This window comes from Lagopus leucura, unplaced genomic scaffold (genome assembly GCF_019238085.1).
Source record: "Lagopus leucura isolate 7727_CA_CO unplaced genomic scaffold, USGS_WTPT01 Super-Scaffold_100002, whole genome shotgun sequence".
NCBI classification, from domain to species: domain Eukaryota; kingdom Metazoa; phylum Chordata; class Aves; order Galliformes; family Phasianidae; genus Lagopus; species Lagopus leucura.
The window spans coordinates 15,495,609-15,559,145 of record NW_024962263.1 but is presented as its reverse complement, the minus strand read 5'-3'; the positions used below and the strand labels follow the sequence as shown (position 1 = coordinate 15,559,145).

The 63,537-nt window shown below is 37.6% G+C and overlaps 1 long non-coding RNA gene across 1 annotated transcript; it reads right to left on the bottom strand.

Moving 5' to 3' along the window:
* Positions 1–21,089: 21,089 nt before the first annotated feature.
* On the bottom strand, positions 21,090–21,798 carry LOC122178541. Its single transcript, XR_006178373.1, has 3 exons — positions 21,747–21,798; positions 21,372–21,540; positions 21,090–21,238 (listed from the first exon to the last, which is right to left on the bottom strand). It is a non-coding gene; the product is annotated as an uncharacterized LOC122178541 (long non-coding RNA).
* Between the last annotated feature and the right edge of the window lie 41,739 nt (positions 21,799–63,537).

The window sequence follows — 63,537 nt, the reverse complement described above, 5'->3', positions numbered from 1 at the left end:
TTTCTTTCTTTCTTTCTTTCTTTCTTTCTTTCTTTCTTTCTTTCTTTCTTTCTTTCTTTCTTTCTTTCTTTCTTTCTTTCTTTCTTTCTTTCTTTCTTTTTCAGCGCTTGAAGTGTTTATTGAGGAAAATATAAACATCTAGTCAATTAATTCATCTCTTCATGCCACAATCAGTGCTTCATACAAAGAAATTAGTATCCAGTGAAATAATGAATACTAAGATAAGTGCTGTTGAAAGATTTGAAATATCTCAGTAAATTCAACCAATAGACACTTTCCCCCACCATTTAAAGTACAATTTTAACTGTTATTTGTAACACTACTAGCCTCTTTACTACATGTATGCAACTCATTGATTTTTACCTGACTGTTCTAGCTGTTTCACGCTAGAGTGAGTAAGTACGAGAGATGGAGTGTGAAATCCCACTTATAATTACATCCCTTTGGCAGTGTGATGCTTTAGTGAATAGATTGGAACTATAAAACTGTATGTAGATATGTTATGATGAATGAGTATGCTTGGCTTTTTTGGCCTTGTCCTGTAAGACCTTCACAGTACTTTACTTCATCAGGATGATTAAGAAAAAGAACCAACCAATCCATACGCACACTTTTGCCACAGAATTCTTAATGAGATATAAATAATCTCAGATCAAGTTACTATAAAGGACTATTTAGCATTTTGCTTATGATTTTACATAATTCATCTAAATATAGTTAATTGCAGAGCAGATTTATTTTTGTTGTGTGTGACATTTTCAGACGATAGCTTGATCACTTTGTTTCATAATGATATCCCACACATCTATTTTGGTTTATCTGTAGAACTTGAAGCATGCTACCTTTTCTATTCTTACATTTTGAGGCCTTTGATATCTCTTCTGTTCGTGGCTGTATTATGATAACATGTATAATACATGCATGTTTAAAATGTGCAGGAGTTGGATCTGGAACTTGCTCCCTCTGCTCTGTGCACTGTCCTGGTATAGCAGTACCTTCACGCATAGTGCAAAATTTTTCTGCAGTCAGGCACTGGATTGGACTGCCCAGTGAGGTGGTGGAGGCACCGACCCTGGATAAGCTCAAGGAATGTTTAGACGTTGCGCTGAGGGACATGGTTTAGTGAGAACTATTGGTGATAATAGTGGTGGACAATTGGACTGGATGATCTTGTTGGTCTTTTCCAATGTTGGTGATTCTGTGATTCTATGATTACACAAACATAATGAGTTCAGTTCTCATGTCAAAAAGCTTTTCAGGGTTAATATTGTCTATTAAGGTGGGCTGATCTTTCAATTTTGCAAGCAATCTTTTTTTTAACCTGAATCTGCTACGGCTTTCCATTCAAATCAGAAATCACTGAAGCATATGAGCATGTTCCTAAATATAATTGTGTATTTAAATCCATTCTTAAAAAATCCCTTAAGGTTAACCAGAATGTTACTGAATTGAGCCCTTTTGCAAATGATTATGAGAAGTTTATACTTCCTCAGAGTCTACTAGAGGCAGATCCATTTAGTAAGAAGAAATGCTTTTATTCAGAGGAAGAAGCCTGCACTATCATCTGATAAGATCCAGTGCATCTATTGATAAAGAGAGGCCTCTGTGGAGACAAAATATCTGTCCAAACAGACATTCATATTAAAAGCCATTCACTTCTGAAATTCGTCTGCTTTCATGATTTTTGCTCAGTATTCTAACACGTTCTGGACGATGCACCTTTAATGTTACTAGTAGAGTCACAGTTTCCAACAAGTAATAATGTCTGTGCTTGCAATCTCCCAAGAACAGGTAATTTGTGTCTGGTAATTTCCCACTGATTCTAAAGAGCTCCCTAAGTTTGGGGGACTGGCCGTGGACCCCTCCATTATTTTCCGCTGTTCTTAAAATGTGTTGCTTCATGGCACCAGTGCTGTTTCTGCTGCACATCTGGGATTCTTAAAAGCAGAATTATTGCAAACTGAATTCAAAATTATAGCCAGTGTGCTTGACCATACCATGCAAAGTGCCAAGTCTATCACTCCCACTGACTATTCATTGCTTAACCACATTTCTCATTTATTTATTCTATCCTTCTATGACATGCATAGCATGAATTCTCTCTACACACTCCTTCAATATGAAAAGAATAAATAATTTTCAGTGGCTGTAGGCACCCAGCCACTAGTTTAAAAACAAAAAATTAACAATGCTTCATTAATAAATTCAAGTCCAATGGTCTATGAGAAGAGTATGCTATAATAAAAGCATATTAATTTCCATCCTATGGCAGCAAAAAGCAGTCAAACTGAAATGTCTTAGAGTTTTCCCATAGAAAATTTCTTCTATGTCATCCTTTTGTTGATATTTCTGTATTTCTTCTTATCTACCCTATTTTTTTTTTACTGGGCAAGAGTTAGTATGTGCTACATCTTGTCTGGCAGTACTCCTGTGCTGACTGGCCAGCTGGCAGCTAATATGCAGAATGACTTTTCAAAGTGACCAGACGCGCACTGGATTCTACCTGCTTTCTCCCACATGCAGAATTAATTTAGTCCTCTCCTTTTCACTCATCTGCCAGTTTTCATAAACAGGGGTGAGACTTCATGTTTCTGAGATTCCTATTCTGTCACGTCTCATTGAGATTCACCACGTTCAAAAGCAATTGTCATTTATGATAGATGAAGACAGGGCACGATCACCTTAGTCTTGTTTCCTGTGAAAACTAAACTTTAAATAAGAACAGGTTACTTGATACAAAAGTAATTGGTGCTTCAATTTGGTGACCTATGTGTATTTGTCAATATACAAACAACATATAGTTAAATTGTTCTTGCAAAGAACTGTGTGATGTGAAAAAAAAAAAATACATAGGAATTATTACTGAATATTCCAAATTGTGAATGAAGATTTTTTTATTACTAGGCAATAATAAATAGCTGCATCTGAATATGCTGCTTCTTATGTCAGCAGGATAATTTTCCTTTATTTTAAAAAGATAGAGAGAAATTTTCGTATCCAATAATTATGGGACAGTAATTTGTTATTAATTGTTATTGCCACCAATATAGTCAGAGAAAAAATTTCATCTACCATGACATTTAATAAAGAATAATAGATTTTTTCATATTTTTGTACTTAGAATAACGTTACATCCCCATGCATCAATATGAAGTACATTTTTACAAGCCATAATGTACTGTTCAGTGTTTGGATTTCTTATAAAAGACTGGCAGTAAGATGAAGGCTTATGCACTTGATGCAACTATCAGTAAGTCAGAATAGGGAAACCTATGAGCATACCAGCCCTGTCTAATTTCTGTGAGAATTTTGTATCTTAGATATACTTTAGAGCTCTTGTTAATAAAACAGTGTAGTTTTAATAATTTGAGGGATGATTAAACAGTGACCCAAAGGTGGCAGAACTGTTCTTTTTGTAGCCATGTTGGAAGTTCAACTTGGAAATCTGAATAGAGATGCTTTTAGAACCATTATATCCTCAGCTTGATGCAAGGCGTTTTAGTCTCCTTACTCTGAGTGCCCCTATAATAAAGATTGCATCTGTGACCATATTTGTACTTGAGTAATAAGCTTATTTAGAACAGTGTTTCTAGTCATTTTCTGTCTGATACATGCTTCAGTCTTCTGATCTTGTTTCCCGACTCCAGTTTTACATTCTGACCCTGTGTGCTAGCTCTTGACACTTTGGTTTCTTCCCACTCTTAGTTCCTGACTTTAATCACCTGGCAGGGACGTCTAATTCCTGCCTTCCATCAGTTCTAACTGTTAAAATATTTGTTCTCCTCAACATGGTATTGTGTAATTAGTCTCAGAGGAAAAAAAAATGCTGTGAACATTTTGCAGGCTAAACATAAAATCAGTTTTAAAATGAGTTCCACTGTACTTCTGTGGGATACAGTCATTCTGGGTGAAGTGTAACTGAAAAATGGATTCAGTACATAAAAAGCAAACAATTAAGTAATATCAGAGAGATTTAATTCTAAGTGTCCATATCTATTGGTCCTGTTTAGATATTTCTTCAGCATCTGTTCAGCAGGTGGGAAAAGACTTTTAGAGTTCTACAGTTGGTTGGAAAACAAAAGTTTCTTTTTCATTTTGACTAGATCATGAAATCATTTTTGTTTCTCATACAGTTTAAAGAAATATTTGAACAAGTGGTTTCTCTAGATGAAAGATATCTCTTGGTACTGCAGATATAAGCTATCTTCACTCCTGTTTTATCACCTTCCTGAGAAAGGATTCATGCCTGGAAATAGTAATAAAATATGGCTTATCACGAGTAGCTATTTGGCCACTTGTCATTTCAATCCCTAGGATGAGGGGACCTGAGTGACAAGTGCACAGTGAAGGGGAAGTATGTTATATTGCCCACGAATACTACTGCCAATGACTACTTTTATTACTGATACTAGAGCTTTGAATTAAAAGAAAGCTTTAGATTATCACTTAGGATGAATAGATATCTTCATTCATATATTTGTTGGTTTGTATAGGGACACAATATACAAAAAGCATAACTCACCTGTCCATCCTGTACATGCAAGGGGGAAATTGTTCATCCCTTTAGAAGAAACAAGGCTCTTTCAAAGGGAGAATTTCTCCAAAACATTTTACTGAATCAAAGAGGAGAGTAAAATACTCAGCTGGGATTCTGACACGTAGGATATTGATTGAAGCAGGAAATTGATACTAAGAGGACTATGTCAAGATTCCAGAGAAAGGTTCTCTCCAGAAAAATCTTGGAATGGAAGGCATGTCTTAACAGTACATAAAGACTAGAGAGACAGTTGTGTGTGAATCCTTTTGGTTCCTATTGTTTCTCTCTTGTCAAATTGGGTTTTGCCTCCTTAAGTAGTCTTTTTTTTGTTGTTGTTGTTCCTTTAATAATACATGCCTTCCGATTTTAAAAGCTTTTTATTTTTCATGGGCTCGGTGTCAGGGAAAGGAATAGGCCAGTCTCTTCCAAAATACCGACATGCACATTTTCATTCTGGTTCTTAGTAACTCATTACTTTCTGCTAACTAATATTAGAATAGAAGCCAGTATTCCAAGTCAAAAAGCCAAAGGGAACACAAAAAAGGCTCTTAAGCCTCTTTGCTCTCTTCTCTTGCCCTTTTTAAGGAAGGATGTACAACATTCAGATTAAAAGTGACCGAAACATGGAAGGGGTATGCACAATGATACTGTAGAATACCACAGACTGAAATATCAAGGTGGTAGTGGCAGCAACATTTCTCCAGCTGCTTTCTCTGTCTCTGAAGGTGCTGATGTGCCTGAATAAACTGCATGTATGAAAGGAGATTAGTAAATACTTTATTGTTGGGTGAAGAATTGAGCATTTAAAATATATCTATTTTTCTGTTCTCTTTTTACTTTTTGTGACAATAAATAAGAAAGGCCTGCATAGAAACTATGGAGATGTGGCCTCTTAAGTAATTGTTGAAAATAAGATTGGGGAATCTAAATCTAAGATGTGCTACAACTGCTGCTACTTTTAAATCCTTTTGTTTAAAGATTGCCCAAAGTATTACATCTTAGATTTTTCTTTTTTTCCCAATATTTTGTTAATAACCAACTCATGAGACTTAGTGTCTAATGTTTATACATTCTTTTCAGTTCTAACTTACAGACCTTGGATCCCAGGCACTTGAGTCATTTGTTCTCAGTAGTTATCTGTCCAATTAGGGGTGGTGAGAGGGGGCAAGATATGTGGAAGGGAAGGAAGAGGCATTAACTGCCATATGCAAGTAAAACATGGAATTTACTATAATTATTATGTGACGTGTTCATATTTTTTTCAGTAAATATTAATTAGCCAACAGCAGGTCATATTTAATCAAATATTTTAAAATGTATATACTTGAGCAACTTATTGGCCAATGTCAGTCTATTTAAATGTCTGTCAGTATTTTCATTAGGAACCATAGTTTGGAAAACAGAATTTAATTAAACAGGAGTTCAACTGCTCTAAATTTTGTCATGCTGAGGGCTGGCATACAGATGAGACAGAAAATATTTCACAACATAATTATTGCCCCAGAGGAACTGAAGCAAGCAGAGAGGACATTCACCTAGTTCTTAAAGTACATCTGTTAAGAGAAAAATCTAGAAAAGCTAAAGCAAATTAGGGAAGGTTGGACTCTGTTGTTTGCATGTTGGTTTCTTTTTCTTCTTTTTTTTTTTTTTTTTCCCCATGTAACTTAACTAAAGTGTGATGTAATCAGAAGGAGGGTGAACAATGTTAAAAAAGCAAAATCAAAATTATATCGCCTGAGTTTTGAAGACAAAGGAGATTTCTTTTTTTTAACAGAGATGTTCCCAGTTCCCCAGAAACAGTAGTCTGTTAAGTAGTTGAAAATACATCCAGTCAGCACTTTATGAGCATGTACAATCCAAGAGTAAAATTCATTAAAAAAGTCAATAGGAGAAGTGACTTATAAATTTTGTTGCAAATATACTGTCAGTGATATGTGGAGCTATTTAGTAACCTCCTGAAATAATGCTTGTACTTGCAATAGAAGAAAAGGCCAATTTTAATTATTGGAGCTTATTTTTAAGACATATTGTCAGTCATTTATTCCTGGCAAAGAGGCAGGTCACCAATGCATGCAAAGTTCAATCAAAAAGTGATAAAATTATGAAAGAAGAAGCTGTTTTGTATCAGCATTGCAATGCCAATTTTAGAAATTAAGTAAAAAATCCATTTACATTCATCCATGAAGAAGATCGAAGTTCCACTACGAGTAAACAAGGCATGTCATCACTGCCTGGGTTATTTCACATCCACCACCAGTACAATTTCCAAAACATATAATATTGGCTCAAGTTTCTACAGTGGCTTTAAAAGTAAGATACAAGACTGTTGCAGCACAGATGTTCCATTAGTATAGATGCTAGAAATGTGGTAAATTGGTAAGGTGCACAGAGAAATAATAATGAATTATTTTAAACATATGGTATGAAATATCATGCCAAACAAAGATGTTAAAATAGATGGAATGAACATATGGAGAAATGTTTTTAGTATAAAAATATATACTGAAATAAAGCCTGACTGAATAGGTACAGATCACAGGTATATGATTTTTTGTTTGTTTGTTTTGTAAAAGAGCATGACAGACATAAATGACAGAGTTTTAAAGACTGTTTTTGTTTGTTGCCTGAAATGTGGAGTCCTGGTCTTCAGCTGAAAAGTAATGACTAGTGTTTGCTACAGGCATTGGTGGTATCATTATAATGACAGTCACCACTTTCAGTGCATAGAGATTTCTACATATATGCAAAAGTCATTCAGAAAATGGAGAATACTTGTGGCTTTCTTTAGTGGTGTGATACACTCCTCCTGACCTCATGTTTTTTCTCTGGTAATAACTACAGACCTTGGAGATGCTATTTGGCTCCCTAGAAGACTTGCACTTAAAAACATCTGCAGTGGGTTATGGGATGTGTGAATGAAAATGAGAGAATTGCATCAAGAGAAGTGTGACCAACAGGTTGAGGGAGGTGATTCTGCCCCTCTATTCTGCTCTTGTGGGACCTCACCTGGAGTGCTGTGTCTAATTATTGAGCCCTCAACACAAAGCGGAGGACCACAAAGGTCCCACAGGGGACGGCCATGAAGATGATCAGAGGGCTGGAGCACCTCCCCTAGGAGGACATGCTGAGTGGGCTAGGACTCTTCAGGCTGGATAAGACTCTAAGGAGACCTTATAGTGGCTTTCCAGTACCTGAAGGGGGCCTACAAGAAAGCTGAGGAGGGGCTTCTTATAAAGCATATAGTGACAGGATGAGGAGAAATGATTTTAAACTGGAAGAGAGTAGATTTAGACTAGATATCAGGAAGAAATGTTTTACTGTGAGGGTGGTGAGACACTGGAACAAGTTGCCCAGTGAGGTTGTGGATGTCTTCTCCCTGGAAGCATTCAAGGTTGGATGGGGCTTTCAGCCAACCGGTCTAGAGGGAGGTGTCTCTGCCTATAGTGGGGGAGGATGGAACTAAATGATCTTAAAGGTCCCTTCCAACCCAAACTATTCTATGATTCTAAGAAGATAATGCAAACCAGCCACGTTATCAAACAGTAGTCATCACTCTATGTGCTGTGAGTAATTTGATAGAAATGTGCAAATGCAGTCACCCTGAATTCCTGTTTCTGGATGATATTTATCACTAGCTGGCTGCAATGAAAGCTGCAGATGCTAGAACAGAAGATTTGACAAACTGTGAAATCAACAGGGATCCGGAGAACAGAATTGAAGACTACTTTCTTGTGAAGAAATCAGGTAACTTAGTAGTGGCTTTGCGACTTGCTTAGTAGCTAATGTCATTGATATTTTTTCCCTTGTACAGCTCTACCAGTGAGAGTTAAAGACCAAGTTGAATTGTTCACCACTCAGTTTTCAGAATGGGATGCCTCCTAAATGTTGCTGTAATTGCTGCATGGAAAGAAGCCTTCTTAAGTAGGAAAAAATTTACCCTCAGTAAATTCGCAGATGACACCAAATTGGCTGGAAGTGTGGATCTGCCTGGAGGTAGCGAGGCCCTACAGAGGGATCTGGACAGGCTGGAGAGCTGGGCTGAAGCCAATGGGATGAGTTTCAACAAGGCCAAATGCCGGGTCCTGCACTTCGGCTACAACAACCCCAGGCGACGCTACAGGCTTGGGGCGGTGTGGCTGGAGGACTGCGTAGAGGAAATGGACCTGGGGGTATTGATTGATGCTCGGATGAATATGAGCCGACAGTGTGCCCAGGTGGCCAAGAAGGCCAATGGCATCCTGGCTTGCATCAGAAACAGCGTTGCAAGCAGGAGCAGAGAGGTGATTGTTCCCCTATATTCAGCACTAGTGAGGCCGCACCTCGAGTACTGTGTCCAGTTTTGGGCCCCTCACTGCAAGAAAGACATTGAGGCCCTGGAACGTGTTCAAAGGAGGGCAACAAAGCTGGTGAGGGGTCTGGAACACAGGCCATATGAGGAGAGGCTGAAGGAGCTGGGAATGTTCAGCCTGGAGAAGAGGAGGCTCAGGGGAGACCTTATTGCTCTCTATAACTTCCTGAAGGGAGGTTGTAGTGAGCTGGGGGTCGGCCTCTTCTCTCGTGTCATTAGTGATAGTACCAGAGGGAATAGTTTCAAGCTACGGCAGGGGAGATTCAGGCTGGACATGAGGAAGTATTACTTTTCAGAAAGGGTGGTCAGGCACTGGAATGGACTGCCCAGGGAGGTGGTGGAGTCACCGACCCTGGGGGTGTTCAAGGAAAGGCTGGATGTTGTGTTGAGGGACATGGTTTAGTGGGAGCTACTAGGAATAGGTGAACGGTTGGACTGGATGATCTTGAAGGTCTTTTCCAACCTTGGTGATTCTATGATTCTATGATTCTATGATTCTAAAAACTGGAGCAAGAATGCATGGCTAAACTGTAAGAATTAGTATATACTAAGGAATAGCACTTGTAATTTTTTTTTTTTCAATAAATAGTAACTAAAAAAACCCACAGCTCTGGCATTCAATAAAGAAAAAATGAGCACTGTTCATACTGCACTTAATAAAAATTTCACTTTTCCTCTTCTTTTCTTCATTTCATTTTCTCCTTTTATCTTTTTTTTCACTCATTTTTAAAATCTTTTTATCTTTTCTCTATTACTTTCACTTCTCCTGCCTTCCCTTTCCCTAAAAAAGTTTCTAGTTAATTAAAAAAAACAACAGCAATACCACCACCACTGTATCATTTAACTTGATATCATTTTAAATCTTAAAAAAATATATGCCTTTTTCTTCCCCCCTCCCCCTTTTGTCTTTTAAAGTGATTAAGGGAGTGGAGCATCTGACATACAAGGAGAAGTGGAGAAAGCTAGAGTCCAGCTCTACCTTCATTAGTTCATTCCTTTCCGAAATAAAGCAAGGGTCTCTCAGCCATATAACTCATAACAGTTCTGTAGTTGTAGTTGTCTAGTACCAGCTCTCTAGTATACCAATCAAACCAATTATCACTTTCCATATTTTAGATTACCCACTGACTTTACATTTGTCAATGTCATTATTTCATTATTTTTACTGAACACTCTTCGAAATAACCTTGACCCATCAGCTCTGGTGCTGGCCTTTGCCCACAGCCAAACTCCCCCCGCAGCCGCTCACTTACCCACCCCTTTCTTCTCTGAGGGGATGGGTTGAAAATAGAAAAAAAAAAAAAATAAATGAAAACAGGAATGAGAAAGTTCATAGGTCAGAATAAAGACATGGAGACCACTCATCAGTCATCACCATACACATAACAAACTAGACTTGGGGAAATTAGCTAACTGCCAATTAGAGTAGGATGTTGATCAACAAACAACAACACTATCTACCACCTCCCTCCTTTCTTTGGAGGCTCAGCTTCATTCCTTGCTATTCCACCTCTTCTTCACCGAATAGTGCATGGGAACTTCCACCCCGCCCTGCGCCAGCTGCAGCTTCCAAGGGGCTGAGGGAAAGCCCCGCAACAGCATGGCCTCCTTCCCAGGGCTGACCAGTGTCGCTGCTCCAGAGCCACTTCTGCTCACCTCCTCCTCTCCCGCGGGTGCACACAGGGCTGTTCCTCTTCCAGTTGGCAGCCGCCAGCAGCGTCGTGCCCTTCCTTCCCCAGGCCGGGATCAGCTGTATTTGGCACACGGCGGTCCCAGCCTCCCCCTCATGCTGCAGCCCTGGAACAACGCCTGGCAACCACATCTGGTAGGGAACTTTATCGTGTATTTATTTTTCTTTTTGCTCACGTGGATGGGGTGCGCGTGGATCGCTGTACAGCTGTCAGTATGCGTGCTGGACCAAATATAGAGCTAGAAAAGTGCTTCTGTTCTGTGACGCCTGCAAGAGTTTTTAGGATAGGGGCAGATACACAGGTGAGAGGGGAGGGTGAGTGTGGTTTGTTTTCTTAGCAGATCCGTTTCATTAAGTGTGTATCTGAATGATACTTAATTGTTTTGTTGTTGCTGTTTTCCTCATGAAGTGTGAAGGCGGTTGAGGAGATTTGGGCAGGTGTAAAGAACACCTTCAAACACAACCAGAATGATAGGGAACCATGAAAACCATTTAATTTCACCTTTGCATAGCTCAGATTCATTACATTACACTAACACTTGGGTGTTGTGCTACCAGGCAGTAATAGGTCACTGTGTGGTGTTTGGTCTGTGGTGGGGAGGTGTTGAAGCTGTCCTGTCTCCTCTTGCTGCAGATTGTAAAAGCAATGCAGTGTCAAAGCAGGAAGTGAAGTAGGCTGGAGCTGAGTGTATTAGTTGTGTCATGGCTGGTGTAATGCTGGGTGCTCAAGGTATCTATCTGAGGACAAGAATGAGTTCAGCAATCTGAAGCAGAGTGAAGCCTTGGTTGTTGTGTTCTGATTTTGAAACTAATCATAAAAATTCAAATTTCATCGCATACTTGGGGGCCTTTGTTTATAATGTGGCATTTGATTTCTTCACAATGTTTCTGGTATTTTGTATTAAGATTTCACCTGCATTAAGTGCGCTGAAATCTGACATTTATTTACTCTTTATGTTAGGAAACAAAAAGGAAATCATCAAGGGACTGTAACAAAAGATAGTATTGCAGCAGCTTTCTGTGAAAGGAATAGAATAGCTTCTACAGAGTTGTAACTTGTTTGCACTTTTTTCTCTTCAAGTTGAATTTCTGATCTCATTTCAAGTAAAATAATGTAAGATTATTTTAAAAAGAGGAAGAGTTTTTTTTTTTTTTTTTTTTTTTTTTAAATTAAAACTCAAGAGGGAAAACCTCCAACAACTTCAAATTACACCATTCAAGGCCAGAGCCCTGATCTCTAAATGAAATGCTTATAAAAATTTAAAGTGCTCTAGTAATTTCAAACCAGCGTATGCTGCAATGCCCAGAACCCTGATTGCCTCCAAATTTCACTTCCAATAAATTTAAATTGCTTTATGCAATGCAGAGTGATTTAAAATTATTGGAGTGCTTTAAATTCCATACTGAAGTGCCTATAAAATTTGAAGCCTTCCAATAATTTTAAATTACTTCATGCTGAACTGTGATTTAAGCCTATTTGTAAGCAAAAGTCCAAGCATCCTATGCTTTAATTTGTAATGATAAACAACACAGGAAAAAAAGATTAAAGATGTGTATGAAACATGCCATTCTCAGTGAATTAACAGAAATATAGATATTAAATACAAGGTGAAGCATTCCAAGACAGCAGTTATGCTGCTTATATCCTGCTCTGGTCTGCCCTGGTGCAGCCTCATGTTGATTGCTGTGTGCAGGTTTGGGCACCACAGTTTAAGCAGGATTTACAACTATAAAAGATTGTCCAGAGGATGGCTATGAAAGTGGCAAAGGGTCTGGAAAGCAAGGTGCGTGAGGAGCAGCTGAGGTCCCTGGTTTTATTCAGCCCACAGCAGAGGAGCTGGTGGGAGAACTCATGGCTTCTGCAGCACCTCACAGGGAGCAGAGGAGCAGTGCTGAGCTCTGCTCTGTATGACAGCGACGGCCCAAGAGAACAGCATGGAGCTGCGTCAGGGGAGGGGCAGCGGGGGAAGGGAAAGGTTCTGCACCAGAGGGCAGTGGGCATGAAATAGACTGCCAAGGGCAATGGTCATGGCATGGAGTTGCCAGAAGTCAAGAAGTGTTTGGACAGTGCTCTCAGGTCTAGGGTTTGGATTTGAGTGGTGCTGTGTGGAGCCAGGAGCTGTACTTTGTGATCTTTGTGCATCCCTTCTAACACAGGATAAGCTATGATTCTGTTCTAAGATTCTATTAAGATAAAAGAATAACAACATAATTGTTTTGAGAGAAAACTACTACTATAGCACAAATGAGTGTCCTGGGGAGTGTTAGATTAGGAAAGTTTGTAAATATATTTGATGGAATTTACTTACATTTGTCTTGACAGTAGTACTGATGACTGGTGTTGGTTTTTTTTTTTTTTTTTTTTTTTTGGTGCACTAAGCAATACACTCTAAACTAGTACAATAAATGACAGTTGTCTGCTTAACTTTCAGATAATTCATTAGGGGAATTAAATTTTTGTTTATAGACCTAATTTCCATAAAACTGATGTGGGATACGAAATTATTTACTTGGGGAACACACTGTAGGCCTGAGGTAATATTCAGGACTTTCTTGAAAAATATGAAAGGAATTTTACGTATACAACATGGAAACACCAACAGAAAATAAAAAATGAGCACCATTCTAATGAAATAGGAAAACCAGTTTCGTTATCCCAAGAAATTCTCCTATGAAAATTGTGCTTGAGCCACAACTCCAATTGAGGTGAGGGCCTAGTCTAGTCTTTTATTTTTTTTTTTCTCCTGGAGAGGAGGGCTGAGAAGCTGTCCTGCCCATGCCCTGCTTTTAGGCTGTGTGTTCCTTGGAGTGAGACAGCATTTGTCTTTGACTGTGTCTTAGATTTAAATGACAGTAAGCCTTGTTCCATTTCAGATACGGTTTATTTCATTGGTTGATGACTGCAGTAATTACTTCTTCCTAGGCTAGGAGGCTGTGAATTTCCAGGATGTGACAAAGCCAGACAGATGACAAAGTACATCTCTTGGCAATGTAAGATGCATCTATAACCCAGGTTGCTTCTTCTACTCTTTAATATCTTCTGAGGTGTGCTGACATGTGAACTAAATAGAAGAATTGCTCACTGGTAAATAAGAATAGTAATTTTTCATCTGAAACTGACACTGGCATTGAGAGCACAGTACAACCTTTCTTTTGTTTCAGAATAAACTTCTTGCTTTAGAAAAGTTCAGCTGCAGATGAAAGGACAACAGGCATTTGTGGTGCCTAAGAACATTTTTATGAAATGTAATGTATGAGTTGGTCGGCATTTAAGCAGCTTTTCTTCCATGCTCAGGATCGGTGCGTCCTGTGAGGAAGAAATCAGGAAAGGGTGGCAGGAGACCTGTGTGGATGAGCAAGGAGCTCGTGCGCAAACTCAAAGGAAAGAAGAAGGCCCATGAAATGTGGAGAAAGGGTCTGACCACTTGGGAAGAATATAGGAATGTTGTCAGGGCCTGCAGGGATGTGATGAGGAAGGCTAAAGCCCACCTGGAATTAAATCTGGCAAAGGAGAAAAAGGATAATAAAAAAGGCTTTTTTAAGTACGTTAACAGTAAAAGGAAGACTAGGGAGAATGTGGCTCCCCTGCTAAGTGACGGGGGTGTTCTGGTAATGGGGGATGCTGAGAAGGCAGAGATACTGAATGCCTTCTTTGCTTCTGACTTCAGTGAAAAAGCTCCCCCCTTCAATGAAAAAGCTTCCCCTTGGGAATCCGAGACCCTGGAGGTTAGTGAGAGGATCTGGGGAATGGAAGACCTCCCTTCAGTCAGGGAAGAGGTGGTCTGAGAGCGCCTAGGCAACACCAATGTTCACAAATCCATGGGACCCGATGGGATGCATCCACAGGAGCTGAGGGAGCTGGCAGAGGTGATTGCTGAACTGCTTTGTGTCATCTTTGAGAGGTCTTGGAGGATGGGGGAGGTGCCTGAAGACTGGAGGATAGCCAATGTCACTCTGGTCTTCAAAAAGGGCAAGAAGGAAGATCCAGGCAATTATAGGCCAGTCAGCCTCATCTCTGTCCCTGGAGAGGTGATGGAACAGCTTGTGCTGGATGTCATCTCCAGACAACTGGAAGAAGAGGAGGTTATCAGGAGTAGTCAGCACGGGTTCACCAGGGGGAGGTCATGCTTGACCAACCTGGTAGTCTTCTATGATGTTGTCTCTGGCTGGGTGGATGGGGATGTAGTCTGCCTTGATTTCAGCAAGGCATTTGATACTGTCCCCCACGACATCCTTATAACAAAGCTGAGGAAGTGTGGGATAGATGAGTGGACAGTGAGGTGGGTTGAGAACTGGCTGACTGGCAGAGCGCAGAGGGTCGTCGTTGGTGGTGCAGAGTCTGGCTGGAGACCTGTAACTAGCGGTGTTCCTCAGGGGTCGGTGCTGGGTCCAGTCTTGTTCAACATCTTCATCAGTGACCTTGATGAGGGGATAGTAGCCACCCTCAGCAAGTTTGCTGATGATACGAAGTTGGGAGGATTGGCTGACATGCCTGAAGGCTGTGCTGCCATTCAGCGCAACCTGGACAGGCTGGAGAGCTGGGCAGTAAGAAACCAGATGAGATTTAACAGAAGCAAGTGTAGAGTCTTGCATCTGGGGAGGAATAATTCCATGCACCAGTACAGGTTGGGGGATGACCTGCTGGAGAGGAGCTCTGTGGAGAGGGACCTGGGTGTCCTGGTGGATGACAGGTTAACCATGAGCCAGCAGTGTGCCCTTGTGGCCAAGAGGGCCAATGGCATACTGGGGTGCATTAAAAAGAGCGTGTCCAGCAGGTTGAGGGAGGTGATCCTCCCCCTCTACTCTGCCCTGGTGAGGCCTCATCTGGAGTACTGCGTCCAGTTCTGGGCTCCCCAGTACAAAAAAGTCAGGGATCTCTTGGAAAGAGTCCAGCGGAGGGCCACGAAGATGGTGAAGGGCCTGGAGCATCTCCCCTGTGAAGAAAGGCTGAGCGAACTGTATCTGTTCAGCCTTGAGAAAAGAAGACTGAGAGGGGACCTGATCCAGGTCTATAAATATCTAAGGTGTGGGGGGCAGAATGGCGAAGACGGACTGTTTTCAGTGGTGAATGGAGACAGGACAAGGGGAAACGGCTGGAAACTGCAGCATAGGAAGTTCTGCACAAATGTGCGCAAGAACTTCTTTACAGTGAGGTGACGGAGCACTGGAACAGGCTGCCCAGGGAGGTGGTGGAGTCTCCTTCTCTGGAGATGTTCAAGACCTGCCTGGATGCCTACCTGTGTGACCTGCTGTAGGGAACCTGCTTTGGCAGGGGGGTTGGACTCGATGATCTCCGGAGGTCCCTTCCAACCTCTACAATTCTGTGATTCTGTGATCAGAGAAGAAAATTTTTCATATGATAACATTGTTATGAGAGTGAATGAAAATAACCAAATACAACAAAAGTTTCTTATTTTCTGTTTGTCTTTAGAATGGTATGTGGTTACAATGAGTAACCTTTTTTTTTCTGTTATTTCTCAATTATTTTACTTAGAAGAGATTCTGTAATTACTACTCCATGCATATAAGTAATTTTTTTTTGTGCTGGGTTGACCCCAGCCAGCAGCTAAGTACCATACAGGGACTGTTTACTCTCCCCCACTGTGAGAAAGGAAAGACAATAGAAAGAGCAAAAGCAAGAAAACTTACAGGTCGAGATAAATACAGTTTGATAAGGAAAGAGTAGGAAAACCAAAGCAAAACAGATTATGTAAAGGCAATCACTTACTACATCTGACCAGTAGATCAATGCTCAGCCAGACTTCCCCCTTCATTTTTTATTTTATTTTATTTTATTTTAAGCATGATTTTAGATGTCACAGAATAGCCCTTTGGTCAGTCTGGGTTTGTTGTCCAGGTTGCATACCTTCCTGGACTCTTACCATCTGCAGCCTACTTGCAGTGAGGAGTGGAAAAAAGAGAAATCCTTAAAGCTGTGAAAGTACTGCTCAACATTAGTCAAAATACAGGTGTTCTATTAACAGTTTTAGTCATAAATTTAAAATGTCTATTAAATCAATTCCAGTGAGACCCAGTACAGTTTTCTAAGAATATTTTCCCTCTTGTATATTTCTTTTAACATTTTTTTGCCTGCTAAGAGTTAAAATTAGTGGTAACTCAAATTGTATTATTATTTATCCTAAAAGTACAATTCTATAGGGCTCCATTAAATGTGCTCTTAACCACTTGCTTCTATACTTAATAAATAAGAGCAGTGCTCTCTGTAACTTATTCTTTTAAAGTTTTCTTTCTGTGTTGATAGATTAGAAAAGTAAACAAAATGTTAACTGGCTGTATAACCAAGATGTTATAATTGCAATATAATCAAAAGAGTAAGGCAAAGCTGTATAACCAAGATGTTATAATTGCAATATAATCAAAGAGTAAGGCAAACAAGGATCACAAAAGAGAATAAGTAGAAGAGCTTACCCTTGGGTTGAGCTCACTAGAAGATATCAAAGAGGAGGATCTCCAGAAGAGATCCTTCCCCTCTGGTAGCCAGCTCTTAAATAGGTCCAGGAGGGGTGGAGCCTGGCTCCACCCCTTCCGGTAGCACAGGTGAATTGCCTTCACCTGTGCTCCTCTGGCTGACTCATGGCTCACCTCAGGTGATCAATCAGAGGTTCAGGCCGTGACTCAGCAGTTCCCATACACTGGCACAGATAAAAATATTGAAAAATGCTGCAAAACACATCAATCTTATCTTCTTCCTTGAAACGTTTTTAGTTTTGTACATGACAGCAGAGGAACAGCAATGAATGAAGAAAATACCTGGAAACGTGGAGACACAATCAATTACAGAGAAATTGAAAACATACGGCATTTACGTAATTGAGAAAATCCCCAGAGTATGGCTAAAAAAAGAGTTTTGAATGGAGTCCACTCATGAAAATTATTTCAGCCTGATATCTGCTTTTTCCTGAAGTGCATCCCTGTGCAGCTCTTGCTGAATTTCTGCCTTCCTACGCTGGATAGTGGAGGTGATATTTAGAAAGGAAATATTTATGTATGTTTATAAAAGGATAAGAGGAGGGAAGACGTTTATGTTCCTGAGTTCTTATAGTATGAAAACATGTAATCAACCTTAAAATATCTTAATTTAAAGTAAATTCAGAAGTGTTGCTTTCCTGAATCACACATTATATTTTCAAGAACCGCTGGAGGAATTTGAAAAAAGTCACTGCACAAAGCACTGGGCAGCTCAAAAGGCTAGAATTCTTTAAGAAATGTTGAAATGGCCTCAGATGACAAATGCACACAACATGTTAATGCATGACATTAACAACAACTGAACTGCACTGGTTTTGGACAGTCCAGAACCTTTCTCTCTCTCTCTCTCTCTGGACAGGAGAAGCCAACTGAGAAAAGGGAGAGAAAGGAGAGGCTGATTTAAATAGTTATTTGAGGGAAGACTGTGATGACTTTTTGCATCTTCCTAAGAGACACCTGGTATCAGATTCTGTCAGAAGAAGGTCTTGGACTTAATAAGCCATGGTGGACCTACTGTAGTACTGTCATCAGTCTTCTAACTAACTGTATAGCATCTGAAACTACTCATATGTGGTGGGCACACTGCATTTTTTGTTCTATTCTGTTTTTCTCCTATATATGAAAGATTAAGGGAGATTACCAGTTCCCATTTCTTGCGACAGACCTTAACCCTTCTTCCTAGCTGCATATTCAGTTGTCATTCATCTCTCTAGAAATACTAATATGTCTAACTGTTGTAACATTTATTGATTTTTTTTTTTTTTTTCATTCTGCTAGAGCAATACTAATTCTCACCCAGCTTGCTTTCTAGGTGACTCTTGTGTTTGCCATTCTCATTTTGTTTCATGAGCAACTTTAAATGTTAAGGCTCTATGTAGTACTAGTTATAAAAAGTCAATAAAGAATCTCAACTCCTGGAGTTAACCAAACTTTTTGAAATTCTCAGAAATGCTTACTTTTTTCTGTTTTTCTGCTACAACTATATGTATTGTCACACTGTGCCCTGAATTTAAATTGTCTAAGGCTTAATCAACAGCCTGTTGTGGAATTCTATGAAAAGCCATTTGAAAAAAGGATTATAGAATCATAGAATGGCTTGGGTTGGAAATGACCCAAGGATCTTCATGTTTGAACTGCCCTGCCACAGGGCACTGCCACTCTTAAAAAAACCTCCAGGGGTGGAACATCCACAGCCTCTCTGGACAGGATTAGGATATATCTTAATGAGTTGCATCTTGTGACATAACTGAAAACAGATTTTAACAACTGTTACGCAGCTTTTCCAAAACTCCTATTTGTCTGTTAACATGGAATCCTGTCTTAAATCAGCCCCTGACTGTTATTCTGCATCTTTTGACAGCTACTGTAGAATTCATTATTGTGCACGGGCAAATGGTTTTTCGCCAAATTTTTGATTTTAGGATCATATTTTTCCAAAAATTTCAATGCAAAATGATGCAGACATATCCAGAATTCTCAGTAGCCATCATCACATCTGTCATTTATTCCTGGCTTTGCAATCAAAATACTTTCCTTTCTGAAAGGACTTAATTTTCACATACTAACCACAGAAAACAACCTCTAGCACAGAGATATTGAAGGGAGATCTCCAAAAGCTATTCGTTCAAATCCTAGGATTTGTTAAAAGTAAGAATAGGAATTAGACTGCTTGGTTGTGGGGTTTTTTTACACAGTTGTTGTGTGGGTTATTTTCTTTTTCTTTCTTCATTCTTTAAGGCTCTTCTAAGTACATTAACTGTTTTGCTGTTCTTTACAATTGGCACAATGCAGCACAGGGTGACAAACAAACCAACTTTAAAGATGGTCAAGATTTATTTTGTGAAATTCTAGCCATTAGATTATATTTCAGCCTGACATTTTGGAGGAATTTTGCTTAAACCTGACATTTTGGTGAACTACTCTCACAACAGATTATATCTTCTGTTATCCAGAAATATCTTAGTCACTTGAGTTCTAGCAACTATCTCCCTGCTTGATTAAGCAATGATTTTATAGTTACCAAGGGTCATACTGGGCTAATTCTTACATTCTTGCATCACTTCTATCTGTTTGCCGGTCTGAAGTTGTAGAAGAACTTTGTATTATCTTCTAGTTCTAAATAAAACTGAGTGATACAAAATTGCTTAAGTATGACGGCAACAATGCTCTGTGTTTCCAGGTGTAAATGTACAGGGATGAGAGGAGGGACAAAAACCAAGCAATATTCCTAAACAAATGTATAGTGAAAAATAGTTGAAATTAGATTAAATGGAAGAGTAGATGATACAAAACTATTTTTTAATCCTTTATTGTTGATGGTGATTATTTGTGTTGGTTTGCTACTTTTTTTTTTAACTGTTTAATGAGTGCTCTATACAAAATAAATGGCTACCTCTCTTATTCACTCAAAAAGTACCTTGGTATGGTAGTGCATGGTAAATCAGTAGTCTTAGGTAAGAGCAAACAAATACAGAGATTGTGAAAATGTTGACTAAGAGGAGAACAGCATTGTCATTAACCTCAGTGTCAGTCTGAGGTTAATGGTGAGATTATTGACACGTAAGTAATAAATGTTTTCAGAGGTGATGTGATACAAATAAGTTATGGATATGCTTAATAATATTCTTTGAATATTAGAATAATATTCAAGAATGCTTGCTTTCTGAAAACTAGATTCACGAAAATGGAGTTTAAACCTAATAACATGAGATGCAAGACTGTACATCAATATACTTACTGAAACCTGCTCCATTAAACTATATGCTCACTGGTGGAAATTACTGAAGAAGAGAGAATTTCATACTCCTAATACATTGTAGCTGACAATAGCATTTTCTCTTCTCAAGAGAGAGAAATACCAGTAAAATTGAACAAGTGCTTAGTAAAACATCACCCGAAATTCTGTGCACAATTCTGACCATTCATTTTAAAAGAATTAGAATTCAGAAGAAGACAAATAGAGAGTTAACTGCAAATTTGGAAAGCTTACCATAGGGACACAGTTTAAAAGAACTTTATTCCTCTCTCAGCTTTTGAATTAATAGCATAGAGGGTGGGATTGATCTCTAAAACACGTTCAAGGTAAAAATGCCAAGGGAGTAGGAAAGCTACTTCTATTGAATACATTGTCATAGGAATGTCTATACCCCTAATCTTATTTTTGTCTGAAGATTAATTGTGTATGCATTGAGCTATGAAGACACCTAGGTACTTACTGATGCTAGAACAACTCAGAGCCTATTGGTATCAGTGGTTAAACCTTGGGTCATTTACATGGCTGTGAGATGAAAATCCAAAAATTAAAGAGTAGCCTTTTAAGCATATGTAAGAAAATATTTAATTAAATATATTTTTCTTTCTTACTATCTGTTTTCACAAAACAGGAGTACAAAAGCTTAAAGACTACTTGCTTTCTCTGTAAAATATCATTTTAACATCACTTCAAATGTTCAAAACTAAAAATAAGCCCACAAGAGAATTTTTATAACATAAAAATACTCTTTTTTGACCATGTTAGAACACCAGTTTCCCGATGTCATTCCTTAAATTTCTTTTCAGCGTAAATAATCAAGTGAGCATTTTTGCATAATTTTGTGTGTTTATTACCGCCAGCCTTTGACTTCTTTTTGTCCATTTGTTGCATCTGTCTTTGCACTCTTGTGTCTTGAAAAAGCTAGAAAATAAGTAGGAGAATGGGGGTAAATTCAGAAGGGAACTAGGGATGGCAGTGAGTAGGAAAGGTACTAGAAGTTGCTAAATAGACTTAGTTCCCTTCCTTCCTAGTTGTGAGGTGGCCCACACTGTACCTGTGAATACAGACTGAGTGGCGGCTCAGTGTCAAAAGCCTCTAGGTGTAGAAATGCTCACAGCTTCTGTGTATGCATGAAAGTCTTCCTAGATCTGCTTCCCAAATTACTTTCTTGAGTGCCATAGGTGACTAAGATCTTCTGGAAAAGGAGGCTGGTTAAAAGTTTCCTGTAGAAGAGTTTTCAACACATTATTTGGTCTTTCTTGAAATAAACGTGGACTGCCTGTTCAGAGCTCTGCTTTTTATATCATCTCTGCTCTTTCTTACCTTGTCATGGCTCAGGGCAGATGATGATTTGTGAGCAATTTTCTGCTCTGTATTATTTTAAGCTATGGTTTGAACAATGCACTTTTTGCAGCACAGTCCCACCTACCTGAGGCAGGTGCCAGCTACCATTGTATTGAAATGGGTTGGAAGAGGAGTTTCCTTACTGTTAATGGTCCAGGGAAACTTACAATGTGAAAGCTAATGTCTGAGAAAGAGAATGACAGTAGGTTGAGATAATCTCCTCTGTTTTGATTAAAACAAAACAAGAAGAAACATCTGGTTGTGTTACCAAAACCTGACAAGATAGATAGCAAGTGCTCATACATTCATGGATACAGCAGAAATTCCCCCCAAGAAAATCAGTCTTACTGCCTTTCAGCTGTTAGGAATAGGCTCCTACCTCAGTTTTCATATCCATCTGTAAGCGCTCATATATCACTGGAAATCATGTGGAAAAATAATAGATATGTCAACATTGATCTTGTATAACCAAGATGTTATAATCGCAATATAATCAAGAGAGTAAGGTAAAGCAAACAAGGATCACAAGAGAGAATAAGTGGAAGAGCTTACCCTTGGGTTGAGCTCACCAGAAGATACCAGAAGAGGGGATCTGGTAGCCAGCTCTTAAATAGATCCAGGAGGGGTGGAGCCTGGCTCCACCCCTTCCGGTAGCACAGGTGAATTGCCTTCACCTGTGCTCCTCTGGCTGACTCAAGGCTCACCTCAGGTGATTAATCAGAGGTTCAGGCCGTGACTCAGCAGTTCCCATACACTCCACCCCTTCACGGCGTGAACCAATGATCAGGTTAACAAAAGGGTAAGCTTTCCCTAATACAGAGATCCGGTATATCGCGACGCTTATACAATTTTATCGCGACATATGTTGGTACAGTTCAAGACAAGTGATGATTAGTGGATGCCTTATATTCTTCTATGGGCCAGTGCTTGATGATGTGACTGGAGGCATGAGGTCCTGAGGTGCAAGTCCATTCTATGTTCCATCAGTCCCATGCAGACCATCACCGGGTGTTGTACGTGATCTGACAGCAACACTGGAACGCTTGATGGCATTTTGTTCCTTCTGGTGGTCCTGAAGGCTCACAGACTCACGGGGAGTAATACAGATGTTTTACAGGTACCAGGAGGGGAAGGTCTGCTCTCCAGGGCAAGATACAGGCCGTATTTCTGTCTTGGGTCAACACTTCCGCTTGTACTGGGGCACGTCCTGGCCGCCTGTACCACACCTTTTTGCCGGATATCTGCGGCTGCATAACGATATCAGGCACCAAAGGAGGTGTCCTGATCTGCCATAGGGACATGATGGGGGTCCCTTTAGCAATAAAGATCGGAGTGTTGACCATAATATCAGTAGGCCATGTACCTATTACTGGAGGGACTACTGAGCCTCCCACCTCCAATAGTCTCCCCCAAGGTGCAAGTAGGCCACACCACTTGGGTCCTACCTGCACCTTCCAGGGCCATTTTATTTTATGGGTACCTGGCTCTAAGTTTTCAGGAGCAGGGAGCAGAAGATTATTTTCATTACCAATCTGGGGTCTTACCTGATGATCAGTGCCCGTAATTTGGATCCTAAGCGGGGTGGCCCATGTCGTCTGCAACATTCTCAGGGCACTGGGTCTGCCATCTCGAGGTCTTTCATTCAGGTCCCGCAGGGTTTCATACAGTCTTTTTGTCCACCCCTGCAAGGACTGGGAGTCTGTCTTCAGGGCAGCCTTAAGAATACCATTATAACGTTCGATGAGGCCTGCCCCTGTTGGATTATATGGCAGGTGGAATCGCCATTCGATGTTATTTTCTTCTGCCCAGCGCTGTATCGTTGCACCAGTAAAATGAGTCCCTTGGTCGCTCTCGATGACTTGAGGTGTCCCGTAGGCAGACATCAGTTTAGTGAGTGCCTTGATGGTATATGCCTGGTTTGCTTTCGGTACTGGATAGGCCTGCAGTAGCCCACTTGCAGTGTCGACACAGGTCAGGGCATATCTTGCCCCTTCGGAACGAGGAAGGGGCCCGATGTAATCGACCTGCCATCGCTGGAGAGGATTGTGTCCCCTAGCAAGATGGGCTGTTGTTTCGGGCAACGATCTCGGTCTCATCTTGGAGCAAGCGTCGCAATCCTGGCATGCCTGGACGATATCAGATAGTTGTATGGGCAGTCCCCATGCTTTAGCAGCTGCCCACATTGTCTTTTGTCCAGCATGCCGTAGCTTCTGATGTAGCCAGCGGGCGATGTTCTCAGATGGTGAATTCTCAATCCATCGAACTCGGGCCAATGTGTCGGCTTCATCGTTTCCCGGTGACTGTAGGGGCTGATGACCAGAAACATGGTAGACACGTACAGTCCTGTGTTTGACCGTATTCCATATATCTAACCACATGTCTTTGCCCCAGATCGGTCGGGCGTGGATAGTCCATTCCTGGGTGGCCCACTGTGCAATCCAGAGAGTGAGCCCCCGGTACACAGCCCAACTATCTGTGCAGATGTTCAGGACACCATCACCGGGTTCCTTGGTTATAACCATCCACACGGCTCGCAGTTCTGCCCATTGGCTGCTCTGACCATCCCCCTCATCGAACCAGATTGTCTCGGTGGAAGGATGGTATGCTATTGCTCTCCACTTGCTCGGGTTGCCCTTGCTGGACCCATCTGTGTACCAGGCAACTTCAGGGATAGGATATTTTCCCTCCTGAATGGGACTCTTCTCTGGTGGAGCGACCAGTATTTCTTTTGGTGCATCACTGTGATATGTAACTGGGCCTAGGATCTTCTGAAGTTCTTCTTTCAAGGGGGATGAAGACAGACTGCTCCTTTGGCTGAGATAGGCGACCCATCGTGCCACTGTTTGTGCTTGGGCCACCCCTGTCTTAGGAAGGTGGGTCAGATCCTTCACCCACCCCTGAATTGGCAGAGTGGTCTTGACTATAACTGCAGCTGTCTGAGTTATTGGCTCTACTGCCTGTAATGCCGAATAGGCAGCCAATAACTGTTTTTCAATCATACTGTATCTTTCTTCTGCTCCGTGCCAAACCTGAGACCAGAGACCAATGGGGGTCCGAACAGAACTCTGGCGCTGCCACAGGCCCCAACCGAAGCCGTCTTGAGTAACATGAACGTCCAACTCGGCTGGGAGGGTAGGATCGAATATACCCAATGCCTGAGCTTGTTTAACTGCCAGTTTTGCTTGTTGGAAAGCATCCTGTTCGGTTTTCCCCCAGTCCCATAGCTGCCCCTTTTTTGTGAGTCTGTATAATGGCCTTAGCAGCTGCGCTAGGTGAGGTATAAAGGAACGCCAATAACCCAATATACCTAGAAACTCTTGCAGCTGCTTTGATGTTGTAGGGACTGGGAATGCCTGAACCTTATCTATAACAGCACTGGGTAGCACTTTGGTCTTTCCTGACCAAACCACCCCCAGGAATTTTACGGACAGGCCTGGACCTTGCACCTTTTGGGGATTTATAGCCCATCCCCTTTGTTGCAAATAGGCAGTTAATGAATCAGCTGCCTGTCCTACTACCTCCAGTGAGTTGGATGTCAACAGGAGATCATCAATATAATGATATAGATTAACATCATCAGGTTTTCTCCAGTCAGCCAGGTCACGCGCCACTGGATTATGACAATACGTTGGTGAATGCACGTACCCCTGTGGCAGGACCTGAAAGGTCCACTGCCTGCCTCCCCACGTAAACGCAAACTGATCTTGCGATTCCTCAGCAATTGGGATACTGAAGAATGCATTTGCTAGATCTAGGACACAATGATAGGTTTTTATCTCCCTACTCAATGTGTCCATTAGGGAGGCAATATTGGGTACGGCCGCATGAATAGGCGGCTTGACCTTATTTAATTCTCTGTAATCTACTGTCATCCTCCATGTGCCATCCGACTTTCGCACTGGCCATATGGGGGAGTTATACGGGCTGTGTGCAGGTCTTATAATGCCCACTTTTTCTAATTCCTGCACCGTTCTCGATATTTCATCTTGCCCACCCGGGAGTCTATACTGTCTAACATTAGTAATCCGGCGCGGTTTCGGCAGGCAAACAGGCTCATGTTTCGCATGGCCTCTTAATATTGCCTGCACCGCCCGGATACTGATACATCTTTGTCGAAGTCTGAACTCTCCCACAGTTGTTTGGAGAGCCAGACCCCATAGAATGTCTATGCCCAGGATGTATTCTTGGACTGGGGCAATAGACACCTTGTACTCCCGGGGTGGGAGACGCCCAACCCCCAATTTTAACCATGTTTGGGTGACAGGAATAGTCTGTCCCCCAAAACCACCAATCATCACTCTGTCGCCATCAAATTTTCCTGGATCTCCATAGATAATTGATGTTTCTGCTCCTGTGTCTACTAGTGCCATAACTCTCTGAATATTTTTTCGGGACCAATAAATCGTTAATTCTACATAGGGCCTCCGGTCCTGTCTGGAGGCCCTACGGGGACTAACATCCCTTGTCACTGCATGAATTGTGCTAGGGCCAGTTCTTTTGCTTCTGATGGCTCAGGCATTGTGGCCCGAGACACCTGAGGTGGCTTCTTTTTCCTGTTTGGAATAATAAAATCTTCTAGGTTCCATGTTGTTGTTGGAACCCTCTCTATAGCTCTTACCCTTGATTTCTTAGGGTAGCTCTGGAATTTTTGATTGTCCTTTAGTTGTCTCCAGAGCTGGAGAAGGACGTGGTTGGGCTGGCGGTCGATCTTAGCAAATTGGACCCCAGCCCGAATTAAATCATTAAACATTTGTTTTCGGGATACCCTTATGGGTCCCGATGGAGGAGCTCGAGTAGCCGGCATTTTGGTTTTATTTACCGGCAGGACCTCTGCTTCCTCCAAAAACCGAATATTGCGCCTAGTCCGCAGGCGTTCTGTTTCTCCCAAGTCGGCAACTAACTGGACAGCCTGCTGGACTACGGCTTCTGATGCTACAAGGGGATTTAATATGGAAACTAGGGTGCCGTACAGATGGGAGGGAGCTTGCTGTAGAATTAAATCTCTCATCCCTGCTGAAAATTTAACCATATCAGGGCCATCAAATGTATCTTCATAGATGGCCTCTCTTACACCCAGTTCACGGATATAGTTTTGAAGGTCCTCCATGGAGGACCACATACCTGTATGTAACAGTATGTCTGATTTATTCGGCCATACCATACGGCAGGCCGCCATTAACCATTCTAGTATGGAATGGTTTTCATCACGATATTGATTGCCTACGTATAACCTCTGCCTGAGAGCAGGATGGACGGTCATGGTGGCCAACTTAGATATTTCTGGGCCATTCACCAAGACACTTTCTGCCCCAGAATCCCACAGTCTCAATAACCAAGCCGGCACACTTTCTCTAGGCTTCTGCCGAAATCGTTGTACTAAGTCCATTAATTCTGTTGCCGTGTATGGCCGAGCTGTAACATGTAAATGAGTCTGGGCAGGGGGCCATTGATCAGGCGGCACCCCTGCCAGTCTGTCCTGTACTTTTTTTGTTTTTTGGGTTACAACAGGACGGACTTCCAGTGGATCAGTTAGAATTGGACATTCAAGATCTGATTTGGATTTCTTGTTCTCCTGATCAACGAAGTCTGTTGATTCAGGAGTCTGGTCATCATTTATTGAAATATTACGAATTTGGCTTACAGGAAGATGTAGAATTGGCTTCTTCCCCATTAAAACGCCAAGCTCGTGCTCCAGCTTTTCAATTCAGTCTTTCAAAAGCTGATTTTCAGTTTCTAAAGTATTATTTCTTAAGTCTGCATGATTTAAGGCAGTTAATAATGGCCATGCCACGATGGAGGCAGCCAATTGTCTTTCTTTGGTAATGAGAATGTCCTTGCCAAGTCCTTGAAAATAGTCTGCCATGCGATATGGGGAGAGATTGCCCATAACGCGTAAGGGACCCCATTTTTCAATGATGGCAGCCAACTCATAATAGGGCGATCCCTCAAATCCTGGGATCTGCCCTGGAATCATTTTCTCTAGAGGGATATTGTTCTCCCCCTTGACCCATTTATATAAATTCCATAGGAAAGACATGATGCTAATTTCAGTATATTAAGCCTGCCTGGCTCGCCAAGTGTATAACCAAGATGTTATAATCGCAATATAATCAAGAGAGTAAGGTAAAGCAAACAATGATCACGAGAGAGAATAAGTGGAAGAGCTTACCCTTGGGTTGAGCTCACCACAAGATACCAGAAAAGAGGATCTCCAGAAAAGATCCTTCCCCTCTGGTAGCCAGCTCTTAAATAGGTCCAGGAGGGGTGGAGCCTGGCTCCACCCCTTCCGGCAGCACAGGAGAATTGCCTTCACCTGTGCTCCTCTGGCTGACTCAAGGCTCACCTCAGGTGATTAATCAGAGGTTCAGGCCGTGACTCAGCAGTTCCCATACAGATCTTAAATTTAAAACTAGTTTTTATAAGTTTATGGACGTAGCTTAAGTAGGAGGTGGTCGATCTTTTATTTAGTGTAAGCTTCCTTTTTTGCATGCATGGAAAATGAGAGGATGTTAATTGCCTGTTAGATAATAGTCTTGAGTGCTGGATTAAACCATTTCTTGTAGCTAACTGATGTGCTTGAAATTTCCATCTTGAGCCTTATATCAAAACATATTTATATTTGTATTCTACTTCCATAATCTCTTTTGAAGGATTTAACAAGGAATGCCCTTCTGTCACTGTTTCATGCCAACTATCTCTCAATATTGATTTATGCATCCATTAGTAATTAGAAAAAGATTTTGAATGGAAAGATACATTTAAAGGATAATTTTTAAATTACTAGAAATATTTATTCCATTGTGCAAATTATTTCAAGAGTAATAAATAGTCTCTTCATGATTCATTGAAAAGAATGGTTACAATTAACTACAAAAATGTCATGAAACATAACGCAGAAGAGGGAGTTTAAACTTTTTTTGCTAAATATCTTTTCTTCAGTTCTCAATCAGCCTTGAGTTTTTATATATTTATATGCATAAAGTTGATAAGCATTCTTTGGAACCACTCTGATGTCAGGGTAAGAGCAGGAGTCAATCTCTTAGTGTCTTAGTACTTCTGCTTCCAATCAATTAAAAAAAAAAAAAAAAAAAAAAAAGAAAGACATGGAACTTCACTGCAAAGCAACCCTCCAACAGAAAAGTTTAAAAATTACTTGCTGTCATCACTACTTCATTTTCCCTGTGTTATTAAAAGAAATTGGATTGTATACATCAAAAAGAAAGATTAGAGGCTGTAATTCAATGACGTAATTCTGTGTCAAAGTTCTAACGACATTAAGAAGCCATTCAGACTTCGCTGTCCTTCCTAAGTGTCAGTGGAATTACAATCTTACTATGTACAATTTAGTCTATTTTGCAATGCATTCTACTTTTCTGTATTTATTACTGCTCCAGAAACAACCTGAAAAAACATGCTGCTTTGCTTATTTTCGTGTGACCATCCATCCAAATTTTGCATAGTATGCAGTGGTCTGTACATAGTGCAAGCAGTGTAACTACTTAAACCTGGTCCTAAAGGCATCAAAGTTCAACTACTCATCATGGTGTGGCTTTTTTTCTATCTTCCTATTAGTACAGTGTGACTCTAAACTGGCAGAACACTCGACCACATCGTTTGAAATAGTGCTGTGGTATTAGTTCTTAATGATATTCAGCTTGTAGACAGACTGGTGTTGGAATCATGACCAGAAAGCAATGAATATCAAGAGAACAGACTAGGGAATAAATTCCCCTTTTCCACAAAGGGATAAAGCTGCTGTGATTCTCCTCTGTGGTGTTCAACGCTGGGCAGAGCTGGAAGTACACACATAACACAGTGTTATGAAATACACCAGGTGGCTAAACCAGCATGTGCCCCATCTGTGACTGTGTGGGGAGGTAAGAGTAAGGGCTGTATAGAGGAATGTCAACCATTCAGTTCTGTTGAAATAGTGATCAAATTGACTGCTATTGCAGTGAAGCACCAGCCGTGCTGTTGCACAGTATCACTGTGATAGAGAGTCAGTGATGAATGTGTATCCAATATTGTGTGGAAAAAGCTGGATGTGTCACGTTTCAGGAAAAGAAATTGAGGGCAAAGTAAAGTTATGGTATCAAGTTGTCGATGAAATAATTTAAAACAAGATTTTACTCAGTTTCAGTAGAAGCATAACAAGTTAATTAGCAAGTGTTGAAGTATAAATTTTACCTTATTTTATAAACTAAGTTATTAAAAGGCACAAAGACTATAGACAGTACAAAATAAAAATAAAAGACAATAAAATATTAGAAGGCTGTTGTTGTTTTTGAAAAAGAAAAAAAAGACATCCGGGACTGTGCTTCAGAACTTCCTCTCTTTGGGCTGGCTTCATAACAAGAGAATGGTAAACAAGCTAAAAGTTTCTACAGCAGTCCTGTTAACCTTTACTGGAACCATGAAAACACGAATGCCCTTAAGAAAACTATTAAGCTAAGCATGTGAAGGGAGTTGAAGATTTTTTATATGGCAATCCAATTATCCTTTCACAGACATAATTTTCTGGCCTTGTATAGAACTTGATGAAGCCCTTGAAATAAGATCACGAATCATGTTGTACCAGGAACCTATATTCTATCCAGAAATACTGGAAAGAAAAGGACTGAAAAGAAATATAAGTCCTTTAGTATTTCAACTCTGGGAAGTTGCTGCTGAGAATGACTGTGAGTTGATACTGATATAAATAAAAGAGACCACAGCTTTCCCTAGCATGTTCTAAATAGCTGGAGAGGGGGCAAAAACTGAAACTGGCTGAGAGGGTCAATGAGAGCTGTATATTTGTATCCCGTAGGATTGTTGCTGATACTTCACAAAACCTTAGCTTTAGAAAACTCAGAATAGACCTTGTTCACCTTTCATTATAGAAACTGTGAAGCAGTAATGCAACTGTCAAGAGGAAAAATACCAACAGACTGCATGAAATCTAGAAGGTCTCCTGGCAGAGCTGCCAAGTCTCAGAACAGGTACTGGGGAAGAAAGACAGTTTGAAGATGCCAGATTCTTTTTGCAGTGCAGCAGCTCCCCACCCACAGAAACTGTTTGGGGCAGGTTTTTAATTTTTCCTCCCGATGCAGAGCAGTGTGTGAGGAAAGAGGCATACTGTGATGTGATACACACCTTCCTAGATTTAATTGTAATACATTTACAAAGTATTGCATACCATTTTTTCTTATGCAGAGGATAGTTTTCAATTACTGACCATTGCAGGCTGTGGATTACATGCATAATTGCCACAGGTAGAATTTACAGGCTCACCCGTTTTTTCCATGCTCCTTAAACTTGACTGGCTGCAAGCCACCCACCCACTGGGGAATGGGGATGGAGTCAGTCCCTGAGAGCCCCTCTCTGCTGCTCCTCCCTCCTCACCATGCCCTTTCCAGGGGTTGAGGGAAAGCTTTGCTCTTAATGGCGTGACAGTTGTGAATAATGAAACAGATTGATGCAACTCCCATGCAAGTTGCTGTTGGAGCTTAAGGTTGTGCTGTTTGATACCTGAAAGTTAATTGCTCATTGATTTTATTTTATTTCTTAATATAAATTTGGACTTCATATTTGACTGATATAATGACAATATGGACATACTTAGTATATCCATTCATTTTACAGATATCTTTCTTAATATCTGCAATCAATAATGACCTTTTTCTGCCACTGTCTGGCTTACATGAAACCAGTTCAAAATTGGGTTCAACTCAACAGTTTTATTTCCTTTTTAGACCTTGAAACAGAGTACATTTTTAATGGCTTGATATTTTTCATGCGGAAACATGCACACACGACTAGTGCTCAATCTTCTAGAGCTCACTGGAATTACATTGGCTTTTTGTGAAGAAACTATTATTTTTGTCATTCTAAATAGTACTGTTTGAAGCATAAGTTTAGGCTTCTCCACAAAAAGAAAATAAATTCGGGATAAATATACTTTTGTTGCATAGATACTAATAAATTTTAGTGATCAACATATTACTAATACATGGAGAGAACATTAATGTCATAATTTCTTAAGATAATTATGATTACAAAAAATAGAATAACAAAGAATATGTTACTGCAAACTAATTGGACAGAAAATTAATGAACTAGTAGTTCAAGAGACATAACAATTAGCACAAAAATACCCACAAAAATCATTACGTTGAAAAACAGTGCTGAAGCTTCTCTGGCATCTTTGTTATCTTCTCACGCACCATTTCTGTATTACAAAGGCTAAAAGTTAAAGAAGTATTTCCAAGAGGTTGGTTTTTTATAGCATTGTAACTGACCAAACTTTATTTATTACCCTTTTGGATCAGACCAGAAGTCAGCCTTCATCAGTACCCTGCATCTTTTTAGAAAAGCTGAATGTATGGCAAGCACTGAGCTGATAGTTTCTCAGATAAAACCTCTCAAGTTGCACCATTCATCATTTTACAGACTTCCTAAGATGCAGGTTGCCTCAGAACCAAAGACCACTTCCTTGAAGAACTTATCTGATATCCTTCTTAGCATATTTCTGCCATCTGGTCCCACAACATCTTGTGGCAATTAGTTCCGCAAATCATCTGCATGTGAAGAGGGAGAAAAAAAAAAAACAAAAACCAACTTCTTTCAGATTTTTTTTCTGCTTTCAAATTGTTTTGGTATCTATCTTATTATCCATAATGAAAGACTTAATATAATTTAATTTAATGTTAAATAAACTTCGTAAGTCTATATAATAACAATAGTGTACAGATCTGTAATGGTTAACAATTTAATCTTGTTGGAAGGTGAGAATCCTGGAATCAGAACTTTTTAATTTGAGATACTGTTTAACATCTTCCTTAAAGAGTTAGTTATACAGGTAAATGTGTTTCTTTCTCTTTTTTTCTGCCCCCTCCCCTCCAGTATATTTAGCTGCCTTGCAGTGAGAAGATTGTATAATAGAAACTATAACAAGAAAGTTCTGACTTCTGGAGCTCATTTTAAAAATGGTTTTCTTTATACTATTTTGTAATCATTACAAATATCACAAATCTTTCTTGTTTCTTACGCTTGAAGCTTAGGCAACAGAAATTCAGGTGCCAATTTTTGAGACCAGAATGTAAAACTACTCAGACATAGGCGCAGGCAATGCTCTTTTGAATCAAACTACAAATTTGTGCTGACTGGCACTTCATAGCAAAGCTCAAGGAATCCAGCAGGATGCAATTAAGACGTAACATTTGCAGACAAAATTTCCTCCCAGCTCTTGACAGTTAAAGGCCAGTCTTGCTTGAAATACGTGAATTTATATTTTTCCCTGGGGTCCATTACTTTGTACATGGTTAGAGAGCTGAAATTGAAAATCAAAATTCAGTGGAGATACTGTGTGGGATCAGTGAGAATTCTCAATTATGTTGGCCTGGGTCCACGGAAAGATCCATGGAATTCAGCTGCCTGAGGCTAAGTCTCACACTCTGTACAACATTTAGATGCCAGGAGATCACAGTTGCTGTAATCCAAGCGAGTAAAATTCCCTCATGAATATTTCTTCTCATCTGATCTTTGCTGGCTTTCACTAGTGAATTGCAGAAATTGCCCTCCTGTATCTCTTGATAACCAATCTAGATTTGGTTCTAAAATGGTGGGCTATATTTATGTAGTTCAAACTATATAGGAGTACTAACCATCACAAAGTTTTTAAAAATAATAATCTATATATTTAGGATACTTCTGTATACTACATTCCAGTGAAAGCAATGATAACATCTGCAGGTGTTGAAACTACGTAGTCAGTATTATGAGAGGTCTTAGTTTCATCACGAGGAAATTTAAAAAAAATAATACTGTTCAGCAAATTTTTTACTATAGAATAAATACCACTTTTGTTTTGCTAAGAAAAGATTTGAAATCAGATCCTCTACTATCAAAAATGGGCAGTGTTACATTTCACTTCGTAAGAGCTTTGAAGTTTTGGCTTAGGATAGGCAAAATCCAGGGCTTCACAAATATTAAAAAAATACATTTAATGCAAAAGTTATTTACTTTCTCACTATCTCTTTCAACAAGGATATTAGCCTGGTTAGTAAGAAACTGAACATTTTTTAGTGGAAGAGATTGTAATAGGCTGAAATGGTACTGCACACTGAGCGCATAGTAAAATTTCCACAGTGTTGATAATAGAACAAGAGGTTTTGTTCTATTTCAATTAAAGGAGCAGCTCCATAGAAGTCCAGTCAGTCTTTCACCCGAGGCAGAATGAGAAGGAGGTGGCCCTGCTGGCAAGATTAATTATAGCTAGAAGTATAGCTCTCTCCTAAGAGATTTCTTTTCTTAAGAAATATATTACTTGCAGATCTAGACATAAACACAACATTTATCTCCTGCTCTGTGGGGGAGCAGGATGGATTGCCTCTGCATTACTTTCATCATGATCTTGTATTAAGTGTGCCTTTATAAGATTATTTAAATTACCTGGGGTGGTAGACTGTGAGAAGTAGGAAAGAAAAGGCATGTGGGGTACTGATGAAATAATGAAGCAGGAGGAATGTGCAGGAAAACTTTCTCATGACTTCTGTATCCTATGGCTGCCTGTTTTTAAAACCTTATGGGAAAATAACAACTTTGAGATGATTTTTCCCTGGCAAAATTTTGTTGATCTTAGCATGCAATTGGAGTGAAACATCAAAACAAAAATCTTTGTGTTTGGGGTTTCAATGTATGAATAAGTATGTTTTACTTCCCTTAAGTATTCCTGTATTTTTTTTCTAGCAGAAAAGACAAAGGACAATAAAAACATTCTTATTGCAGTCATGGAGAAAAAAGCTTGTGTTCATAGAGTATCAGTTAGTGAGTTGCACATTAATGTGAAGCATATGATAGATATGCTTTTCATCATATTATTTTAAAGCATACAGAACTTCCCATGTTCTATATATATCTCAGCTCTTTTTTTTTTTTTTTTTTTTTTTTTTTGTGGTGTGTGAATATTTTGAACTGTTTTTAAATTCAAATACACTTTACAAAACCCAGATGGTATTGCATAAGAGCGCAAGTAGATGCTTGGCCACAAGTACTTGCATTGTTCTGCAACCTGTTGTGTAGTCCTTGCAGCAGACGTTGTTTCTTTGTCCTTAAGGCCTATTTCAGCTCTAGGATAGTACAGCACTGTCCAAAGGTGGTGGCGCGGATGTTAGTATTGTCATGTTCGTGTCAGTGTCACTTTTTCAGTCCCCAAATCTGGGCACTTCATGATCCTTGGCCAAGGTGTTGTATGGCCCAGCTTCATTAGGCTCAGACTAAAGCTAAACTTTTAGTAGACATGAACCATCCAGGAAAACAGGCAAACTGCATGCTGAAATTAGTTAGTTGAGATGAATACACGTTTTAGCTCAAGGTTTCAAAATAGGAAGAAAACATTGATATAGAAACAAACATAAAAGTAGAAATATAAAAAGGAGCTTGTGGAAGATGTTGACTAAACAATGCCATGGAGCTGTTGCAGAGAATGGGAGAAGGTGCCCTTTTGCCAGCTCACTGAGGACTGATGCGTGTCTTACAGGGGAGTACTTAGAAGGTCTTACTCATGCTTCACCTGAGCTAATTAACATTGTTAATCCTCACTGGGTTGTTGTTTTTTTTTAGTGGCTTTATGACTGTTTTATAGTCCTGTGCTGGGAATATCGTTCGTTATCCTTGTACACAAAAAAAGGTATTTGCACAGCATCTGTGAGACAATGAGTGAGTGGCTTCCATGTCAAAATTTAAAATTACAGTATGCAAAAATGAATAGCACTCTAGTTTTTGTCCTTCATTAAGACAGTTGAAAACCTAATTGCTTAAATTTTCACTTATGGTTTATTTTGTACCCACAGTCTTAGCTGACATTCAGTTGGAGGAAAAAAAAAATGGAAGCAAAAATATAAACATGCAAATTGTTGTTTTTTTTTTAATGTTGGTTTCTTTGTAGATGTAACACAGGTATTGTGAAATTCAGAGGTTCAGAAGCAGGAAACATTGACATAAAACGTTCAAATTTTTAGATACTTACTGTGATTAAATTACTGTTGAGGTCCTTCCCCTTATTATTTGTTGCTATTTGTTCTGAGGAGATGTACCACAAATAAGAATAACTTATTTATTTAATATTTATTAGTTTGTGTTCTTGCTGAATGTTATATTAAAGGTGTTGCACTGAATCTGAACAGCAAATTAGTGTCCCTTCTAATCTGATGTGAATAGGATGCTGACAATTTTCTTTAAATAAACCATGAATTTTAAAACAAAACTCAAGATGATTTAATAGAAGAGGAATGCTAACTTAATATTTTGATCATCCAGATAGCATACTTTTTAGATACTTCACTTTCTTTGCTTGCATAGCATTGACAATAAGAAAAAAAAGAGGCTTTCTACATCAAAGCATTTTGCAATAACAGGAAATATCATGTTTAAATAAGATGGCAGTGTACTGAATCCCAAAATATATCTGCCACTTAGCTATTATTCATTGAGTTTATTATTGTTACATGTATCAGATCTGGGTTATCTAAAACTTCCTGTCAATTTCACAGAGTACATGATTTCATAGAATGCCCTTGATCTTGATATTCAAGAAAATTATTAATGACAGTTCCCTTGAATTTTAAAAAGTATTCTTTCCCTGAAATTTTCTCCAGAAATGAAACTATGTTCAACAGGGATTCCAAAGTTAAATTGTTAACGTAGTAATAATAAATTGTTAACGTAGTTGATCAGAGGTTCAAGTTTGAAGATTTCTTGATTTTTATTTAATGAAGTTTTTTTTTTTTTTAAGCCACCATCTAAAGCACCATCTATGTGACAAAGAAGATAAAGATTACACATTGTTCCTGAATAATTGAGCAGACACTTGCAGACTGTTTTTTGAGACAGTATGGAATTACATTTGCTTTGTTTATAGTCAGTCTCAGTTTTTCTCAGTTTTGCTGTATAATGGAGCATTTATGAAATTAATTTCTTTGTTACACTAAGATCGTGTGGAATCCAAATATATTTGTTAATAAAAATCGTCTCCTTCATCAAAATATTTATCAGAGCCAATTTTAATAAAAAGAAGTGAAGTTTTACAGAAGTTGTAGAACATTCTGAAAATACATAAACAATACATGTATAGGCCAATATAGAGATAGTTTAGAGTCAGGAGCCAAGTTTCACTAGAGCTTAGTATGCTGTCACAGTTAACTTATTCAAAGAGAGAAAACAAAATCACTCTGTTATGTTGAATGCCATAGAGTACAGTTCTCCAGGATGGTAGGGGTAAGAAGGGTCTTTCTAAAGGGAAGTGGAGTCCCATACTCACAAAAGACAAATTAATTCACTTGAAAATGACGCAGTATTATTTTACTGCTCTTGACATTTATTCATGGGTAGCTAAGAATTCTAAGTGCCTAGAAGCAAGTGAATTGGTGCATAAAATGAGAGTACTCAACCTGTGCCATTTTCAATTCAATAACAATTTTAATAGATGGTACACAACAGCTCGTAGGTATTTCTTTTGGATCACAGTTCAAACTTCACTGGTCTCTCCTAACAAGGTTACTAGCCAACCTAAAGAAGGTTTGCTGTGTCACCCCAAAACATCTAAGCTTGTTTTCTTTTTTAACATGAAGTGACATTTCCCCATCAAAACTATCTTCATTATGCAGTCTGTTTTGTAGTTTCGAAACTAATTGCTACACGCTGTCATTAGATTAATGCAATGTCTCATACAGTGCCAATCAGATATTTAGGGCATACTTTTATCTGATAGCATTTTTTTTTTTATCAAGTTCACAAATATGCATGCTGTCAAAGAAACATGTCATACATAAGCACTATTCTGTTTAAAAAAATATGGTGGATAGAAACAGAACACTTTTTATAATTGGAGAGCTTTGATGAAACTGTACAAAGATGTAACAGCAAGTACACACAAGTATGAAAGCCAGTGACTGTTTTGTCAGGTATTTTTCTTTTAATGTATGTATTGTAACTAAAAAAATTGAAACTCTGAGTTAGTATTTTTTTTTAATTATTATTCAGTTACTTTAAGCATTTGCGTAATTACATTCCAATTTTTTTTTTTTTTTTTTTTTTTTGATATTTATAAATGTAATGTTCATCTTTCTAAGTTTAGAAAATTTTAAAAGTCTGAAATGAATATTGGTAATCTCCATACCTGCACGTTTGTAAAAGGTTTGCTTTTAAACTGACGAATATTAGAAAATCTCCGATAGTTCTGAGTCTTCCCAGTTTCCTCTGAGTAAATATCTGCTGTGTGTTAAGGTTGATGTACATTTTGTGACTTTGGGATCCGAACTGGGGCCCACTGGTCATAGTAATAACATTGATTTATCAGTGTGGTGGTGGAACCTGAGTTTTTCTTTTTATTTGTGGAAAAGAGTGAAAACACAAGACATTTTCTTACTTACCTACAGCTCGGGAGTCAATCTTATTATTAATTAGTTAGGAGCATTGTCCATTACCCTTATTAAACACATGGTTTTATTCCTCTGACTGGTCTGCTGAGTGTTGATCAGCCTATTACATACATTTCCTTATTGCAACAAAAGACCCTGACCACATACTTAAAAATTGGCACAGTGATCTTTTGCACTTTCTATTACTGCCTTTTTCAAGAGAAGAGATCATTCTGAAGAGTGTTTTCTGTTGTTCGACTATGTATTTTAAATATTTTTTATTTTCATACTTCTGTATTTGTAGTTGTAAACTGTATGTAATAAAAATTATTTATATTTTTTATCTGTAGAAGTAGAAGAACAGTGAAATTTGCTGATAAATTATCGAGCTTTGAGAATTATGGTGTATATAACTGTGGAATTATACTCCGGTACCTATTGCTGAGCATGGTGAGCTGTAAAGCAAGGAGGTGCTCTGATCACAGACACACCAACAAAAAGAATAATTCAGAAGTACACATACCTGTTTTATGTTAAATTTACTCCAAATTCTAATCCCAAATAATTTCCAATTTTGGAAAGTCTGTGAAGAGCAGAAAAGTAGCTAAAGATGATTTTCCAGTTTTCCATGACATTTAATCCTGTATATAGCTCTGAAACTCTGTCAGCCATTTTCTAAGTTCTTAGAAGCTTATATATTTGCATGTAATTTTTTCTCATCACTTTGATAGGATAGTTGTATGGGTCTTAACAGAAAAGAAAACAATGTCAAAAAACCCAACAGATGTTACATGGTTTCTTGCCTGTCTGTCTCTTCTTGAGGAAATGTTAGAAATGTAAAAAATACTACTTTTCCTGAGTAAGATAGAAGATGGTACTGTGGGCAAGAAAAGACAAAATCCCATATTACAGATCTGATTGTGGCTGTACTTATGAGTAAATTATTTATAGCCTACTTCTACAGGCACTATTGAAAGGCTGAAGGAGAGCTACACATCATGTAGTTGGACAAACTAAAGAGAAGCAGTATTATGTAGTTACTTCAGGGTTGTGGAAAAAAATAACAAGATTGAGATTTATGTTTTCCCTCTTTGGGACTGGGAGACTTTCACATGAAAAGGACTGGCAACAGAGATGAGTGTCGAGGTGCCTCTGGACGTGGTGACACATGAGGGCAGAGCAAGGAAAGAGAGGGCTGTGGCAGGAACATCCCTGGGGTGGAACACATCAGCTTCTGGACTTGAATGATCAGGCAATTCCTGTAGCTCTGAGTTGCAAATCTAAGAGGTCACAAGACAACAGATTTATCTTTATTGTGAAGGAAATTAGGTGGCAGTGTAACTTCTGCCAAGGAAAGCTTCCTGTTCTAGGCAAAGCTCTGGGCATTAGACCCTTGATTTCTCTGGCAGTTTGTGTAGGCATGTTCTTCTGTTTTGATTTTTGTCTACAGAAAAGCCTTCTTTTTTTACTAACCAGTACGTTTTATATAAAAATCTGTCTCTCAGATTTTCCAATTGCAGGACTCCTTGTAACAACAAGCACTCAAAGGTGTAGGAACTGAATGATCTCTGTGTTTTTCTTGACTTTCTGCTTCAGTGCTTGTAGTTCAGTACTACTTTCTACTCTGTCACAAGGCATTAATAAAAACCCTTTGCAAAGGGAGCATTATATGCTCTTGGTATGGCTTGTAGGGGCGAAGCTTCATGTTTTTGCAAAAGCCAATCTTTTGAGAAACTTCTTTGCACAGTGTCATACAATTGTTTTCTGGGCTATGAGGGAATTTTGTATGTCAGTGACCTAAATATGTGACATTGTATAAGACTTTGGCAAGCTAATTGCTTATTACAGAGGAATATCAAATGAGTATTTAATGAATGAACACTGTCCGCTTAAATATCAGCTTATGGCATTGTAAATCAAGGTTATTGTGTTTAGGTCATGCAAGACTAAGAACTATAAAAGTGACCCTCTATCTCAATGAAATAATCATTTTGACTCTAAATGATTTAAATTAAAATGTGGGTTATGGACTGAAAAAAAATGAAAGCCTTTTACTTCAGACATATTTTTGACTCACGGCCATCGTGGGGGAAGAAGTAAGTTGTGAGTATCTAAACAGCCCTGATATAGGATACTCAGGATAAAGCCCTGAGCAGCCCAGTCTGACCTCATGGCTCTGAGCAGGGGGCTGGGTAGGAGACCTGCTGGGGTTTCTTCCTAACTGAATTATTCTATCTTTCTGTAATTACATAATATCAAGTGCAGTTCAGAAAAAACAGTGAAATGAAAACTGAGATCTTGCAGTGATACTGTTTCAGCATATACTTTTATCTTAAAGTGTAATTTTTATATCTCAGCATTTTTTTTTTCTTAGTCCTGGTAGTAGGCCTATGTATATATACAGACAGATAATATTTATCTTTTCTGACATGCTGATAAAGCATTTAGAGATAGGTAAAGCTGAAATCATTCCCCAAAAAGATGCCTCCCAAGAAGGTATCTTCACTAAGCTCATGGCTTAATCCTCCAAATCCATCTTTAAAGGCTTTATTTAAAACCTAAGCTGTACTGAAATTGTATCTTCTCGGAAGTTGGTTTCCCAAATTAAGTTAAATGAGTCTTTCCTGGCTTATATTAATCTACAGTTAAAAAATAAACAAGGAAAAAAACCACAAAAAAAAAAAAATTTGCTTTGCTTTACTATTTCTTGCCATGCTGCACTTGTTTTGTCAATGACAAAGGAAAATAGATTTTATGTTGCTTGTATCTAGGACTAATACACACTTTTCATAGCCTCCAAATTAATCCTAGATCTGAGTAAATATAACAAGTAAAAGAAATAATAAAAGGGAAAGCCTGCATCAGTATTTCTTCCAGTTCTTAATCTCTGCAAATAAGCGTATTGTGCTTTTGATGTAATTTAAGAGTTACATCCACTTAGACAAACTAAATTTAACTTGAGAAACAGAAAGATGACTACAAGCTTGAGTGTGTTTTCATGTCCTTTGTTAAGCTTTTGGAGGGGCCAAGCAGTTGCACTTAGGTATTTATGGATTCCTTGATAGATTGGCCTTGGTGGCATTCTGCCAGGTGGAAGAGGTATGAGGGCTGCTCTGAAAGTAATGCCTCCTACTTTACAATATTGTCCCATAACATCAGGGACAGATGTTGGTGATATGGCTGTAGAGGTTGAACCTTCCCACTGATATTCCATTACATTTAGTTGGTCTGTGACAGATGGCAGTAGAGAGACAGTCTGACAGAATGACATCTGACATAAAAGTGTGGATGAAGCAAAAGCGTGCCACTGAATTTTTCCGTGTGGAAAAAATGGCACCCACTGACATTCACAAATGCTTGCGAAACATTTGTGCAGGCTAAACGATGGATATGAGCACCGTGAGGTGGTGGGTGGTACACTTCAACAGTGCTGACAGCAAGCTGAAAGGCAAGCTATATTTCAGAGGGCCATGCAGATTTTTACAGGTATGACATGCAGGCTCCTTTTGGTTGCTGGCAGAAATGCATAGCTAATAGAGGTGACTGTGTTGAAAAAGAGTAAATTCTTAGCTACACTCTTTCAGAAAGTGCTATTGTGCTCTTCATATTCATGAAAATAAATAGGAGGCATTACTTTCAGAGTTCATCAATACTTTTTAGAAATTGCAATCAAAATAAAGGTAGACAGCTAGTTTTGATTCAAGAAAAAAAAAATGATGACAATACCAGTAGAGCGACTGTTAGTAACCCCATGCCTGGGCCAAGATGGCCTGTTCTGATCTCTTCACTCTGGTCTGTTGCAGTTACTGCATGGAGTTAGTGCACTCCCACCAGCAGTTAGCTTGCTGTGTGGTGGTTGTAGCAGGAAGAGGCTGCTGTTTCAAAGGCAAACCTACATATTTGCATCAGTTTTTCTTTTCTGTGTATGACAATAGCTAGCATATTACATTAATGATCTTTGTGTTTTTCAAACCCTTCAGAGAAATTGAAAAGTGTTTCAGACCCTTTCAAACTGTAGAAAGTTCTGAGATAATCAAATTCAATGTAAAAAATAAAATCTTTGTAAAACAAGGCAAAATTCTGGGCAACTTACTTTTTCTCTTTAAGATTTCAAATATAGAAAGAGAACTCTTTGGGTAATTTATACTATCTTAAAGATTTATCAGAAGTATGTCATTATTTTAAAAATTGTGCAACTGTGGAGATCTCTGCTAAATACTCTTTTTCAGGGAAGACCTATGAACAACAAAGGAAAGATTCTTTGCCTTAGTATTTAAAAACAAACAAAACCTAATCCTAAAGTATCTTGTTTCTTCACCAAAGTAAAGTAAATCCAATAGATCTCACAGAGCTTAAGGTCCATCTGGACCTGAATTGAAAAGTAGGCATTTCTTGCTATAATGTGTTTACTAAAAAAAAAAAAAAAAAAAAAAGTATCCTTGAGGGAAAAGATTTTGAGTTTTATCACTCTAAAAAAACAATACACTAGATGTTCCATGGCTTTTTAGCCAACGCTTTTCTTCACACTTGTGGTTCCAAAGGGATAAACTTCATTTTTGTCAGAACCACAAAATCTAATGAATTTATGTTTTTTGATATTATTGCTGTAACCAGCCTTACTCATTGTAAGTAGGACTACATTAGCTGATAAATTAGGTGAACTGTTCATTAGACCATCTAGCCTGAATTTAAATTGAAGAAAGTGAGGATTCAGTAATTTTCTGAGCTGAGTGGAAAACCTGACATTGAGTTAAATAAGAGCACAGAGGAATGTGTTTCTAGAAAAATACATAAATAAAGTAAATCTGAGTGAAAACACAACCAAGACAGACTTAGTCTCAAAAGTGAAAAGAAGTAACTGACATCAACAACATTAGTCACAATACCTGAAGAGCCTTTATGTCCTCTGTAGATGAAGAAGGCAATGATAAAAAGAGGAAACTTCTATTTTGCTTTTCAAGCAAAGACAACTTGGTACAGACTCATACCTTATAAGTCTTAAGACTTATGAGTATTAACACCTAATGTCTTAATTACTAGCTGCTTTAACTAGACTTTAAAGCAAAGGTCTTATTTTAGACAGTGACTTTTTATTTGTCTTCCATGTAGTGGAGTTCCTGATGAGTGTACCTAAATATTCAAAACCTCCAGAATTAGCCTTCTCCTTTATTAATTTTATTTTGTTTTTTTATAATATAGAAAAGTAGGAAAAAAAATCTTTTATTGCTATTGAACAATCATACCATATATGATGACAGTATGATCAATTATTAAAATTTGATGCATATACATAAAATGTGGGATAAATGTACCACCTACTGATGATTTGTAGGTTTAAATTCTGTTAGAAGCTTATGAAAGTCTACATTATGACAACATTAATGGCAGTGGAAGTCATTTCTTAGATGTATTTTAATTGCTTTCAGGTGCATTTTTTGTAGACCTGTCCATTGCATTGTTATTAATTTGTGTACTTTACAGAGGACAAAAAAGTATTGCTAGCTTTTATAAACAATTTTTCATAAAGCTTTCACCTTCTCAGCAGTCCTTTGCTGTTCCTTGCTGCAAGTTTCTATAAGCTGTGAACTGTGTGACATATTTTTCAAGACCTTTCTTGAGAAAGAGGACAAATCAAAGGAGAAATAATTTCACAGTCTGGAGTAATATTTGAAGATTTACAGAAAAGTGCTACTGAAACAGCAGTCTGGAAGTGAAGAAGAAAAATAGCAATAAAATATTTCTGAATGGCAGACTGGTGACCAATTCTTATTTTAAGAGAAATAGATTCTGTTAATATTATATTTATACATATATAATAATGTTTACAGATTTTGTCCTGTTTATACCTGTACAACCATTTTCACAAGTTACTTTGAGCAAACCATTCTGATCTTTCCTCAAATACGAGGACTAGTAAGACACTGACTCTGTATTTCTATTACAAAACTGTCATGCATTGCAGGCAAACTTATTTGACTTTGGGTATCTTTTGTTTGTTTTTTCTCTGTGTTCTGTCAATGTTAGGCCTCACAAGCTATTTCAAACAAAATATTTTTTTTCTGTCTGTGTCTTTCAGATTATTCACTGGATATGTACTGAGTATTAAATAAAGCTTTATTTCTTCTAAATGAAGAATGACAACTCTTATTAAGAGAATTGTGTTGAACTTAAGATCTGGATGCCAACTTTGGTATGTTGAAAATGAAACTAAAATTTATAATGAGGTGCTGAGAAATGTTTATTACTGTTCAAAAAAGAGCATGTGAAAAGGAGATGTTCACGTATCAGTCTTGTCCACATATCTGTTAGGGGATTTGATGGTCCAGTGCTCTGTTCTAATCCTCTTGTATTCCTGCATGCAATTAGGCAAGTTTCTTTCACCGGAGTCTTGTACTCTGCTGTTAAGGATAGGATTCTGCTCCAGATTAATTCTTAAATGTAGTTGTTTTAGTTGTAGTTGTCCTCGTTTTAAATTAGTGTTTGAGGCCCTACTCAGTGGAGATGTACTTCAACTGTAATGGAAGTTGTTCAGGTGGACCAAGTTAAGTAACTGCTTTTGGATTAACAAACTGTTTTTGGAACTCTCCTCTTTACTGATTGAACTGCAAATACAGTTTTGCTCTTTCTGAATCTGGAGCTAACCCCAACCTGAAAGAAGCAATAAGGAGCAGTTTGTGCAAGTTAACAGAAACGAGCTAGCACTTAGAGACAAGTGTTCATCATTGTCCCCTGTTGTAACCCTGCCCCCTTCCCCACATATGCTATTGATCCAGTTTAAAGAGTGATTGGCAGTTTACTGCCTCTTTCTGTTTACTATATAGTGACCATCAAAGAGCAGTGTATGTGGGTAAGGTGTTTGACTTAAGTATTTTGCATGTGAATGCCAATGGACAATTTTGCTTTGGTATCTAGAGAAGGCTGCTTCTAAAGAAATCCTGAAGAATAAAAGTTGGACAACCAGATTCTTTTGTGCATTAGTTTCCTAAACTGTTTTTGATCCACGTTTGCATTTGTAGAGTGGAGATAACTGTGGCTTCTTCTCAACTGCCTCTGATACGGTCTGACAAAGTGTATAAAGTACAAATACTAACAAATATGTTCAGTTTACTTACTAGATGTAAGGAAGATCTACTGGCAAGAACACATACACTTTGCTTTAGCTCCATAGTGTCAGTTAAATGCCGTTGCACATAGGAAGTCCCAGATAGTCTAGTCTAAAGAAAATGCAGATCAAGGCCCAAGGGGAAAAGAGTCCTGAGAAATTTAATACAGGCAGAATAAACATACAAGGAAAGGGCAAGCCTGATATATAGCAGGGTAGAACAGAAAACTGTTAGAAATGGGAGGAAATATAGTCAGGCATTTTATATCACAGCAAAATACAAAGTGTAAGAAACATGACAATAGAATCACTCTGAAGATATTTTCTGCAATTTTACTTTTTTAGTATGTATCATCACACTGCAGATAACTTCAAAATGATGATATATCAGCACTGAACAGAAAGTGGTAGATGGACCCCCAAAATCATGTAGTCACTAGTAGATACTTTGATGTAACTTATCTGCTTCTTTCTGATCCATTTAATGCACAGACATCATCTCGCTCCAATTATTGGAGGAGATGGCTTGATGTATACATTTATCTGGAGAGAGACTAAGGCAGCAAAAGAGGTCAAATGCTGTCCAATTTATTTATTACAATTTCTAAAAGCTGCAGAATGTGTGGAAGATGGGAAAGCTAGCAATAATGAAGAGAGAAATCCTAACAAATGCTTTGTAAAGCAGGGATGTTCACTACCAGGGTTCCAGTGTTCTCTCACTGTTCTGCAGAGGAGAGGCAGCAAGTCAATCAGTAATGTCTCACTGAACTGCATGACTGCAGTTTGATGGAGGGGATACCTGCCCTACCTCAGAATTCCTCATGTTTGTACCGTGTTGGTTGCCTGGGGCATCAGCTGGTTGTCATGGACATTTTTGTTTTGTTCATTGTCAGCAGTGTTTGTAGTATGTTCCCTCCTCTTGGGTAATCGTGAGTTGATGACACAATTGTTGCATGGTGTGCTGCAAGGTATATGCACACCGCATGGTGGTCCTCTCCTTCAAGATGAGCCCCATAGGTCAGCTTGAATGCCCAGAAAGAACAACAGCTGCAAAGGGTTTCACTTGCTTGCCCAGCCATGTTTTTGATACTGCTGTGATCATGGTTGTCATTAACCCCAAAGGCTCGCTGTATAGATTTTGTTTTGGATTTGTGCTGCTGAACAAGCTTTGAGCCAAAAATTGTTCCAGCCTCTCACACTTGTGAGTAATGTTCTCTCCTGTTCTGAGATTCTGATGTTTTTTTTCAAGTTTTCCTTATCTGTTTTACACACATTTTTTCTTAGTTTTGTACATTAGCTTCAAATACTGTGAGATGCAGATGTCATAAACTGGCTTTTGAGGGAGGAGATTTTTTGCAGTAAGACTGCAGCCAACAGTCTCAACATGGAAACCCGATGTGTTACTAAGCCCTTCAGGAGAAATCAAAAGATTTAAGATTTCGTGTATCCTAGAAATATATCAAATAAAACTTTGCATCTCTGCAGTGCCCAATAGTGAATTAATTATATTTACATACATGAGTACATGAGGTACTTAAGTTATTTGCCTCAGTCTTCATTGCCATCAGGCTTCTCATGCCTCTCGTGTCCCTGAATTTCTGATTGGGGTTTGCATGAGCAAAATTCACTTCCAGTGTAATAGCAGAGCAAGTCTGAGACTATCTCATGAGGCTGAAAGTGTGCACATCTATAGGGCTAGACAGCATGCATCCTAGCATTCTGAAGGAACTACCTGATGTAGCTGGAGAGAGATGGACTTGAGACTGGACTGTTTGGTGGGTAAAGAATTGGTTGAATGGTTGTAGCCAGAGGGCTGTTGTCAATGGCTCTATGTTCAGGTGGAGGTTGGCCCCAGGATTCTATCTTGGAACTGATGCTCTTCAATGTCTTTATCAATGACAAACAGTGGGATTGAGTATACCCTCATCAAGTTTGCTGATGACACTTAGCTGAGTGGTGAAGGGATGCCATGCAGAGGGACCTGGAGAGGCTTGAAAAATGAACAAATGAGAACCTAATCAGGTTTAACAATGCCATGTGCAAGGTGTTGCACTTAGGTCAAGGTAATCCCAAAATATGTGTATAGACTGGGAAAATAACTCAATCAGAGCAGCCCTGCAGAGAAAAACTCGGGAGCCCCAGTGGACAAGAAGCTGAGCACAAGCCAACAGTGTGTGCTTTCAGCTCGGAAAGCTGGAATATTCTGTGCTATGTCAAAAGAGGGGTGACCAGCAGGGAGAGGGAGGTAATACACTCCTCTATTCTGCTCTTCTGATACTCCATCTGGAGTACTGTGCCCAGGCCTGGGGCACCAGTGAAAGAGAGATATGGAGCTGTTGGAGCAGGTCCAGAGAAGGACTATGAAGATGATCAAAGGGCTTGAACCCCTCTCCTACGAAGAAAGATTGACGGAGCTGACTTGATTAGCTTAGAGAAAAGAAGGCTCTGGGGTGACCTCACTGTCACCTTCCAGTACTTGAAAGCAGGAGGGATATCAACTTTTTACATAGCCCAATAGTAATAGAACAAGGGAGAATGGCTTTAAGATAAAAGAGGGGAGATTTACATTGGAGGTTAGAAGAAAATTTTTAATCAGAGGGTAATGAGGCACTGGAATATGTTGACCAAGAAAGCTGTAGATGTCCCATCCCTGGAGATATTGAGGCCAGATTGCCTGTGTCCTTGGGCGGTCTGATCTTGTGGGTGGCAACAGTGCCTGTGGCAGGGGATTTGGGATTAGGTTATCTTTAAGAACTCTCCAGCCTAAGCTTTTCTATGATTCTGTGATTGTTAACATCTGTAAGAATCAGGAGCTGTAAACAGCTTTAATGACTAACACAATCAACGTTATTAAAGAGAAGTAGGCTGAACATTCTTTTAGGAAATGCAGTAAAATGTATTCACTGCTCAAACAATACAAGTTCAAGCAAATTTGGAATAACAGTTTAATGTAATGAGTTTTGGAATATGCCTTTCATAAAGGCTTTGGCAACAATGCATTGTAAAAGTATGGCAGATATATTTAGTGTTCTTACACTTCAGATAGTTAAAGAACGCAACTCTGAGAAAAGAGCTCAGTATGAGAACGGTCATTGGAGTCTCACAGGATATTTATCAAACAATAGCATCTCATACTGAAGTGCTTCAATATATTTCGCTAATAGATACCTTTAAAAAATTATGAGAGATTGCAGTATTTGCAAGTGCTTGAACTTTGAGATCTATAACTCAGGAAGGCTGCGGGGCAGGAAGAGTGTAGGCATGATTAATAAAATGGATTTGAAGCAATAATTAATTTTTATTTGCTCAGTTATAATGACAGAAAGAAACCAATGTAAAACTGTCACACTTGAGTTCTGTGTTGCTGGGAAACATTCAGTTTGTGGTTTATTCTTTTCCTTTAAAAATTACTTTGTGAAAACTGAGTACTCTTATAAGTAGCAAAACTGTTAACCTTGTAAAGCTGAAGTCTACTCACACAGCATGCAGACACTAGTATTTGACATGTTAAGTGACAAACAGTAGTGATATTACAGAACCATTTTAATGTCATTCTCTGCTGTTGGAAATTGCCATTGTTCTCTTGATATCAATGTCAACTGAGTTTTCATACTCCTTCAGTCCCTGACACTTTGTGAAAAGTACAAATGTGGTATTCTGACTTGAGGGAAGATTGCACTGATATGATGTGTAAATCAGGGACTCTCTAAAAAGCATGATGTCTTAGAGGAGCTAAGCTTTATTACAAATATGAGCCAGGGTAGTGATTATGAGGGTGTTTTTTCTATTTTAAATGTTGGACCAGAATCATCAAGCATTTCTCTATGGTAATGAAAAATACAGATAAACAAAATTTCTCACAGAATTTTTCTACCAGCCAAAAATCTAAATATCAAATATCTAAAAATTTCCACATATATTCTTTGGGGAAAACAATTGATTGGTGACTTTCTTACACTTAATATTTGCTCTGATTTTATAGTAACAAGCATTGGTTTTCTAAGACAAAGTTTAATTGAAACAGTTAGACATATGTTTTATCATTTAAACTTGATTTTAAAGTATCATCAGAACAAAGAACTTTCAGAAATATTAAATAATCTGTATGTTTCAGTATGATGAATGATATCCTTTGTTAAACTTCTGTCCACTTTTAAATCAGTAGGAATCATTAAATGTCAGAATTTTACCTCTCTTATTCGTCTGTTCCAAAAAAAAAAGCATTTTATGCTGAAATTAAATTAGCTTCCTGCAGTTTGAGCAAATGTCTCTGATTGCATCTATGCATTCCTCCATCCTCAACCTTATGCCAAATAGGCTCTCATGGTGTGTAATTTATTTTTAACAGGTCTAGATTAGCTCTGATAATTGGAATTCCATATTCAGGCATCCTATAGGCAGAATATAGGCTTGTGCTCAAATTGTAGACCATTAGCAAAGTGATTTTGCCTTGAAATGTTCCTGTGATATAAATGGCCTAGTCTAGGATTCTTTGACATGTTTTGAAGAATCATATTCTCCACAGAATTTTAAAGCAGTACATAAGATTCACTAGCAGACTTTGAAACTTCATGGGAAACCAAACCAATCCACCTCACTAAAATCTCTCCACTTTTACAGTGAAATAGTTTGATAAAATGTTAGTTTTAGCTTAATACGAAGTCAACCGGTTGAAAACAGATGTTAAGCGTAATTAATAAAATTGATATTGAATGCTTTGTGGCTACATTTTTGTCCCTTGCTGGGAAAAACAAACAAACAAGAAACTTAAGCATAAATTTGGCAGCTTGTTAGCCTTTCAGTTAAGGGACCAAAATCCCATTTAATCTGTTTGAGCAGATAGTGCAAAGTACCAATTAGCTAAGTATACTATTTAGTCCTATTAAGCAGCAGTAAGGCAGAAGTGAGCTTCTGGTCCCACATAAAGTTCAAATCTTCAAGCTATAAAGTGGCTAAAGTTCTCAAAACTTTCTTGTTAAATACCAAGTATGAAACGTACCTTATTTCTTACTTGTAGAGTTTTGTCTTAACTGCATAAAATTGATTTTAAATTGGTAGATTGGAGTTTTGAGATTGGAAATAGTCAATGGAGTATTTAAATAATAATACTATTTTCAATACAAATCTGGTTTGTCCTACATAAAAACTGGGATGGTATGTACAGAAAGACACCCACTTGAAGCAAAATATGGAGCAGACTACCAGCATGTTCTGGTGACTGTGTAGTAGTAATAGCTAACTATACGCATACACGTGCCTCACAGAAGATGTTAATTAGCATGTTCTCCTTCCCTTTACTCTTGAACTATCATGATTTATCTCACCAGTTGTATGATCAATGAATATGCAGATGTTAAAATTAAGAAATATACAGGAAAATTAGTCTAAGAAAGATTATTGTAACAGGGTGATAATAAACAGAAAATGCTTACTGATGTTCTAGGTTCACAATATTCTCCATGAGGAGTGATCTCCATGAGTGATGCTTCCTCTGTGGCAGCCAGCTCTTAAATGGGTCTAGGAGAGGTGGAGCCAGGCTCCACCTCTTCTGGTAGCACAGGTGAATTACCTTCACCTGCGTTCCTGGGGCTGACCCATTGCTTGCCTCAAGTGGTTAACGAGAGGTTCAGGCCGTGATTCAGCAGTTCCCATGCACTTGTATAGCAGGGTAAACATGAGCAGATATGAGAAGTGCTGCACTGTAAGTTCACTGAGCTTTTGCATTCTATAATTGTGGTAGAATTGTATGAGAATTGGGGTGTTCAGTAATACGTTTACTTATTTTTAAATAGTATATAATTTTCAGACTATTGATGAAAAAGTTTAATAGTGCCCTTGACCTATACATATGTATAAGGGATAGTGTACTCAAAATAATATCTTTCTTTTGCTTTCAAACCCATTATTTGGTTAATAAAACTCACTAATTTAAATTTTTCCTATCTGACTTAAAAAGAAAAAATGAAAAGAAAAATCACATCTATGGAACAGACAAACTTTGTAACCAATTAGGTGTATGTTGCATGCTTTTGTCCTCAAAAAACAGGCATCTCTTGTTTTAGCGCAAATACTGAACGTTTCCAAATGTAATGCAGGGAAGCAGGGGTTAAAAATCTTTTTGTCACCTCCCCGATCTTTTTTTCACATTGAGCTGTCAGTTTCCATAAACACTATGAGTCTGTCAAATTATAAATAAGAATCTTGCTATCTCTTTCCTCTCGTTTTTATACTCATTTGGTATACTTTGTACCAGGATAGAAAGTGATTTCTTCTTTCTCTCTCTCTCTCTCATCTCTAAGCAACAGAATGCTCAGAATGTGTTGTTTTTTAGTAGAAGCAGCACTATTTCATTTGGAAGCCAGAAGTTTGCTCTGTTGATAATCTAGTCTCCATGCTCTTTCAATTACAAAGCCCTGTCCTGTTGTGTTATGGGGTAGAATGAGTACCTGAAGGCATGTTTGAAATTTTAAAGGTGAGAATATTGCCAAAATACTCAGACAGGAATATTTACACATTCATTATTGTAGTATATTAAACATGTTTGATAAGGTCTGAAATACTTTTATTCCTGATTTTCAAAGCATGCAAGTGACACTGCAGCTCTTGTAGTGGCTGACTTGATTTTTAAAGGTGTTTTTTGGTTGTATGATTGCAACCGTTAACATGATATAATACAGAAATGTTATATTTAGATAAGCATATATTTTTGCAATAGACAATAGACATAGACATAGCAGTTGAAGTCAGGATCAAGGTTTGTTGCAGTTAATTGAATAAAAATTAGGACAATGCTTTAAATGTAAGAGTGGATCAGTAACTAGTAACTACAACAATAACTATAAGACGTGAGAAATAATGTAAATGTATAAATTAATTAGAACAGAATTAACAAGTTCAAAATGAGGTAAAGGGAGTGAACTGAAATTCCTGTGCTGGTTTTGTTCACATGAGTGCTGAATTACTCCCTTTGCAATTTCTGTGTTTTAACAGCAGAACATAAATAGAATCCAGGAAATAGTTAATATACCTTTACTGGCTTTGCATTAAAAATACAAAATTAAAAAACATTACTGAAATTTAGGAATAGGAAAAAATTACTGAGAGGACAAGAATTATGGGAAAAGTTAATGAAAAGTGATATTATGAGAGGTGTACTGGAACAGCAATACAGTAAATATATGTATCTATACACATGTAGGTATGCAGGTTGCTCCAAAAGGAATGCCTCCTATTTATTTCTGTGGAAACTGTGAAGAGCACAACACTATCAGCTACAATTCTCAGCTACAATCACTATATTTCTACATAGTCTCCACCATTAGCTATACATTTTCAATGGCAATGAACAGGAGCTTGCATGCTGTTCTTGTAAAAATCTGCATGGACATGTGGAACATGGTTTGTCTTTCAGATCGCTGCTGCTGCTGCTGAAATGTGCCACCCACTAACTCACTGTGTTCACATCCACTGTTTGGTCTGCACTGATCTTCCACAAACATTAATTAATGTCAGCTGGTACAATTTTTCCACAGGGAGGAATTCAGTTACATACCTTTTCTTCATCTGCATTTCCATGTCAGATGCCATTTTTGTCAGACTGCCCCTCTGCTGTCATCTGTCACATGGCAAAAAAGTGTAATGGAGTATCAGTGGCAAGGTTCAACCTCTACTGCCTACCACCAACATGTCTCTCACATATTGTGTCAACATAATAAAATAGGTTGTCTTCATTTCAGAGCAGCCCTCAGAAAAGAAAAGAATATTGTGGCACTGGGAATGAGGATCCAATATAACAGATAAACAGCAAGACCTGAAAGATGTAACATATAGTAAATGTGATAGAAATGAATAAAGGCTCTCTAGAATTTCAAAGTTGATAGGTAAGTCAGATTTACCTTTAAGTCGGTGATACAGAAACTTTCACTGACATAAATTCATTCATGTTTTGTGAAATGAATAGAATAGAAGCTAACAAAAAATAACTGCAGTTATTTAAAGTGGAAGTGATAAATGCATGTAGTTGGAGGGAAGAAGATAAAAGCTGAGTAAATAGACAATATTCCTTACTCCACATACCAATAGATATTGTGATACTGTAAGCATGGTCATGTCAACTGGGTGTAGAAAGTAATACTCACATTTGATCATATGACTGAATAAAAGTGATTGTAATATTCCAAAATCTCATGTAAATGTATACTTCAGCACTCCTGTAAGGAAGGTTAATGGCTTACAGTCAAGGTGTAAACAATTTTAGTTCACGCAATGAATAATGGAGAAACAAATGGAGAAAGAGCAGATTTTGCCTCTGTGTCACGTAAATAAGTCTGAATAACTACAGCTTTTGCTTTGATTCTGTATAAGCTAAGCTGAAATCAGATAAATATTTCATAGCAGGGTAGAATTTAGTCCATGAAATACTAGTGTAATCAAGTGGGATGCAGGTTGCCCAAATGAAATTCTCATTGTCCTTTAGTCTTTAAAAATATAATAAAAGCCTATTCTTGCCTGTTCTTAAGATTGTTAGCCCTCTGGAGTGTAAGTATCTTGTAAATTGTAATATTTACATATATAGGAATAGAAAAAAAATTCATAATTCATAATTTGTTCTTCTTTGGGTTAAACTGCAGGTGCTTTGAACTTGATTTAGAAGAAAATCTGTGTCTTTGAAAACACTGTTAAAGACTTTATCTTCCATAAAAAAATTAATTGTAGAAAGTTACATTTTACTTAAAAAAGCAAACAAAAACCAAAACAATATTGCAGTTTTATTTCTTTTCTAGTGAAAAATTTAGCTAAAGAAAGAATATTGATCATAGTCAGGATTCAGTAATCTGAGGTGCAGTAGTGCCCAAACTAACTGAAATTAATAGAAGCATACATACCTCTGCCTGATCCTGTTTGAACCTGTATTAAGTTATGAGAAGAAATGCTAGTGTACGAATGGTTTCTGGACTTCTAAGATGAAAAAGGCATGGATTAATTGCTGAATTTGAAGACAGCTGACACATACCATCACAGAGCTATTAATTATATTTAACTCATTGCTTATTTTGGTTTTGATACTGAAGGAATGAAAGAACATTACCATCCATTTGAATGACTCAATGAACATGAGATCTGAAGAACCAGGATCTCACTGATGTTTTGCACATGGATTTCTAAGATTTTGATATTGCTCTTTACCACATGATCATAAACTGACTTTTCATGGGCTAAACGTGAAAATCATATCCTTTACTGCAAACTGTTCAGAAAAATAAGGAAAAGAGTAGCATTAAATTATCACTCCTCCTGGGATAGCATTCCAAAGGACATATTTTTGTCCAGGACAAGATTGCACTTCTTAAATGAATTACAGAATTATCTCCACTTAGAGTGCATTCATTTGTGCCATGGAATTGCCTAGAGCACATAAAACTGTTCTGAGTGAAACCAGACTATAGAAACATATCTAATCTGTCCTCAAGGGATTCAGACTAGGCTATAACTAGTCTGTAAACAAAAATATATAAAATCTATAGCTTTGTTATCTCATCTTCAGTATTAACAATTTTGTTTTATAGGACCATTGTTACTGATATATTCTACCTAATAATGTAGATATAACAAGTATGTCTGTGCTAGGAACAAAACTATGCAGTATATTCATAGATGCTTAGGAAAAAAATGACTGTTAAGACACATGTGCTCGTGGTTGCAGTATAAAAAAAAAAAAATACTCCTAATAATCAAATAATCAAAACATGCTCATTTTGAAGAGCACAGGAAGATCTCCTGTTGTCTGGGTGGTAAAACAGCAAAAACATCGAGATAAGCAGCAGGTTTAAAACTGCCAGTGCTGAATGAGAACCAAACATGAAATATTTTTGAGGTAACTAAGGCAACTTTGTGGAGATGGCTGTGAATGCTTCAGAAAGAGAGACGAGAAAGAAAAGGGAACCAACAATAAAAACGTTGAAAATGATTGATGAGGGAAGGAATGAAAAAACAGTGAATAAATCTAGGCTAGATGAAACCTGATGTTATTTATATAGGGCCAAAAATAAAGGATTCTCTGCAGGGAATCACAAGAGAAAAGGATTATAAGAGGAAAATGTGTTCAAAGATTTAAGTTCTTTTACAGTATGTTTTGAAACTGAAAGTTGGAGTTATTAAAGCAGATCGGATGCAAACAATAGAGAAGAAATAACGAGGAGATGGATTCTCGTAAGGATCTTTAATGGATTCTCACATGTTGCTAGTCAGGAGACTAGAACCACATGCATTAAATTTTAAAATTGCATGTATTTAGGAAGGCAGACAGGAACATCAGGAATAATTTCTGGCAGTAGTTTACAAACTATTGCACAATTTGTTTAGTATTACATGGATAATCAGGCTTAAGTCACTCTAGAATTTAAAGGAAACTGGGGCAAGTGATACCAGCTAAGTGGGCCAGATGAAAGAAGAGGAAGGACATAAAAATTCCTATGTAAATCCCATGAATTTTACCAGTGTGGTAACCATCAGTGTGTGATGGTTGGTTAGTTGTTTTTAGAGCACTTAATACCATGGGGTATGACAAGTTATTCCTGAGTGATGTTCCAGATAAGCGTTCCACAGCATGTGGTTACTGGTTGTGCCTCAAGCATAACAGCTGATAAAACAAGAAATAGTGCGTGATATTTTTAGTTATCCAAAAAAAAAAAAAAAAAGCAGTGCAATGAATGCATTTTCTGTTACCTTCTCTCACAAAATTCACTGCTGAAAATGGCAATAAATACAGGATGGAAAAAAGTTAACCACAAAGTAAAACTTATATTGATCTGTAACTTAAGATACTTTAATTACTTTCATAAGAAACTCCAGTGGCTTTGTGCAGTAGGTTGTATAGAGTAGGGGAACAGTATGGAATGTAGCTAATGTATTAAAAATGAAAATGATGATCTGCAAAAAGCAAGACCTGATTATACTTTCAGAAATACGTGCATTCTTTTTATGATTATTATTATTGCTATCATATGCTTAAAAATTCAGCATAGTCCATATGAATGAGATAATAAAAAATAAGTATTAATGAGCACTTTGGATTAATATGACAAATAACACTGATTTTTTTAAATCCAGTTTTCGTTGGAAACTACAAGCAAGATGTTCCTTAATTCCATGGACATTTGTGATAGGGAGGAGAAAAAGAATGGGAGAAGTTTTAGAAAAGTTGTTTTATGAACAAATACTGAATTTTTGAGAAGCATTGTAAATGAAATTGTAATGAATGGGCACCAGGAAATATTATTCTAATAGGGCTTTCCTCACAGCAGAGATAAGCCTTTTTTTCTTTTTTTCTTTTTAAATATACTATTATAAGGAAGGTAAGCTCCTATAAATGACAAAGATGAACGTAAGAAGAAGAAGGAGACAAGATGAACTGATGGAAAAAACTAGATAGAGGTTTTATGGTGTTAGGTAGGAAGAAACAGGATGTGATTGTACAGGATGTGATATCACTCTTCATCCCTTGACTTAAACAAAGAACAAGGAATCACCAGCTCCTATCTGTACTTAAGTAATAACGAATTATAAATAATCCTCCAGGTATAAAACAGCAGAAAACAGTATTTACACTGCATACGCATACATCTTTGACTCTATATACATCTAATCAAACGTGCTGATGTTATTTTAGAGTTCCACAGATAAGGACTTAGTTTTTTTTGACAGACATCTTTCAGTGAAAGGGAGATTTTAAGATATATCTTACTGCGTTCGTCACTTATTTCTATTGCCTTTCATAGCAAATGACTTGATTTTTCTGCCTTTTGATGCTGTTAATGTATAAACTTTGATAAATGGTCTTTATACTCAATCTCCCATATTGTGAAAATAAGACTAAACTAAAGATACACATTGAGCATGTCCTTACAATGGTTCATTAGATCATAACTAGATATGGATCCACCACATTCAAAAGAAAATGGCATGAGGTGCTCTGGCATGTACCACAGATACTCAGATGCAACAGAACAGAAAAATGAAATGTGATACAGAGTGGATGGAATCAGGAGGAACAAAGGGAATAGAATTCATCAGCCTGGAAGAGGAGTAGGTGAGGGGGCAATGGAATAAAGCCTAGACAGTGATTAATGATATTAAGATGATAAGTAGAGAATGATTAATCTTCAAGAAACAGTCTACTCACTGAAATCATCATTCAGTAAGCCATTAAAAGCGAAATAAGTGTTTTTCTATACAACCTACAATTTAAGGTAATTTACTTCAAAATAAGTTGAAGGTGTAAATTACTTCAAAATAGATTGTATTTCTATTGTTGTTAAGTACAGCGTTCCAAAACAGTCTCTAGTTCTGAAATGCTTGGTGACCTGTAGCTTGAGAAAGATACCACTGTGAGGCAGTTCTTGCTGTGCTCCCATACACGTTGGCTACTGTTATCTCTGGATAATGGAGAAAAAAGAAAAAAAAAAAAAAATCCTGATACAGTGTAGCAATTTATCTAACTGTAGATGTTCCTGTTCATTGCAGGGGAGTTGAACTTTAAGGCTCTCTTTCAACTGAAATGATTCTATGATTCTATGAGATACACATATATAATAGTATTATCAGAATATTAATGTAATGGCCAGTAATAGCTGATGGAAATATTTCCATAACACGTTTCATGTCAGCCATTTTGAAGAGCTTTTTACAGAAAGCAAACAGTGAGTTTTTTAATGCAAATACATATATAAAAGAAATATAGCAGAAGCAGAATCATATAATTCATTCCTTTGATTCAACATGTTTAAAAGTCCTCTACTTAGGTGATTTGATCATGATATGACAGTCCAACTAATAAAAAAAAATGCAGTAACTAAGCACATAGGATAAATAGCAAATAGTGAATCACGAATATTTCAAATATTATCCACAGTAATCATTGAAAAAAATTAATCTAGATGAAACTTGGATGAATAAAATGAGATCTTATTGGATTTAGTGAAGATATTCTTGTGACAAAGCTTAACTCCTATTAGCAGTTGGGTTGGCTTTCTTTTTATTCATTATACTGTTCCTATGAGTATCTGACTTTCACGCTGTTGATGTAAATGAACACTTTCACTGATGATGATAATATAGTAGAGCAGCAATATGTGTGTATAATGTGCTCTTTAAAAGTACCGAGCTGCAATTATTTTAGGTATGCAAATGATCCAGTTGAGGGTAATGCTGCAAGAGAAATTCATAACAGGTTCAAATCAGAATAGAAGTGGCTATTTCTGGCTAAGGCTTATTGAAGATATTCTAAAGAATCCAATTCCATATCAGCCTGAGGAAAATGAATAATGCTTTGTAAGTTTAACATCTCCAAGTCAGAGTCCAGTACTTTTGTCCAGGTTCTTTTACAGAAAGCTTCCCCTGTGAAAAGTGTTTAACCTTTAGTACCAAATTGACTTACTTGTAAATATTTGATATGTTGGTTTTTTTTTTTTTTTTTTTTTTTTTGTAAATATTTGATATGGGATTTTTACTAATTAGTGATACAAGCAATGTACTGAAATCACAATATTAGCATGAACAAATATCATTCTCATTACCTGTCACCACCATGATGTTGAACGTCCTGAATCACTGGGAAGGAATACACAAATTGAAGCCAACTCAAGTGTGTTATTGTCTTCAAATATTGTATTCCTTGTTCAATTTTTAAACCTTATGTTCATATGAGGCACCCTCACAGATTCCCTATACCATTCTGGACAACTCAGGAGGACAATATTCTATTGCTTAGCTCCAGGAAGGCCATTCATACAACTGGTTGGCACACTCTATTGATACTTGATACAACCAATTAACCCACTAATAATTTATCTTAAAAAAATGTCACCATGTGCTCTCTTTACTATTGAGAAAGAGTTCAGCTTTCTTTGCAAGTCATTTGCTTCCTACTTTTTTCCCATAGCCTTGTAAGCACTTCACCTTCATTCATCTGCTCATCTCCTTTGAGTCTGCTTCCAAAGTATGTTTTTGTTGATTACATCTTCATTGTTGTTTGGAAAAGAAGCAATTCCTTTTCTTTGGCTTGCCATATCTTTTTTTTTTCTTTTTTTTTTTTTTTTTTTTTTTTTTCTATGTTGTTGTTTTTTTTTTTTCCCTTTGGATGTTATCCTTTCTTATAAACAGAAATTATGAGCAGTTCTTGAGTATACACCAACTTAGTTCATATTAGAGGTAAATCTCCCATTTCATTTAATATTGGAGTAGTTTTGGAGCTTTTGAAATCATCTGCTCTAGGTTGAAACTAAAACTAAAAGGTGTATGGTTATACTTAATGCTCAAAATGCACTAATGGACATTGAATCCATAAAATTATTCAGGTGCTAAAACCCTTCAAAAAACATACAATGTGTATTTCAGGTCCTCTGTATCAAGTGTTATGCTTGGCAAATACACTCTTATGTCATGCAAAGAAAGCTTCCAGGGTCTCTCTGGCAGTGTAAAAATTACACATCAGAAGGATCTTGAGGCATTACATTTTATCACGTTTTGCTTCCAAAATATATTTTGTTCAAGTTGTTGTTTCTGACCTTGTTTTATATGTTTATATTCAGTCATTACTGCATGATATGATTTAGAGATGATTATTTTCTAACTTTGCAGGTTGGAAAAACAGCTATTTGATAGTTTGATTAGAGCATACACAGACATACCTAAACTAGTTAGCTTAAAAACTGGAAGAAAGACATTTGGGAATCATAATTGTCCCCTGTAAAGTACATACTCAGTTTTCAATCCTGTGGTGTTTTGATTTTCTTGTCATTATGCATGACAAACATAATGATATTTTACTTAGCCTGCAGTATTGCTTTCCAGTTACAGTGTCACTTTCCATTATCAGTTATTTATTTGTCCCTGTTTTCTCCCTGCTCAGAGCACAGTTTTCTAAACACCAATGTGAGTAGTACACTTTTAAGACACTTATATGTGAGTAACATATTCAGATGTTGGAACAAATAGCAATCAAGGCTCAGTAAGATATCTGATTAAGATGAGATGCTGCCTTCAGTGTCGTTAAGGTTAAAAAAAAAATATAAATGAATGCCATGGTTTATTTTGGTTGCTTTTGTTGTTGTTTGGTTGTTAGAGTATTTTTTGTTTGTTTGCACTTAAGATTCAGTAAAATTATATCAGACTTGGTTCTGTGGAATATAAAAACTGTCAAAGTATTCTTTCCTTATAAAAGGATGAAACTCAAAAATTGATCATTTTTTATATAATTATTGCAAGTTGCTTTAAATGACAACATTCCTAATGAATTCTACAGTAATTTTTTCCTTCTTCTATTGACTTTTTTTTTTTTAATTATCGCTTTTATTTTAAGTGATCAGTACAAAACTACAGGACTGTAGAGGATGACAAAAACCTTTGCATATCAAATGAAATAAGAAAATCAGTTTAATTACTAAGTACAGAATTATAATCTACTGTAACTCATGTACAATCAGGCAAGGTCTTCATTCGGATTTAAAGGTGAGAGTTCTAATAGGAATCTGCCTCCATAATGATCCTGATTCATTCACTATTGGCATAAAATATATAAATAGCTCATGCAAATTTATACATGTATAGATGAATATTTAATATACTGTCTTTTAACTTATATTTATTTTTAGTTAAATTTCTATCAAAAATATTTTTTGTACTATTTGTTTTTAAATTTGACTTTTCGGAGGATTATGTTTCTTAGAGAAAAGTAATATTTTCATTTAATGGTGCAGGGCATCTTTTATTAAACTATCTCCAGCAGATTCATACTTCACAGTGGAACATAATGCCCTGGATGTGTCTCTTTCTTTGCAATAAGAATATATTTATTACTCTTATTCCAAAACATAGCTCTCATATGCCTTTCTATTGTTGTCTTGTCCTTATTAAGATAATATTCTTAATTTTCTTATGTGTGGTTGAGAATTGATATGGGAGAATTGAGGTAGCTACTGCAACAACAAGATAGACTTTGAATTGCAGAATTTGCAAGAATAAAGATACAACTCATCTCCAAGTGGATTTTTCTAATTTCAGCTCCATGATAAAAAGATTGAAATAAAAACACTTAAAAATAGCATTTTATGGTACCTTAATTTAAAAGTGTAACTGCCAGAAAATGTGATGGAGTTTGAGGTGCCAAAACAAATAACTATCAAGTCCATCATTGGACTGTATGTATGGATGGAGAAGTTAACCTTTTCCACAGTTAAAGGTTTGCAGAAGTGTTATGCATTGTCACAATGCCTATTATTGATGAAATATTTATTTTTAGTTATTCGTATTTCTCAGTACTCACCAGGCTTCTTGTTCTTTGAGTTTCTAAGGCTAGATGTATTTTACCACGAACTTCTGAATCACATAGTGAAGGCTACACAATTTTATTGTGGATTGATATGACCTGATGTAATTAATGTTACAAGCATACAATTATAAATATCCCAAATGTGTGTATCCTGTTTTAAGTAACATCATGTAAAACCAGTGATCTAATTATCAATATTGGTATTTTTACCTTTGAAAAATATTCTTTTAAGGAAAGCTGAAATAGAATCTTAGTTATGCTTACCATAATAACAATTATGACTATGAAGTATTTTATGTTCTGAAGTGCTGACCAGGAGTTTTAAAAATTCTAAGAAACTTATCCTCTGAGAATTATTATTATTATATGAGATAATTTTGGTTATTTTATCCTCAATTTTGATTCGAGTCATCTAGTCAGATTAATTAATCATATTTTTAAGCAAACTGAGGAATGTGTTTCTTCCTGTCAGGCTGGGATTTGGCATGACCTTCATGTAATCTCATGGAATAAGGTTTCTACCGGTACTGCTATTCAAAGCTAAATTTAGAAAAATTTGATTAATTCAAGGGAAAAAATAAACTCTCTAAGGAGGATGTATGCAATGATTAAATACTTATTTGAGCACTGTAGTCAAAGTAAATTGTAGCCCTCATGAAAACAATCCCAATATTCTTTAAGCAGGATCCAGAAATTCTTCTCACAAAGAAATACTTTTTATAAATAAATACCATTATATGCATATTGAGAAAGAAAAGGAAACAAACAAACAACAATAACAAAAAAAAAAAAAAAAAAACACAAAAGACCCCCCCACACAAAATATTTTCCAGCCAACTAATGACTGTAACCTAGTTAACAGTTTCAGTAGAAGCTCCTTTTATCACCAGAATTTGAACAGAAAAAGAAAATCGAGTTCTGGCATCCTGGGGCCGTGATCACTGCTGTGGGGAACCTGTGCCAGTGTTGACCATCCTACTTATGAAGAATCTTGTCCTCATCCCCAACCTGATCCATCTCTTTTGCAACTTCATGCCATTCTCTCAGGTTCTGCTGCTGTCAGCAGCAAGCAGAGATCAGCACTGACCCTCCAGTCCTCTCCTGAGGAAGCTTTAGGCTGCTGTGAGGAGCCTTAGTTGCTCCTTATACATCTTCCCCTCCAGACATTTCACTGTCTTCCTAGCTCTTCTTTGGCACTCTTCGTTTCTTATACTGAGGCATAGAGTGTTTGAAGTGAGGTTGTACAGAGCAGAACAATCCCTCTCCTTGTTGGCAATGCTGGGCCTAATGCACACCAAGTTACACTTGGCCCTTTTGACTGATGGGACACACTGCTGACTCTTGTTTTATTTGTCATCAGTTGGAACTACTAGATCCTTTTTCACAGGGTTTTTTTTCATTTTATTTAGAAAAGGCATAACTTACTTTATTAGTTTAACCATTTATATCTTTACATGTAATATTCTAAGATATTGATCTTGCAAGCATTATGTCATTTTGCTTCTATAACTGAGTAATTATTTATGAAATAAATATTTAAAAATCATCTATAATCAAATCTGACACAACATTGATATCATTGCTTATCACATTCACGTTCATGTTTCCCAAGTTCATCTTTATTTATGAATAAATAGTTATGTTCAATCAGTATGACGTTTTCTGGAACAGCTGAGCAGTAACAACACTTAAGGCTAAAGTCTACCTGCAGGCAAAAGTCATCCAGTGTAGGACTTAAATATACATATAGAACAATGAGGTATGTGACTTTCAGGTAGAATCATTTAGATCCTAAGTGGAAGATAAAATCCATAAACATCTGGTGTGAATGTTCTTGTCTTGAAACAAATTTATCAACAGAATAGGCGATCTGAAGCTTCTATCTGGCCTGTTTATCTCCATGCAAATTATGTTCCTATTATCTATCTCTCATATTGCAAAAAGAGGCCCTGTGTCAGTGCTCAGTCAAGTTAGAGACCTCTCACAGTTTCTTGTAGCATCAGAACAGTTCTCTGAATAGTTCTCTGAATAGTTCTCTGAATAGTTCTCTGAA